This window comes from Nelumbo lutea, chromosome 1, assembly GCF_056320005.1.
Source record: "Nelumbo lutea isolate HS-2025 chromosome 1, American lotus-T2T, whole genome shotgun sequence".
NCBI lineage: Eukaryota > Viridiplantae > Streptophyta > Magnoliopsida > Proteales > Nelumbonaceae > Nelumbo > Nelumbo lutea.
In genome coordinates this window covers 186,769,172-186,830,119 of record NC_142684.1, presented here as the reverse complement: position 1 = coordinate 186,830,119, position 60,948 = coordinate 186,769,172, and the positions used below count along the sequence as shown (strand labels likewise).

General features: G+C 38.4%; 1 protein-coding gene and 2 long non-coding RNA genes across 7 annotated transcripts; all 3 read left to right on the top strand.

Annotated features, from left to right (window-relative positions):
- The first annotated feature begins 6,501 nt into the window (after nt 1-6,501).
- LOC148879861 (uncharacterized) lies at nt 6,502-7,491 on the top strand. The gene is made up of 2 exons (XR_016105804.1): nt 6,502-6,930; nt 7,214-7,491. It is a non-coding gene; the product is annotated as an uncharacterized LOC148879861 (long non-coding RNA).
- Nucleotides 7,492-24,037: 16,546 nt separating this feature from the next.
- On the top strand, nt 24,038-31,384 carry LOC148879860 (uncharacterized). Of its 4 annotated transcripts, none has more exons than XM_088961577.1 (5): nt 24,038-24,377; nt 26,004-26,111; nt 26,208-26,528; nt 26,629-29,399; nt 29,490-31,384. In XM_088961577.1, exons 2-5 carry the CDS (start codon nt 26,109-26,111, stop codon nt 30,928-30,930), a joined length of 4,536 nt encoding a protein of 1,511 aa, XP_088817703.1. In that variant the 5' UTR covers nt 24,038-24,377; nt 26,004-26,108; the 3' UTR covers nt 30,931-31,384. The 4 variants fall into 4 exon arrangements, with proteins under 4 accessions (XP_088817703.1, XP_088817704.1, XP_088817701.1 ...); XM_088961578.1 differs by having other exon boundaries at nt 24,038-25,847; XM_088961575.1 differs by having other exon boundaries at nt 26,004-26,528.
- A 471-nt stretch (nt 31,385-31,855) lies between these two features.
- Nucleotides 31,856-50,634, top strand: LOC148879859 (uncharacterized). 2 transcript variants are annotated; one of them, XR_016104362.1, is made up of 4 exons: nt 31,856-32,069; nt 49,423-49,518; nt 49,677-49,842; nt 49,916-50,469. It is a non-coding gene; the product is annotated as an uncharacterized LOC148879859 (long non-coding RNA). The 2 variants fall into 2 exon arrangements; XR_016104361.1 differs by having other exon boundaries at nt 49,677-50,634.
- Nucleotides 50,635-60,948: the final 10,314 nt, after the last annotated feature.

Below are 60,948 nucleotides of genomic sequence, written 5' to 3'. Positions count from 1 at the left end.
TAAACAAATAAAAAAAGAAAAAAAAAAGAAAGAAAATAGAAAAAGTTCAAAAATTGAGTTTGGAGATGCAATAAAGAACTCCTAAAAGTTCAAAACTAGTGGGATAACTCTCCATCACAAATGAAAATTTGGGTACCTAAGTGTCACTACTCCCAAAGTAGAGGGTAGTCTCTACATCAAACCCAAAATTTAATATTTTATTGTCAACCACATGGCGATGGCAAAGGGGGATGGGATACCCCAATTGTCTAGCCACATCAATTGAGAGAGAGGTTGCAGTCCTTTCAGAAACCAAAAAAAAAGAGGGGAGGTTTTTTTTCCTTCATGGGACTACACAAGGGATAGTGCATCCCCCATACCCATAACACCTCCTAACTGGGGAACTTGGCTATTTGGAAAAAGCACCTCAACTATTTTGGGATCCTCCTGCTCATGACACATTATCACAAGTGTGTAAATGAATTGAATAAAGTAAAATGTCATGTACAAGAAGTTGGAAAACAGCCTAGGCTGCTCTATTTTTTTTCTTTTTTTCAAAAAAACATAGTCCACACCCTAACCTTGGTGGTGGCAGAATTTGATCCTAAGTATTGGCTTGGACCAGCCAATAAACTTACCAATTGAACCACCATTAGTTAGAAAGAATGGTATTTACCGGTAAAAGAAAAGATTGTTGATCTAATACAAATAAAACATGTACTTATAAACACACTTATTGCTGGTGCATCTGATAGTTGTATATATTGCTAATGTGTTTAATCTTAATTAATTGGGTTAAGTAGCTAATTATGCATGCCTTTCTGGTTGCAGATCCAACATCAAAAGAAATTAGGGAAATTAGGTTCTCTCTTCTCCACCCCTTCCCTACAATTTTCTAGTTGATATGGAATTATTAAAAGGACTCATTTGTTTACTGATCTAGGGGTATAAACAATAGAGCTCCGAGGAAGATTTGAACACATCGCTCTGCAATCTACCAAAGTCTTGCGGACATTCCATGGAGGAATGAAACTCTCCTCCGAGAGAGCCTAAACAATAGTTAAACAATATCCCTCAAATACTACTTCAGAGAGCTGAAGCTCCAAGAAAAATTTGATGCTTTCCATCAGGAGAGCTAGGTTTTCAGCTTCTACTACAGAGCATGTAGCAAACCTCTTCGCTCCACAAAATAAAACCATATCACGGTGATTGCGGATGATGATCCCAATTCCAGCAGAAGAATCAGAGGTTGCACCATCAAAATTCACTTTCAACTGATTTTCTTGAGGCCTGGACCAACAATTAATGGTGGTGGAAGGTTGTGTTATCTAATTTGTAGGTGTAGAACTTGGGTAGCAACACCCCACCAGAAATCCCTTTCCAAACCAGTAATAATTTTGCACACGTTAGAGTGAAAAATTCTTGTGGACATAAGGTGATTTGGAATAGATGAGATTGTGCTTTTCAACATGATTATTCTACCTACATGAGAGAGAGATATCGGCCTTTCCACCCAGAAATACGTGTTTTGATTTTGTTTATCAACAATTCACTCAGCCTGGAGCCCTTTAAATTCTTGTAAATAACAACCAAGGTATTTCTCATTCGGTGACATAAAGTTCACATGCAAAGTAGTGTGTATGTTTTGCCTATCTGGTGCTGAATAGAATGGAGCACTTTGCACAATTTACCATTGCCCAGACGGCCAGACCACATGGACCATAAATGAGCAATTTCATCAAGATTAGTTCGTCCAAATAATAGGATATATCATCTGCAAACATTAAATGATTCATTTTGAAACCACCATTACCAAAACGGATACCAAAAATATCATGCGCCTCTAGCTTACTATTAAGCAGCATGCGAGATAATACATCCAAGTAGACCTGGCAATTAGGTTGGGTGGGTTGGGTTCGGGTTCACTTCGGATAGGGTTGAATTTTGGGTTGGGTTATCAAATGCTAGACTTTATTTCTAAATGTTCGGGTTAAGGTTGACCCATGGGTCAATTTGGGTCATCCCTAAAAAATAATCAAATTTTATAAAAATATAGAAAAAATACATGAAAAATGTCAAAATTAAAGGAATTAACCTTAAAATTCTAAATATAAAATAAAAAAAAAAAAAAAAACTTAAACATTTAACAATTTAAAGAGTAAAGACTAAATAGAAAAAATTAGAGTGGAAACTTCTAACAATGCATAAATAGTCCCAATTAGACTTGACAATCAGGTCAGTGGGTTGATCCATGACCCAACCCAACCCAGTTTTTTTCTGGGTTGGGTCGGGTCGGGTCGGGTCATTCTCACATTCAGGTAGCTAAATATTAGACCTTAACCCTGTTTTTTCAGGTTGGGCTGGGTCAGATTTGCGGGTTGGGTCAACTTTTTGCCATGTCTACATCCAAGGCCAAAATGAAGAGATATAGGAACAAAGGGCAGCATTGTCTAAGTCCCCTTTGTGGTGGAAAGGATGCTGTAAAATGATCATTAAATAAGATAAAAAAAAAAGATATTATAGAAACACAACAGGCAATTAAGTTGCAAAATTGATCCTCTAGTTCAAATACCTTTAATAAAAATAAGATTATTCTAATCTATCATAGACCTTAGAAAGGTCTAATTTGAGCATAAAGGATCCATACCTGCCTCTTTTCTTCTTTAGAGAGTGAACAACTTCAAAGGCAATAATTTTGTTGTCTTATATCTACCTTCCGAGTACAAATGCATTTTGGAAGGGGGAGATCAATTTCGGGAGAATGTGGTAATCTTTTTGCGATGATTTTGGCTATAATTTTATATAGGACATTACAGCATCCAATGGGACGAAAATCCATAGTTGATTCCACCCCTTCTTTTTTAGGAATTAAAACTGATGTTCCGATTTTTGGTCATGTATCAGTTTTTTGGCTAAGTACCTCGTCATTTGGTCTACTCTCAAGTGGCCGATGACTCAGAGGCCGAAGTGGAGTTGCCTAATGTAGCACAACCCAGCTGCTCCCTGCTGGAGATGATCTGGCTACCAACAACGACGGGCTCGATGAACTGCAAGAGATGAAACAGAGAACCCAAGGGTATTTACCCAGTGAGGTCACTCCGATGACTATGTTAGCACTTAGTTGTGAGCTGAAAATGATAATAAAGAATGAGAGAGCTAGAGAGCAGAGATTACCCATTCCTCTTCTCGCCCCTGGGGGTGAGGCCTTTATATACTGAAGTCCTCGTGGGTTTGGTGGAGCAGTTCCTAGATTCCCGCTGTGATGGGATTTGTTCCATGTTAGGTGGGGATAACGCCACCAACCGGTAAGGTTGCCCATTTCCGCCTGAATCGGGGAGTGGGTGAGCTAATATAGCCGTTACAAGTCATAATCCCGTAAAATGCGAGGTAGGATGGTGAGCTCCTCGGGGGTTGTCATGCGGTGGCGAGATGCCTGTGAGGTGCCGAGCTATCTATAAGGTGACAGGCTACATGATGGCGAGCTGCCTAGTGGCGAGTTGCCTATGAGGTGCCGAGTTGTCTGTAAGTGCTAGGCTGCTTGGTGGCGAGCTGCCTGTGAATTGCCGAGCTGTCTGTAAGGTGCCAAGCTACCTAGTGGAGAGCTGTCTGTGAAGTGCCAACCTGCTTGGTGGCGAGCTATCTGTAAGTGTCGGGCTGCACCTAGTTGTCATGAGAGTGATGAGGAAGTCTTTTATCAGTTTGTCATTCACGCCTGGGCCAGGACGCTAGGTCGGCGCATGTGCCAGGTTGCCAAGCCGCCAGGCCGTGCGCAAGTCGCCAGGCCGCCGGGTGGGCGCCTTAGAGCTATGATTGCGTTGCATCAGCCTAGTGATGCAGGTCACCCACTCCTACAAGAAGCTACTAGGAGCTCGACCTTCGGAGGCAGCACTACTAACTTTAGGTCGTCAGCTCACACGGGAGCCTTGGAAGGCTCGACCAGCAAGGGAGCCCATGTAGTCTGTTGGCCGCCAACTCTCGTGGAAGCCATGAAGAGCTCATCTTTGTAGAGGGGACCTCGCGAAGAGGACTGATGAGGTTTTATCTGAATTGAAAATAAAGTTGGTAGAGCTGCTTAGTCTGTTAACTCCCTGCATAGTCTTTGAGTTCATAAAAAATGGAAACTATAAAACGAGAGCTTCAGTTTCTAAAAAGTGAGGACTTAGCTTTTTGTAGGATGAGAACTTAGTTTTTTGTAGCGTTTCCCACAGATGGAGCCAAATGATGTTCCAATTTTTTCTCACGTTTCAGTTTTTTGGCTTAGTACCTCGTCATTTGGTCTGCTCCCAAGTGGTCGATGACTTAGAGGCCGAAGTGGAGCTGCCTAGTGTAGCGCAACCCAGCTGCTCCCTGTTGGAGATGATCTGGCTACGAGCAACGACTGGCTCGATGAACTACAAGTGATGAATCAGAGAACCAGGGGGTGTTTACCGAATGAGGTCACTCTGATGGCTAAGTTAGCACTTAGTTGTGAGCTGAAAATGATATTAGAAAAGAGAGTTAGAGAGCAGAGATTACCCATTCCTCGCAGCTGACTTCATAAGAGAAGTCCACTACCCGAGCTGGGTAGCCAACCCCGTCCTGGTAAAGAAGGCCATCGGCAAGTGGCGCATGTGCGTCGACTACATCAACTTGAACTGGGCTTGCCCAAAAGACTGCTTCCTACTCCCCAGAATTGACCGTTTGGTGGACGCGACCTCAGGGCATGAGTTGCTAAGTGAGCTGAAAATGATATTAGAAAAGAGAGTTAGAGAGCAGAGATTAGAAAAGAGAGTTAGTCATAAAAATCCATTATTACAAGGGGCATTTTTGTCTCATTCAAGTGTTGGCAACTTTCCCCTAAGGTGGAAAAGTTATTTACCCACCTAAGATGTAAGTGATACCCAAGAAAATAAACTTGGGATTATAATAGATAAGGTCAACTTTTGGGCCCTAAATATCAATAAAAGTAATATTTTTATTTAAATTTCAAAAATATGTTTAACTTTTTAAAAATAATAGCAATTAAGGGAAAAAATATTGTTCATCTTCTTCCTCTTGCAATTGAGTCATCAGCGCTGCCACTCTCCGTCACCTTCGACAAACTCCGGCAATGCCTCTGCCTATCTCCAGCAACGTTGTCGGAGGTGGGCAAAGGCAAAGGCGGCGGCGACGACGACGTTGATGGTCATTCCTTTGCCCAACGCTGCCACCTCTGGCAACATTGTCGGAGGTGGGCGGAGGTAGAGGCAATGGCGGCGTTGGGCAGAGGAATGACCACCAGCGTTGTTGCCGCCCCCTCTGCCTCTGCCCACCTCCGGCAACGTTGCTAGAGATAGGCGATGGTATTGCCAGAGTTTGCCGGAGGTGGTGGCGGGCGGTGGCACTGATGACTCAATTTCAAGAGGAAGAAGATGAACAGTGTTTTTGCCCTTAATTGCTATTATTTTTAAAAAGTTAACCTATTTTTGAAATTTAATTGATATTAGGGCCCAAAGCCCTTATCTGTTATAATCTCAATAAACTTTTTCCGGTCTCCACATAAATCTGAAAAAAAGAAGATAGAATTCTTGATCAATGGAAATCAAAATCCCATTGACCTACTTTTCCCTCTCAAAATTTAGAAAAAGAACGCCGTCTAAGTATATGTTCAATAATTTGAGGGTTTGAAGTCCAATTTCCAGCAAGATCTTTAAGCCAGTAAAGTAAATGCCATTCTTGCGTCTCCGGTTAGAAGGATATCTATGAAAGAATCTAGTATTTTGGTCCGTGCAACCAATTACACCTCGCTTCGCTTGCTGCTTCCAATATATTTCTTCAAGAAAGAGGCAGTTGTTTAGTTGATATTTGAGAGTACTTTCCTCCTGGAGATTTGCTTCAGTTCTGGGTCCACATTGAAGTAAAGTAATGCCATCCAAAGAATGTCTTTACACTCTCTCGGAAATTTCCCTGGTGTTGTTTCCCCAAGCCATAGAAAAGAAGTTGAACCGATCATTTGTACAAAGAACTTAGAGCTTATTTAGTTGTCGAATGGTGCATATGGTCTCCTCTCCGGTTGGCTGGGTGCATGCGGAGGAGGTTATTTAGTTGTCCATTTGCCAAGGAACCTCACCCACCTTCACTATTCCAAGAAAGAAGCTTCATGGTGCTTTTAATCTTTTAACTTTTTTAATTACCTCTTAATTTATGTTGTATAATGCATATGGTCTCCCCTCCGGTTGGCTGATGAGTCAATGTATGGGCAAAGGGCCCATTTGGGAGAGATTTGATGGAGCTGCTTTAATTGAGTCGCTTTGAATAGATGGAAAAGCACCGACAGGCCCACTACAGAAACCTGAACCCCGACCCCATATGCCAGTCCATTCAGAATTTATAATAACACTCAAATTCAACTTTTGAAATTATAGGATAGATTCCCACGCCAAATAAGCATCATACTGTTACCTATGCTTTTACTTTGAGGTGGCAATAATTATAAAGACTAAAATGACCCTTGTAGGGCCCACGGTCATTGTTCTCTCCCGCCCTCCCTCTTCTCTCTCTTTTGTTGTCTCTCACTCTCAGCTCTCTTGACCTCCGACTGAACTTCGCTGCTCTCCCTCCTCTCTCACTTGTATTTCTCATCTTTATTATCACCAAGCTTTACTTATAACTGCACCCAGTACTGTACAGATCCACGACTCTCTCCCTATGTCCCTCCCTCTCTCTCTCCAAGAATATCTTCACATAAAAGAACAAAGCCATAAAAAAAAAGAAGCTATACTTCTCGCTTTGTCCATGGTCTCTCTTTCAGATTCATCAGTATGAATCGGATCTCGAGGGATTCTTTGGCCGGAGGGAGGATTGTTCCGGCGGGATTGCAACTCCGGAGAGGTCGGAGCAACGTTGCCATCTCGAGAGATACGGATGAAAATTTGGATCTCTTCTCCAAGAACCGCCGGAGCCTCCCCATCACTTCATCTGACGAACCAGACGGTACGGATCTCATCGCCTAAGTCTCGGTTTGAATCTCCCGGATCTTTTCTGTTTTCTAACTTGAATGATTAGAATGCCCCCTGTAAACTTATCTGATTCTTTTGATAGTAGTGGGATTGAGGTCACACATAGGAGCATTGTGGTCATTTTCTATTAATATCCTGAAATTTCTTTTTTTCTCAGTTTCAAAATTTGTCGGATTCCGACAGGCTGTTCTTGCTATTTCCGTGAGACAATAGAAATTGTCAGAGGAATTTATTGATTTGATGTTGATTTTGATTAGGTTGATGTTCCTATGTGCACCTGTGCAAATTTAGAGGGCATCCATATTTCTTCGCTAGAACTTTATATATACGATGGTATAATTTTCTGGCCTAAGAATGATGTTAAATATTTTTCTCATTTTTGTGTTTTTATTTGATTCTACAATTTATCATTATTATTTTCTGCTTGTCATTTCGCCCTTTCCAATTCTAGTTGCTTAGTTAAATACTTCAGGAGGAACGCCAATGTTGATTTCCTCCTCATAATAAATTTTTGAGAAGAAATTAGTCAAAGTCAAATTTGTTATCTTGATATGTTCTTAAGAAAAAAAATATCATATTTGTTAATAGTTGTGGTTACGAATGCCTCCAGTATCGATGAAATTGGAGAGAATATCGGTTGGACCAGTAAAACTATCGGTTGGACCAGAACCCAAAGAACATTTTTTTTCTGTGTATCTTAATTACTTGTACCAATCTCATTAAGGGATTTAGCACCATTAGCCATATAAAGATTTGGATGTTTTTAGTTGTAGTATCTTTATTTAATGACATAGATGTAGTTTGTTTTATTTTTTTAAGAATAAAATAAAATTCATTAGAAAAGCAATATATTAGGAAGGTGATAAGGCATCACCCAAAGAGGAAATAAATCCAAGAGCCCAATAATGATCCCACAGGTCCCATATTAATACCCTAGAACCGAATGGCAAAATCTTATAATATTTAGTCCAAACAACTTCTATTGCAGTCTAATAAAACAAGCCAAAATATTATTTTATTATCAAATGATATTGCTTATTTGCAATGGCTTTTGCGGGTCTTTATAAAAGCTAGTGTCATTTTAATGCTATGTTGGTAAATTTTTACTAAGTTAAATGATGCTTACCAGGCTGGTACATTTGGCTCCATATCTACCAAGGGCCCATTAAGATTTTTTTTTTTTTTAAGAATAAGATAAAATGCATTAAGAAGAAAATACATTAGGAAGGTGATAAGGCATCACCCAAATAGGAAAGAAAACCAAGAGCCAACTTTAGTATCACAGATCCCATACTAATATCCATAAAACTAAATGGCAAAATCTTATAATCTTTTCTCCAAACAACTTGTATCACAATCTAATAAAACAAACCAATATATTCTTTTATTATTAAAAGATATTAATTATTTGCAATGGCTTTTGCATGCCTTTATATTAAAAATGGTCATTTTAATTCCATCTTGGTAAACTTTTACCAAGTTAGATTATGCTTATCAGGTTGGCATATTTGGCCCCATATCTGTCAAAGGGCCATTAAGATTTTTTTTTTGAAGAATAAGATAAAATTCATTAAGAAAAAAATGTATTAGGATGGTGAAAGGCATTACCCAAAGAGGAAACAAACCCTTGATTTTGACCTTGATCTTACAGATCCCATACTAATACCCATAGTTGTAGAAGTAAAAGATGCATTTGTACAAGTTGTAAATTTCTTATACCCTGTTATTTCACATTCATATAAACTATACATTTCAATTAATAAACTATTAATTTCTTATTTTTTATTTTCAATTTCAATATTCATATTTTCACATTATGTTTCAGGTGAAATATCTAAACCATCTTTCCTAATCCCAATTGAGTGTCAGGCTCGAAATTGGTGGTTCCCAAAAAGTTTGGTGGTTCTCTAGTTTTAGGAACTTCCAATTTCGAGCCTGAAACTCAATTCAGTCATGATTGGTGAGATGGAGGTTTCATTGATACTTTGAAAAATTGCGGTTGGGTTGGGTGAGTGGTTTGTGAGGTTTTTTTAGTCAACTTTATCCTATACAGGAACTATGATGAGGGATTCTTCTTAAAAGTAAGTTCCTGAAAGTCAATTGGGAACCACCGTTCATTAGTTTGCCAAGCTACAAGTAAGGTTGCAGATAGAACAACTAAACTTACCCTCGCACGCATGAGAGAATAGTGGGTAGGAAATATACTATCACCGTCACTACAGGAAAGGTTGCAAAATCGCCGACCGCTGTTGTAAGTTAGTCGTCGAACCTGTTACTGTCGCAACCCACAACTGTTACTGCAAGATCTGCTACAAAATCAACGCTGGTTGTCATAGATGAAGCTCACTGCCGTTGCTGGTCATTGTGAATCACCAACGCTGGTTGTCATAGACAAAAATGGGGTCATTCTAACCCTAAACGTAAGAGATGGAATTGGGGATATGGGGGTCATTTTGTTTTTCGCTATTTTATTTAAATCAATGAAAATAAAAATGATAACACGCAAATCGATGCCTAGGTCAAATGGCTTAGCAGTTCGATCGCCCGGGTCAACGATTGCGGAATAAGGGGGCGAATTTCAAAAAATTTTCTCTCCCTTCAATTGGGAATCGCATTCCCTATTTAGAAAATCATATTTTCAAAGATCATTCTTAAACTATAAACTGAACCATATCTGAACCAAAAGGAGTATGAAGGGATTATACCTGATATAGAGAAACAGTATCTCCCAATGGAGGTGTTCACATCCAAGGAATGATCCAAAATTTGCTCCCACTAAAGATGGCGTAGTGCACGATGGAGCAAAATCAATAATGTTCTTCCAAAAGAACTTGACCCTTCGCAAGAATCAACATGATAGCTTGTGAATACAGCTCCAATCAATCTTTTCCCCAAAATATTGGTATCAAGATCAAATCTTGATTACTCATGTAGAGAATAGGAGACCGAACCGCTAGAAGCGGCAGCTGCAGGAAGGAGGTGGCAAGAGAGTATTCGCAGGGTGTAGAATTCTTTCTTCTTGTGATTTCAGCTCTGAAGACAAGAGTATGTTGGTTGCATGTCAAAAGGCTGCTACCCCCTCCTCCTTTTATAGACTTAAAAGGGATCAACTCCTAATCCCATTAAAAGTTACTAATCCAAATCATATTTGGATTAGAAGTCTCTTTAAGTGATAAGGGATAACATTTATCTTATCTACAAATCATATCAGCCATCTCCTAATCTAATTAGGAGGCTTTCAGATCTAAATCTTATTTAAATCTTGGATTCTCTAAGTGGATAAAGTTTGGGCCCAATCCTATCAGCTGATCCATATCAAAATTCGTCTATTTTTAATTGACTAGTCAAACCAGCCCAGTTCGAAATGGGCTTAAGGCTCATTTAAGGTTATGTATTCACTTAGTCTTCCAAACTGATGCCCAGTTGGGCTTCCTTGTATGGCGTGGGACCCAAACATTGATCTACACATCAGCCACATGGGTTCAGCCCAGCTTTTGTTACAAGGCCTAGCCGAATACACTGTTATGGGCCCAACACTTACCCTAAGTGGTCCCTGGGCCAAGCCACTTTGTAACACCTAGGGACTGTGGGTAGATGCAAGATTAGCCCATCATGTATTATCCTCAATGGTCTTACACTTAACCTCTCAGCCCATAATGATCATACACTGCCCGACAAGAGAGGACCTCTCTCTCGACTGCAAGGAACAATGTTGCACTCTCTGCTTATATGGATCCCGGGAATTAAAACCTTTTGCAAATCATTTCGAAACCATAATATATATACTTTCATATCTCATATAAAATATATTTTGCAAAACAAATCTCAACGATTGAAATCGGTTGCTGGCAGTCTTGGTTTCCATCAGTGAGAGTGCATCCCCGATCATTACCTTGGTCCGACAAAAGGATTGATCATGTCACTATGATCACCCACTTATTCTCAAACTGTCCCAACATACCCAGATTTTGACCCCCGCTAAGGATCTCAATGATTGGTATATCAAAGACAACCCAATCCGACACCTAGTGCAGTATCATAATCGAGTCTAGGGATCGGGTGTAACTTTTCAGTTTTGCCCATCAATCTCCAAGGTCCAGGGCAATACTAGAAATCTAGTCCAGTTCATAGATTCAATTAATCCTACACTGTATGTGCCTAGGGTTTCACCCTAGCAACTGAGACAGGCCACCCCAACCAACTTGGTGGCAGCACAGTGTTAGCCTTGTCAAGATAGGTCTCCCCAAACCGACCCACTGGCTGTAATCATTCTAAACTAACATGAATCTCATTAAGTGTCCAGTTTAAGGGTATTACACAGAAACATACCAAGGGAACATGAATCATTTACAATGAACTCATAAAGTACATCATCTTGATTGAAGCTAAGGGCATACAAAACTGTCTAACAGTTTCTTTGTCACCCAAGTAGGCATACTTAAGGTGATTTGGCAAAGTCTTCAGCTCTAACTTCGGAGCCTGCAAAATAGAAGGCAACAATTTCTTATGAGAAAACAATGATGGATTATTAGAATTTGTTACCTTTTGTTCTACTATCAATTTCGAAGCTTCACAGGATGTATCTAATTCTTCCTCCATATCCAATTGTGCACTTAATTCGAGTTCCACATTCATATCCTCTTCCCCAAAAATTTCCTGCACAATTGAGTCAACAATGTCAATTGAACAAATCGAATGACATTCATTGGGGTACTTCATTTATTCAAAAATATTAAATTTAACAAACTCGACGGAAAGGGTACCCTCATCCACATCTATTTTGGTTTTGGCCATTTTCATAAATGGCCTGCCTAATAGAAGTGGGGCTGAACTTGTGATAGTGTCTTCCTCCATTTTCAATATGTAAAAGTCGGCTGGAAATATAAGGTCATTAACCTACACCAAAACATCCTCAACAATCCCTTCAGGGTAAGTGTTAAAATGATCAACTAACTAAATAACAACCTCAGTTTCTTTTAATGTACCTAAATTCAAAGCACAATAAATTGAATATGGCATGACATTGATGGATGCACCTAAATCTAGCATGGCATGTTCAATTCTTTTATTGCCAATCACGCAAGGTAAAGTAAACATACCTGGATCAACACGCTTTTCCGATAGGGTCCTCTTGATGACTGCTGACACGTTCTCCCCAACCTCTACCTTCTCATCTCCTCTCAGCTTCCTTTTGTTAGTGCACAACTCCTTCAGAAATTTTGCATATTTGGGGATTTGTTTGATGGCATCTAACAAGGGAATATTTATTTCCACCTTCCTAAAGGTCTCCAAGATTTCTTGCTCGTAATCTTCTTTCTTAGATTTTTTCAGCCTACTAGGAAATGGTGGCACAATGGCATTAGACATCTTAGGTAGAGGGGGTCGGGTTTTACCTCATGTGATACTTGTTCCTCCTCTTCTTTCTGCTCTTTATCCTCTTTCCTTGGTGAAGTAGGTTGTGACTGTAATTCCTTCCCACTTCTCAACACCACTACACTCGCATTCTCCTTAGGATTGACTACCGTCTGTGATGGTAGCTTTCCAGAGTTCTGTGCCTCCAACTTGCTAATAGAAGCAGCAAGTTGATTGATTTGGTTCCCTAAGTTCTAGATGTTGGCCCTTGTTTCCTGTTGGAATTGCTGAGTGTTAGTCGCAAGAGCCTTAACGATCTCATCTAAAGACATACCTGAACTTGAGGGTTGAATTTGAGCTTGGGTAGGTGCTGGAATTGGGTACTGTTTGTTGAAAGCTTGGGGCTAGAATCTCTATGGCCCTCCTTGATTTTCATAGCTCAGATTGGGATGATCCCTCCACCCAGGATTGTAATAGTTAGAATAGGGATCATACTTGCGTTGAGGTTGGCCCGAAAATCCTCCTACGGCACTAACTTGCTGCATCGAACCTTCTTGTAATGATGGACACATATCTGTAGGATGCCCATGAATCGAGCATATACCACAAACCCTTGCCGTTTGTAATTGCCTTACAGCCATTTGACGAACCAAAGCAGTTAGATCAAATATTTGACTTTTGAAATTAGAATGGCTTACCTCATTAACACGTCTGATAGCACCATCTGTTCTTGCTCTAAATTGTTGATAATTTTTTGTCATGTTGGAAATCAATTCCCTAGCCGCTTCGGGTGTTTTATTGACCAAGGCTCCTCCACTAGCTGCATCTACCATACTTCTATCCATAGGTTGGAGTCCTTCATAGAAGTATTGGATTAATAGTTGTTCAGGTATTTGGTGGTGTGGGCAGCTAGCACATAGTTGTTTAAACCTTTCCCAGTACTTGTATAGTGTCTCACCACTAAACTGTTGAACCCTACAAATCTCTTTACTAATATTTGCAGCTCGTGATGTAGGAAAATATTTATCTAAAAACATCATATTCATCCCATCCCATGTACGTATTGAACCAGGAGAAAGAATGTATAACCAGTCCTTTGCTTTATCTCATAAAGTAAAAAGAAAAGCAATAAGTTTTATCTGATCCTCAATCATACGCCGTGGTTTCATGCTCAAACAGATGACATGGAACTCTTTAAGATGCTTATGAGGGTCATCACCTGGAAATCCATGAAAAAACGGAAGCAATTGAATCAAACCCAATTTAAGTTCAAAGGCTACCTCGAGAGTGGGATAGATTATGCATAAAGGCTGTTGATTCATGATTGGCACAGCTAACTCTCTTAGTATTCTTTCTCTATCAGTCATCCTTTCTTCCTCTTTGAAAATGGGTTGTTCACAAGTTGTCAAATCAATATCAGAATTCACCCTTGGAGGTGAACGGTCCTTCCTTTGTTTCACCTCTTTTCTCAATCGATGGGTGGTCTTCTCAATTTCAAGGTTATATTCTAGTTCACCTTGGTGAGAAGCACGAGTCATAAAACAAAGGAGATTAACACAAACAGAAGGTAAAGCTAAGAAATTAAAGGAACTCCTCGGTAATGGTGCCAAAATTTTGACGGGTTGTCGAAGCCTTCAAAATTAGTTCTAGTCCCACCTTACAACAAAATAGTAGTAACAGTGGTACCAAGTCAAATCCCACAAAGAGCCAGTAATTAATTTCTCAGTCGAATGTGCAATTTAAAGAGTGGGAAATTTGAATAATTGAAATAAAGCAAAATAGCAAATAACAATCAAGGAAAATTTAGTCTTACCGAATTCTAATCCAAGGATTCAGATTGAGTCAATTGGTCATCGATCCTAGGTAAACTTTAGCAATCTTGCAATTCAAATATTTAACCTTAGGATTTATTAGGATGGCCATAATAAACCTCGTGTTTTTATGAATTAGTTGACCAAACCCAACATTCGATCAACACTTAACATTAACCGACTGGGTACGATAGCGTTCTATATCAATTAATGATAACAATAACCTTTGTGAAAACAGTTAAACCAAAACAACAATAATTGAGATAACTACAATTATCGAATCTTGTTCCATTGATTCCTCTTTGATTAAAATATACCCATACATTGGTCAAAGGCTATCACGAACAATTGACCCATGTAGGATAATAACCTAATTGCTACTTGTACCACTATTCGTGACAATTACGGATCACCGAACCATAGATATTAGTAGGAAGATCAACGTTAATTAATTTGTCAGACTAATTAACATTAACATCCATAAGAACATGCACAAGAATCAACAAATACTTGAATTAAAAACAAGAATTTAAATTAAACACAGAACCTCATGATGACATAATTGAATCAGAAATCCCCCTTGAATTATAAAAGAAAAGCTTAGCCGCTCATGGTTGTCGACTCCCTCTTGCTCTGCTTCCCAAATAGATGGACTGATCTGAATTGATGGAGTGCTTCAGTGATTGAGTGATGCCTAAAGCTGATCCCCCCCCGCCCTTATATAACTTTAGGAGGAGGGACTCTCTCTAACTCCTCTTAGGAGATTAATCCTCAAAAATAGAAAGTCCTAATCAGTTTTGATCTAATCATATCCTATCTCTTATCTAATAATCTCTCTTATCTGGTAATCTAATCTCAATCATCTTATCCTTCTATAATTACATTTGAAATTTGAATATAGTGGGACTCTTTATTCTTGAATTTGAGTTTGGCTCTTTAATAATTGGGCCACTACAAGGCTTTCCTACGAATTGGGCTTCAGTTGTGAGCTGGGCTTTACTGTGAATTTATTCCGACTTCAGGCCCGATTTTGACCTCAATTCATATCGAATCTATCAAAACCCAAAACATGAGAGTTGTGGATTTTTCCCTTATCTTTCCAGTGCATCTTGAATCATCCAAATAGGAGTCTGGAGCTGAGAGTTATGCCCCGATTACTTAATGGTGCTGAAACTGTGCAAAATCATCTGATTAGCCTTGTTTTCCTCCAATTGCCTTCTTGCTTGCCCTGAATCGAAATATAAAAGCAATGAGTCCAATTAAGTGCTAATTTAATATAAAAGAATGAATAATTGGGGATAAAAATATGCTACTTTTTATTCCTATCAACAACCATACTTGTCAGTGGTATGATTATATCATCAACCTCAAAGAATTAGAAACAAAGCAAGTTTGTTTCATTTCCATACTATGCCATTGTGAAAAAAGAAGATTCTTTCATAGAAATGTGATTCCACAACTAGATGAGTACAAAAGGAACTTGCAGAACAGACTCATTTTGGTTGAGAATTGACTCAAGTTTGTTGGGCTAGGAGCAATAACTTAACCATAAGATTGAAAAGTTTGTGAATATAAGCTTTTAACATTGCAAATTTAACCACTGTAGCAGTGCAACTTTATGTGGGTTGGCATTTGGCACCTACAAATCAGTACTATATTTTGAATCTTAGGAGGGATAATCTATGATCCATGATTTGGATTCTCATTTAGAAATAACTTCTCTTTGGATTTGCATCAGATAATTATTATGGTAGTCTATATAGTAGACTACTATATATATATGGTAAGAACTGGATAGACTACTATATATATGGTAGTCTATATAGTAGTCTAATGGCATATAAATCACATTTTCATGAACATAAAACCTTAATTCTTCCATCTAAGGATTTTTTTTTAAATTAATACAGCTAAAATCATGTCTATCAACTTCTTGCCAACTGTGAACTGAAAAGTTAATGAAAAACAAAAGCTACCTAAGCCACACTATTTCCTATCTTCATTCCACAATGCGCTTACTTAACAAACCATGTAAACTTTACTACGATCAAACATTTTATAACTTCATTAAGATCATGGCAATAATGTCAAAGTAACCTATAACTCTCTTTCATGATTGCGTGAATTTTTTTGGAGATGCTACCTGTTATTGATTTATGAACTTCAAAAGGCCTTTCTTATGGTTCAGAGTATGTTTCATATTCTGACCACAATAGACCTACTTTAGTAAACTATATCCTAATTGGTTCACTTTTCCTATCTTAATTTCATTAGCTGCAGAAATGGCCAGCAAATCTTCCTATACAAATTAATTTCCTAATTGGTTCACTTTTCCTATACAAATCTTCCTATGTTTAGGAAACTTTATTCAGTTCGCGGGCACCGCTTGCTAGTGAAAAGTGGGACGTGAAGGTTTGCGTGAACTGCGCCCAACTTCTTATCGATCCAGGTGCCAGGTTCCGGTACCATGTATGGGCTGCTCCTCTAAAAGTGGTGGAGAAGGCCACACACATGCACGATGCACTGGCTCCCGCCAGGTGCATCTGTGATTGGAAAGCATCCACGTGATCATTTGGGTCGAAGGACCCGTCGTACTTCGCCCGAGCTTACCTCTTCTTTGCCTCCGAGCTCGGGCAGGTCGTGGGTGGCAGATCGGCAAGCTCGGCAGCGGCGTCTCTGCTTCTTGGCAGGCTCGGCGTTGGTGCTGCTCACCCTCGTGTTGTCAGGAATGGTGTGCACAGGAAGTAGCTCAGGTCGCTGGTGATGGCTGCGGATAGAGGGATCCTATTTGGGGCTTGCTGCCAGGATCTCAAACTGATTCGCTAGGAACGGGGTATCGGGCTTCGAGGGCTGAGGAGACGTGGACCTGATGGGTTGGGGTCCTCCCGACCTGACTGCCTGCGGTGAGGCCGGAGTGGCTGATCTTCCTTGTCCGCTGCGGGAGGAGGCCTGGCTCCTAGGAGGGTTATGGGGGGCCTCTCCTTGGCGAGAAAGGTGCTCCTCCTGACAGCGAGACCTGGCTCACTGCGAAGCTGGGTGCCGAGGAGGGAGTTGCGGCTGCTGAAGCTGATGTTGGGGCAGTTGAAGAAATTGCTGTTGATATTGGTACTGGGAGACCTGGTGTAGCACCTGCTGCTGATAGATCTGGAACTGTTGAAACTGTTGCATTTGAGCCTGCATGGCCCACATGCACTACATCAAGTCCTCCAGTTGGTTCAGGTTGGCCGCTGGGGGTACAACTAAGGGTTTGACGAAGGTTGTTCCGACTATGGTAGGGAGTGGAGCAACGACGGGTGCCCCTGTAAGAGGCATGTTCAAACTAGGGATTCCGTCCACTGAGAGGGGGATGGTGAACTGTCCAATGCAGATAGTAAGAAGTTGGGGCTATTCCTGGAGTTATCCATCTCCATGCTTCGTTTGATGTTGCTTGAGGAAGCCATGAGTGTTGAGTTTTCAAGGAATAAAGAGTTGTGAAAGTTTAGAGAAAGGCTTTTCGAAGCGTATCCCACAGACGACACCAATTGATGTAGCGCAATCCGGTCACTCCTAGTTGGCACTCGCGTGGCTCCTGGAAGGTACCTGAAAAGAAGAAGAATCCCGAAGGGAGTTACCCGGCGGGAACACTCCGATGATTAAGTTAGTAATCGGCTGGAGAAGCAAGGAGAAAAATGAAGGCTAAGAAGAAGATAGCGTGCATATAGAAGATGAAGATCACCAAGATCATACCTGTTCTCCTTGATGCTAAACTCCTTATAGCAGAAATTGGTTGCCCCTTGGCCCCTTAGCCTCTGATAGGGCGGGTATAACTGCCACTGTCGACCTGCCACAACCGTTACTGGAAGGGCTGAGGTGGCACGCGCGGAGCCGTCACCACATGGTACATGCCTGTCAGGTGTAAGACACCCTCTAAGGGTGACAGGCACGACGCTGCCTGACGGGGGACATAGCTGTTGTCACCAGATTTGTCGGGTACGGTGGTTGGGCAGGAGATCCTACTGCCCTCCTTCATACAGCTTGCCGAGCTACCACATACCGAGTTGCTTTGGGGCAGATCGGTCCCTGCCTCGAAGCACCGAAGTGCTCCCTCTCAGGCGGGGGAAAGCTTGGGGTTCCTTTGGGGGAGCCCGGGCTCTCCAAGCTAGGCAGAAGTCGGTCTCACCGAGGTGTTACCCCTCGGTGAGTTTCCAATTGTGGACTTGGCGCTTCCTTCCCATTGGGTCAAGATCATGCTGCCAGGCTGGACTGTTCGCCAAGCCAGGTCATGCACACGTGTTCTTGGTCCATGGGGTTGGGCCAAACCGTCCTCCATCACTATTGAAATAGGTTTCAACTGAAACACTAAAGCTTCATTCGTCGTCTGCAAAGAACCCATATCAGAAAATGGGTTATTAGAGCTAGAAGCAAGGAACCCAGAATTGACCTTCATTCGCCATCTATAGCCTTTAGTTTTTTTGTAATACCTAAAGATTAAAGACCAAAAGCTATTGGAAATAAAAAATTTTGCTTTTTTTTTTTATGATCATTCAGCCAAACCCCTCTCAACTCAATATCATCTGCAACTCAATACCATTGTTTTTCAGTTGGTCATCGTGTCAAACCCCTCTACAACTCAATACCCCTTCGTCTCCCTCACTGGCATCATTCTAGTCACACCCACATTGTCCTTCTTCGGAAGCTCCTCCTTTCCTTCGAGTCCAGGGGCTTCCTAATCGATGGAGAAAACAGAAGAGAAACCTAAAGGATTTCCACCAAAGGAACCAGACTCTATCTATAACGATTCTATCAAATAACAAAAATATACAATAAAACAAAATGGAGCAAATAATTTTAATGAGGAGATGATTGATCCTTACTTGTAAATGGAGTAGATAATTCGATGTTATGCTCCTCTCTGATTTTTTTTTGGCAACTAATGTATTAGATTTAAAAGATCATATTGGAATTGAGCTAACATGGGAACAAAATATTATAAATAAATTAGATTATCCAATTCTTCCAATGTCAAGAAATTAGTAGACTTTTGGTTTGGGTATTAGAAATTAAGGGAAAATTCCTTATCAGTAACCTGTATTTTGGCTTGAGTGATAATTTGGTTCCCGAACTTTAAAATGCGATAATTCAGTACTCGAATTTTTGAAATGTGACAATCTAGTATCCAAACTTTTAAAATGTGACAATTCAGTACATGTCGTTAATCAGTAAGTAAGTGACATTCGAAAAGTAAAAAATGCCCTAAGAATGCCATCTATTTCTCTTTATCAACTATCCAAACATTGACAATAAAATGAACAATCTCAAATTTTAGATTCTCCAAAAACAGTCACCAACTTTTTTGAATAGAAGAGGCTACGTTTTGGGACTGTTCAATTGTTTGTCAACATTTGGATGGTTAAAGAGAATTAAATGACATTTGAAAGGCATTTTTGACTTTTCAAATGACAATAATAAATTAACGGACATGTTAATAATAGGTACTGGATTGTCACATTTTAAAAATTTGGGTATTGATTGTCACATTTTGAAAGTTCAAGTACTAGATTGTCGCATTTTAAAATTTGGAGACCAAATTGTCACTCGAGTCAAAGTACAAGGTACTGACCAGGAGTTTTCCCTAAAATTAATATTCAAATATTGTGACATAAACTTTTGATGGTTAAAATAAGGAAATGGACCTCCTAGTTATCTTCTTTGGTATAGAAGCACAACATTGACACCATCCATTACTAGATGGAACCGAGGTAATTAGCAAATCTATCGTTGTGGATTTACTAGCTTTGCTCATAAGCTTTGAAATGAGCCATGTTACAATCGTGTTGTGAACAGGGAGAAGAGAACTCAAGAGCAACATTCTCGTCGCAACCTCAAAAGGAGAGCAAGCAGAGATTCGAGAATGTTGGATTTAGCTACAGCAACTGACAATTCTCTTGAGTTCGTTGTTCTCCAAAGTGTTCACAAAAGAGACAGATTTTGAGCAACAACAACAACCATTTTCAATCTTTCGCTATGGATTCAATAACATATTGACTGAATTCTAAAACCTCTGCAACTCCATGCTCCTCTTTGATTGAATCAAATATTTAATGACAGAAAGTAACAACTCCATTCACATTTTGGTCAACTTTGAATGAAAATGCAAATAGGAGGGATTTTTCCATATTGGATTTGTGTTTAGCAACGATTTGTTGCAACAGTGGGCATAAGGTAGTGGTTTAGTGGTGACACAAGATAAATAGGGGTTGCGGAGAGACGAAATGACGAATAAGAAACCCCTCTACAACTCAATACCAGGAGCACCGGCCCTTGAGTACCAGAGTTAATTGTTGGCTCTAAGATGGGGAGATCCGGGGATATGTTGGCTCGAAGATGAGGAGCCCATTATTCCACCAATCTTTGTGCAAATAGGTTCAGATCTTAGGGTTCTAGCATTTTAGCTTGTGGTCTCTCTATCTATTCCCTTTATCTCTATTCTAAGCGGGAGTGAAGCAGAGCACAACCACCTCCACTCTCTCTACAAGTAGCATCTATCAGTTGATCACCAACAAAGTTACTAATATCTAGCAAGATCCCTATAGGACATGGATCTTTGCAACATGATGCCATGTGGTCTCCATTCATCTCCATCATTGGTGCTTCTTCTACTACTGCTGTCAATGGCCACCAGGGGACGTAGATATAGTTCAATGGGCCCAGTCTCCGCTACTTTCGGTGACAATAGGTTATATGCTATTGATACCAGTGACAAACGGGAGATCATTTGCTGGGTGAAGAATTGTTCTTTGTCATCGCCCACCTCGTCGCCTTTTAGTGGTCTTCCTTCGATGGCTGTTATCGTAGGGAGAGAGGGAGAAGGTTTCATGTGTAGCCTTGTAGCGAATACTAGAGGCATCAATTGAACTAGATTTGGTCTAACCCGATCCAGTTTTACAAATTGACTGGACTCTAGTATAAATCCAATACAAACCAAATTCAATAAAAACCATTAAAATGTAAATAGACTGTATTGGATCCAATCCAAATCAAATGAAATATCAAAAGTTATATATAAAACAGAGCATATAAAAAATTACAAAAAGATTAAAATAAAGCAAATCTGAAAATTACAAAAATATACCCTTTCGGCATTAAAAAAAGCACTTTTGTAAAAGCGGTTTTTATAAAAGTGCTTTCATAAAATTATTTTTATAAAAGTACTTCGTAAAAGTACTTTTATAAAAGTACATTCATAGAAGTGTCTTTACAAAAGTGGTTTCATAAAAGTACTTTATAAATGTACTTTCACAAAAGTGCTTTTCTAAAAGTGCTTTCATAAAAGTATTTCCATAAAATTACTTTTATAAAAGTGCTTCCATAAAAGTGTTTTCATAAAAGTACTTCTATAAAAGTTCTTTTGTAAAAGTTATTTCATAAAGTGTTTTTGTATAAAAGTACTTTATAAAAGTGCTTTTATTATAGTGCTTTCGTAAAAGTGCTTTTATAAATCTACTTTTGTAAAAGTACTTTTATGAAAGTACTTTTACAAAAGTGATTTTATGCCAGCTTCAATTTTGATCAGTTTCAAATTGGACAAGGGTTTGGCCTCATGATCGATTATTGAAAATTTGGTTTAGGTCCAATTTAAACCAATAAGATTATGGACCAATTTATTTTGGATTGACTTAATCCAATAATTATAATGGACTATCCAAATCGAACTTGATAAGGTTTGGATGGGATTAGATTCAATCCAGAACCAGTTGATTGGCAGCCCTAGCAAATATCTCTTATCCCTATTGTTTGAACAATGTTAGATTAGGTTTGGATCTCATCCCTCTTGGTAAGGGTAATATTGGGTTTTAAAAAAATTATATGTCATGTGGGTGTCACATGTAAATGGATTGTGATGAAATGCTAATGGCAAGGGAAGATTTAGTGAAATTTTATAAAACTTAGGGATACTTTAAATCAATTTCCAAACAATAGGAAGTCAATTTCCTAAACCTTATGGATAGTTTAAGAAAATTGCCCTTAAAACAATAATGATTTGTATGATTTATCATATTTGTTGCTTTTATATCAAAAGGTTGGCTACAATGCATATTATTGTCTTATTCGAATTTCATGTAATTATACCAAGGCGGTGTTCGGTTTATTAGAAAACAAGAGAAAGAAACGTTTTTTCCCTCTCAATTGATAAACAAAAAACTTGACGGAAAATTTTTAAAAATCTTTATTCTTATCTCCTATCAAACCAAAATATAACATTAATATGCCATATCTTGGGCATCACAGACCATCAATGTTTTGCTTTCTTATTTTCTATTTAGATTTCATTTCAAATTGCATGTACCAGCCTTTTCTCACATGTGAGTCTCTAACCGTAGAACTTGGATTTAGTCCTCACAACCTTTTTTTTGAGCCTAGATTTCCTACTAACTTTTCCTACCCACTCTCTACCTGCAATAAATCGGAGTCACACATCTCTCAGTTCCTAATAGAGATGTGTGGCTCCAATTCATGGTGGGTAGAGATTGGGTAGAAAATCCGGAGTACTTTTTTTTAGTCATGCATTGGAAACATCTCTGTTATTGTATGCTTTTATACATGGGTAGATATTGTCAATGCACAACTGCTATAATATTATGAAAACAGTCTTGTAGGGACCAAATCCAATTTCCATATTGTATTGCATTGTGTATCAGACCTAATCCTTATAGCAACATGATTTGATCTCAAGTCTTACTACAAAGAGTTAGAGACCTAACAAACTAGCCAACATTTGTTGGTGGATTACCATATGATAATTTTTTTGGGGGGGGAGTCATTCCCTGACCCTACCCGCGATCCCCATCATAAAAGTTGTCGTCCATCCTCAATCCGTGGTGGACATGAGTTTCCTACAGAAATCCAAATCCCCAAAATTTTTTAATTAATACTATCTTTTGAATATATATATATATGGAGGAGGATCCTATTAATCATTATTCTCATCCCCACCCCATCCCATCCTTGGGTACCCGTCGAGAAAACTGTTTCCCCTACAATGCATGACCAGTTATCATCACTTGCTTCCAATTTTCATTACTTTTCTTATTTTTTCTCTTCCACTCAAAATGTTATCTCTCATTGTGCTTTCTCTAGGGATGGTAATTTTTTCCATCCCGACATACTCGACTTTTCCAACCCGATGGGATCAGAGATGGAGATTATTTTGGCAAGGCAGAGATGGGGATGACGATTAATAGAAATCTCTAATCAGGCTCAAAGTTGGGGATGGGGATTGAGGTCTCTGCCTTGTGACAGGATCTGCCCCTCACAAATGGTTGCCTCATATGCACATCCACCGTGCATTGGGAACATTTCCGTGAATAATAACAAATAAGTGTGGGAGATGTTCCTAATGTATGATAAGATGTATATGAGGCGCCAAGTGTGAAAAGCAAATCCAGTGTCCCCTATTTCACCCAAACACCAATTATATATATATTAAAAGTTATTTATATTAAATATACTATTATATTATTTATATTAAAATATATTTAAAACATTATTTATAATTTAAAATTTTATTTATTTTAAATAGTTTTATTTTTCTTATCCAAAAACGTTCGGGATCCGAGACGAGAATGGATTCTTATCTAAAATTTTATTTATAATTTAAAAACGTTCGGTGCCTTATCTCGATGCAACTGATTTTAATTCTGTTACGCCACGTGCCTTCATCTCACGTACGGAGGTTTGTAACTTGTAAGGGACTCCACTACAAAGTAACTCGTCATTATAGCGGGTGTTGACTTGCAGAGATGACTGGAGCCGATTCGAGAATGAGATCGCTAGTCGCTACTCGCTGGGGGAGGTAAGGGGTGTTTTTGGGTATATCAAGAGATATATGAGGATAGTTTAGTCACGAGGAAAACCATAAATATGTGGTAAAGGATGGAAGCACTCAAAACATACACAGATACAGCCGGGGAAGAAAAGATATTCAAGATTGGAGGAAAGGGGGAAAGGATTTGGCGTATTCAAAAAGGAATGTGTGGAAGGAAACCTCAGCGAACAATCCATCCATGAATGATCGAATCTAAGTCCAGTAACAGCGTTGTTTCTTATATCAGTAGCCGCGCCGCTTTCAGGATTTGAAGATTCTCGACTAGTTTCTTTTGGGATTTTCTTTTCCCTTTTTTCTCTACTTCTCTCGGCAGAAGAAGTAAATTGCAGGTTTCATCGCCATAGGTTTCGTTCGCCTCCGCGTTTTTCATACGATCCAGAAGATCGATTTCAGGTATTCAAACCCTAGCTCTTGCTTTACATGTTTTTTTGGTTGTATTTCGTCGATTGAGAAAAAAAGGAGGGGATCTGTTCCCTGTTGATTGCCGATTGCACCTTGGATTACTAGTTCTGCTTGCTTGAAGAGCGAAGGCTTCGATCGTTCACAGGATCTTACAGGTTTTTCCAAGTTCAGAAGAGTATATTATCAGCTCCAAGCAGTTGAAACATGTTGAAGCCAAAACAGAGCGGACAAGGGACTAATAATAGGGTTTCGAAGAACCGACTTATAGATGCGGTGCTTTTTTTGATAGAAGCTTTCGCGGTTAGGGTTTTGCCCTAGATCGGTTTGGCCTGTAGGAAATTTAGATTTCGGCGAAGGAAGCTGCAACTTGAAATGGAGCAACATAGTTTTTGTTGTTGGCACTCGCCATTCTCTATGTTGGCCTGGATTATGTCTCTTTTGCTTCGCCTGCAATCTCTGGGATCTTCCTCATGGATCTGGGATCTTCCTCATGTGCGAAGAAACGCCTTCGTCCTGGATCTTCCTCATGGATCTGGGTTCCGTGTGGCAGTGGCGTTTATTTTGCTTTTGCTTCGAGCATACCTTTCTAGAGTAGGCGAGCCTTCTCTATTATACAATGAACGCATAAGGATTCCTTATCTGCTTGGCGAAGGAGGTGTTAGTCGTGCTTCTTCTTGGCCTGCTTATGTGAATACCACGTAGTAAATACTCAAGGGCGCTGATTACCATATCCTAAAATAGTATTAGGCCAACAGGATCTATCATCTGCTGTTCGTCCAACTGGATCTGTGCTGACTCCATTCCCTAGTTTGTGCTAAACATAGGTTTCCTAATTATTATACTCTGTTTATCTGCAGAAGGGGGACGCTTACCGTTGCTTCATCTATGTCTTCAGAGATCTTGAGGACTTTTAGGGCTTTGACCGTAGGTGCAGGTTATTGAGGTCTGGGCAAAAAAAAAAAAAAAAAAAAAACTAATGTTTTTATCATGCAATGCTAGTAACCGAAAACAGAGTATAATCGACTTTCTTGAAGTTGCTACTTTGTTGATCTTTAACCATTGAAGAGGTTCATAAAATGATTTGGGTGCAAGCTTTTTGTTTAGATGAAGAGAAAGGTTCTTCTGTACAAGGATTGGCCTATTTATTGTCTTGGATGTTGCTGCTTGGGAGAGATTATTTGACTTGTTTTGAACTACCCATAAAATAAACTTTGCTGCCTCCTTTTGTTAGTAGTCATATGGTGGAAATGATGTTCGATGGGTGATCCTTTGTCAAGTTTCAATTTTGGGTGTTAATCTCAGCTGTTGAAGTGATATATTATGATATTTGTTGTTCTCTTTAGTTGGCTTTGAAGAAGCCCTAAATCTAACTTTTAGCTTTTGGCAATGTAACCAAATCACGGTGTGAACAAGGGAGTTGCATGCAGGCCTTCAAGGCTGATAAACACGATTTGCCTCCAGGTAAATGATCTCTGGAGGCATGTAGTGGCAGCCTTTTTATTAGTTTCGGGGCTAGTTAATGAAGCTGTTTACTGGATTAAATAATTGTACTTCTATGTTGTATTTCTTGTGTTTTGTCTGGTGCTTCTAATGATCTAAACCTCATACTTTATGCAGGAAACATGGTCTTTGGCTGCTTTGAATCCTGCTATAGGTATTAGGAAGTGGTCTGGTTCTTTGTTTTTTCCCAAACAGCGCAAGGACAATGGGAAGTCTGAATTAATGGTTGGTTTCGAGGGGTACTTGGCCTTCTTTTGCTGGCTACATGTGCATATATGCATAATCCTCGTCTAAATGGATTACATGCTTGTTAACTCGCAGATTTGCTTTTGTTCTTGCACTGGGGGTCAAACCTCTTCTCTTGAGCTAAATAGGAGAACTGGAGCAGCATCCTGCAATTTCTGTGGTGGCAAACAATTAGTTGATGGGAGGAAGTCAGAATCTGGTAGCATGCTAAGCACAGCAAGGCTGGAGCTTAAAAGTGTGGTCGATCCTGACTTGACTTGGAAGACTGTTTCAAAAGGTAACAGGAGTGCATCTAGGCGGGCTAGGAAACCTATTCTTAGAAGCTCGAAGGGAAGCACAGAATCAATTGATAAGAACATAAGGGTTGAGGACATGCCAATTTCTGAATCTGAGAAGGTTATTTTACATTTTACAAATTTTATGCTTTAATGCTTTAGCAGCGTAAGCACGGCATGCATTTTCATGGTCTTTTCACATTCTCTTTTCTATTTGGCAGCTTGGAGTAACCATTCTTGGGCGCCGCTTCAGTGACAAAGTGGAGCATGTACCGATTAAGAAAAGGAGATTTTTGTTCCGATCTCCATCACCACCCCCTCAGCCACCTTCTCCATGCCCTGATGAACCTGAGCAACTTGTAAAGAGTGAAAATGCTCCGGGACGGGAGTCTTCTTGTAGTTCAGAAGTGGGAAAGCAGGTTATGGAAGTTGGCACAGCTGATTTGGGTCAAGTTGTTGATGGTGAAGTTATTATTAATGGGAAGACCCCAGAAGAAATTAATGAAATGCTTGGTGACAGTGAAGATTTCTCAGGTATTTCAATACTTGCAGCTGCTGCCTGTAATAACAATATAAGAGGAAGCTCTACTAATGCTGAAGAGGATTCTTCTTCGATGCTTGAAGAAACTTCTGCATGGGAAAGGCCTTCTCAAATCGTGCTGAATTCTGCATTATGCCTGCCAAAGGAATTGCAAAAGGACCATTCCACCAACTATTGTGAAACTTCAAATAAAGGAACTGCCTCACAAGAAATTACGGCCTCATTACAGACAGCCAATTCCTATAATAAGGAGAGCATATGTGGACTGAAAATGGGGGACTCTTCTACATCTGATTCTTCACCTATTTCTCAGGGCCTTCCAAGCAACAATATTGATGGAGCACAGAGAAAGGTTGGGTCTTCTTCACGTGATGATAGGTCACATTGGGACTTGAATACTGTGATGGATGTATGGGAGAAACCTTCTGGTGACCACATTGTGGGTTCTGAGGAAAGTGTTGTTGATAGTGTCTTCAAGGATGTTAGAGACTGTGAAAAGATGGAAAACTTGGAAAGTTGTGATGTGCAGAGGGAGCCTGGAAGTATCACAAATGACATTGAAAAGATGGTTCAACCTATGAATGGCAGGGTGGTTGCTGGTGTTGCAGGTGACAACATCTATAGGTTGACGGACTCTAAAAACTTGCCCACTGGGCCTGTTGAAACAACTACTGAGGATCTTAAGCAGGATGGATGTTTTAAAACGACATGCTCTGAGGAAATGGTCATGCTATCTGAGATGCATAATACTCAACAAGAGAGCTTAGTGGACCTGGGTGAAGAAGCAAAACCCTCGCATTTTCAGGAAAGTATTGGCTTCATTTCTGAATCTGTTGCTTTTCCATCTGCTAAAGTTCTGGAATTTTCTTCCCCAAATGCCTGTAGGATGGATGGTTGCATCAATATTTCTGTCCGTCCTGAAGCTGATCATAATACACCTGCACTAATGCCGAAAGAAAAAGATACAACATCCAAGGCATCTTCTGGTGAGCAGACAGGAGATGAATTGGAAGCTGATCATAATACACCTGCACTAATGCCGAAAGAAAAAGATACAACATCCAAGGCATCTTCTGGTGAGCAGACAGGAGATGAATTGGCTGCTGATGTGCAAAAACGTGAATCCCTTTACTTGAGGACTTCTCAGCTTGAGAAGCATGATGTTTTTCTCTCTGATGCAGTGACCACAGAGAAGGCTAACTGTGAGATTGATGATAGTCCAACTGAAGATTGTGTGGGTGCTGTCAAAAGTCCTGATCTGCATGATAATGGAAATGCCTTAAAGAAGATGAAAACAGATGTTAAGCAACTTGATGACAATACAAGTAAAGCGGACACCTCCTTATCTTCATATAATGGTGAGGAGTTCTCTAGTTGTAGTCCACCTGATGGAAGAAGTATACCGGAAGTTTCTGCTGATACAAAGGTTCAGGATGGGGAAGATTTTGTTTATGATACTAAAAAAGGTAGTTCTCCTGACAATATTGAGTCTGAAAAGCTTATACCCAAATCATCAGGACAGTCTATTGTGTTGGAGGACACATCAAATGTTTTAACTTCTCATGAGGCCTGCAAAAGCTATGATGATGATCCTGTAAATAATTCTGGCAAGATTTCTTTAGAAGAAGATCATTTTGATGACATCGATTATTACTCAGATGTATCTCATGATGATCCTGATCAAATAGTTGGGACGGGAAATGAGATCGAGGTTCAGGCAGGTTATGATTCTCAGTATGAGGATGGGGAAGTCAGGGAGTCTGTTTTACATGCATGGGATGAAGATGCTGGTGAAGAAGGTGAAACAGAGCATGTCGACTATGGATCAGATAACAGAGATGCATATGGCTTTGACTCATGGGCTGATTATCCTGCCTCGATCTCTGTAGAAGCTGAACAGGGAGCAGAATGCCAAAACACTGCTGATGATTCTGTTGATTGTAATGGAGAACAAGTAAAGGAGAAGACTATGCAAGAACCCAGTAGTCTTCCTGGCATGAGAGGTTCATCAAAGACAGATATTCTGGAAGCAGGAACTGGTAAGAAAGGTGCAGTGATTGCGAAAAAACACTTAAGAGGACAATCTGAACAAGATGATAATTGTAAGTTTGAGATGAATGCTGAGGTTGATAAAGACTTAGGTGCCAGTGCTGACAAGGTTATGACGGATAATGATCGTTGTTCCAGAAAAGGTGCTATGAAGGAACCAATGCAATCATTGAGTTCAAGGATGAAATTGTCTGGATGGGATCAGTTACCTGAAGATCATGAAGGTTCTGCAAATATGATAATGGAAAACATAGATGGCTGCTCTAAAAAGATTCCTACCAGTTCTCGTGTTAATGGACTTGATGCTGGAGAATCCAGGAGAGAGTGTCCATCACGTATTGAGGGGCTTACATCTTCTGATCGGTTACCTAGAAAGGATAGAATATGTATACAAGAAAACAGGTATATTATCTGTTTCTTTCCATATGCTTCTTTGTGGTTTTGTCTTTGATCAGTTAGTTAATAGGTTGCTCTCAACTACTTTGTTTTCAGATCCAACAATCTTGATCATTCAAATCCCAGAGTTGAAAGGGATCCAAGTCCTGCTAAATTGACTGGAAGGGGTGGTGGTTTGTTTCATGTGCATGGAAGAGGGCGAGGAGGTGATCGCTGGGTTGATTCTTCCGCTCATTGGGCACACGTTCGGCATCGTTCTCCCAGTTTTGCACACTCTGGGCCAAAGAATGCTGCAGCAGCAGCAGCTGCAAAGGTGGAGAGCAGTGGCTTTGTTGTTGCTCCAGATGGTACGGTTGTGAAAGCAGGTGGTTTGGGACCCAATGTTCGGGTGTGCAGACATTCTGGTATTGCTTCTTCACAAGGTGTGCATCGATCTTTTATAAGACGAGGATCACCATCTGACAGGGAAGATGCTTTTTGTATGCATATGCGACTTGGTCCAGTAGGAGACATGAGCCCCGATAGTAACCTTACTGTTGGAAGGGGCAGGTCTGGAAGATATGGTCCAAGAGTGGTGGGTACAGGTGTGAGGGATAAATATCATGGGTCTGGGCCTGATGATTCTTCTATGCATATGCAACACTCGATAGTCCGAAGGGAACGAAGCTACTCTCCTGTTCAAAGAAGAGAAAGCAATCATCTCTCCCGGTCCCACACAAAATCTCCATCAAGATCTAGGACTCGCTCTCCTCATGTTTGGTCATCATCTCCCAGGGGAAGAAATGGTGGTGGGGTTGTCTGTGGATCAGGTTTAAGAGAACGCAGTAGATCTCCAAATTTCAGGTCTGATGCTAGAATGGATAGAGGGAGGTCCCCTCATCGGCGGCCTGGATTCTCAACACAACATGAAATAGGTTTTATGGCGACATGCAGAAGTCGTGGGTCTCCACAACACTCCTCCAGATGGATTGATGGTAGGAAAGACACAGTGGATCATTTTAGGGACCATGGCTACAAGCAGCGGGCCCCAATATCAGAAAGGAGATCACCTGGAAGGATTTTTCCACGGAGTCATAGGTTTGATTCAGTGGGATCTACAGGAAGATTGAAACCAGATGAGTTCTATAGACCAATGCATTCAGGAAGGTTTCCTGAAATGGTTGGAGCTGGAAGAGGACCTAGGTATGAGGAAAATGAAGATGATAGAAGGAAAAATGTGGATAGATTTGGGATGTTACATCCTGTAAGACGTTACGATACAGATGGCTCTGTGAAGCGGTTCCATTATGATGCAGAAGATGGTTTTTCTGGGCATAATCTGCACAGTAAGGATGCAACTGAGTTCAATGGTAGAGGGAGTCCTAAGCACTATGGCAGGAGTATTGATGCCAGGCTTGGGGATGCACCTAGGAGATCTCGAGAAGAAAAAAGTCATTTCAGATATGATCGAGACTGGAAGTATGCTGCAAATGCCAAGTCATTTCGTATACGGGAGTTTGACGAGGATGTAGCACCTAGAAGACGAATACCTTCTTGATTTTTTGTATACAGTGCCTTTTTCCTTTGGGTGCTTTTGCAGGTCAATATGGAGATGTTGAACCTGGTGAACCTTTTTTTGTCCTGTCAGCAGGAAGGCATCTCAATCCTGCAGTTTTTGATGTTGCAGTGCTTATGGAACCACATTGACTATTATGATTTCTTTTGAAGAATTTTGTCAAAGGCTCTTGATAGCCCATACTTTATTTCTTACTCTTTATATATTTTTTTCCTTGTGGCCTAAGTTGAGTGATGTAACCTCTCTTTATCAGGCCTTGGAAATATTATCAATCAGTCAAAAATTTAATTTATGCTTTGTCAATCTTGTATCCAAATTATGTTCTTAGTTTCTTTTCTTTTCTTTTCTTTTTTGTTTGTGTGGCAAAGGTGATTATGGGCCCATGAAACTGTACCTTTCTTAACTGATTAAAAAAAGAACCTGGCTTAGCTATCAATTTAATTTGTCTACAGTTTCTGTTGATTGAATACAATCATTCTGAATTAGTTTGGAGTCTTTGTATCAATCATATCACATGCATGGTTCATTGGTAATTTCGGCATGCAGTGGTTTTCATTAAATTCATCTCTATGGTTCTCAATTAGTTTGAAGCTTTCAGTCAATTTCATGTCTATGGTTTTTATCCTTTTATTATATTCAAGGATCATGAGAAATCATCAAACTAGTTGCATGGATACAAGTGGTTTTTGGCTAGACCCTGAGGCTGCCAACTTCTTGGTTGATGGGCTGGCGAAACTGGTTGCAACCAGAAGTCTTTATTGGTCTGGTTGCTGAAGAAGAGGAATTGTAATGAGGTATGGCTACGACTAGCAAAGGCTAGCAGTTAAAACGGGTGCTGGCACACTCGTTGCATTTCATACTTTCTAAAATCTTAGTAAAATCTATCTATAGATAACTTGTGAAATCATTTAGTCAATTATGTTCCTTGACTTTTTTTGCAGGTACACCACATTCCTTTGTTGTATTTCAAGTGGAATCTGCTTGTTCCTTGACTTATTTTGTAGTTGCACCACATTTCCTTGTATTTCAAGTAGAATCTGCTTGGAGTTGCCATGAAGATGACAATGTTTGCAAGGGAAAAGCTGATCCATTTGCCCTTTTGTTTCTTTCCCATTGAGATGGTATGCTGCCTAACTGCTTTGATATTGATAAGAAGGTATTTATGCTTGCTATTGTTTTTAGATAATCTCTCCATTGAAATTGGAGCATAATGTGGTACATGGAATTATGAATAACTTAGTGGAAAGTTTGGAATCCAGTTCTTTCAGCCTACCAAGTTTTTCTTTTTGTATTTGATATTTGTTTTGATGAATAACTGAAAACGAATACATTGGTGATGGAAAAGTAGAAACCTCATTTCAAATGAAGTGGAAATGAGAATCAATACAAAGAGAAACAACACAGGCCGAGGCTGCCCCATCAAACTACCAATACAAATATACTTTGTTAAAAATCAACCCAGCGTCACCCAAATAATAACATCTTCTGTGGTCCCAACTCTTGTCAATCCAAAGGTTATTGATATAGGGCTCCACTTCAACTAGCAGTTTGTGTTGGTTCCCCCAAAACTTTGCTTCTCTAATGTCTATCAAATATCATGGAGCCGAAGGTCCTAAGATAGTTGGAGAATGCCATAAAACCACCATTTAGTAGTCACCTTCTCCTATCAAATTTGAAAGGTTGAATTGTTGAAAGAGGAATCCAATCTTAAGACCTTGAAGGAGATTTAAGTTGCTAACATCTCAGCCTTCAAGGAATTGTGTGCTCCAACCATTGTTTTAAAAGCGCAAGGGCCAATTTGCACCTGAGGTGCAAGGCGCAAGGCGAGGTGTGCGCCTTTTTAAGAAAGGTGCAAAATTACAAAAAAAGCTAACAAATAAAAAGTCAGAAAATTCCATAAAAATGTAAAAAAAAAAAGCACAAAAATTCAAAAAATATTAAACATGGTCTATACTACCTATAAAAGAGCGAATGCCCTTTTTTTCTGTAATTTTCATTGGACATTTTCTATCCCTTTTATCTAAGCATATAGTGGACACAAAGAGGGCATATATGTCCTTTACTCTCACTTCAGAAACTACCCACGTATAACCGTTTAGAAATTGCTCACTTATAATTGTTTAGAAACTAACACATGCAAATGCACTATACATGTTTACTAGTGTTAATAAAAAGTATAAACTTAACTTTTAAAATAAATGTTTTAAGAAAACTATTATCTAAAATTAAAATACATAAACATAACATGTAAAGCGTACTCAAATGAAAATTCAAAAATAAAAGCAAACATATAAAGCATTTTCAAGCATGTAAAACCCATAATCTCTTTTTTTCCTTAATTGCATTGCTTAAAGTATATGATATAAAACATATTGCATTCTTGATTCTATGAGTTGCCTTTGTACCCCCTATTTGCTAATGTTGTTCATTCATTCGTTGCAATAAAATATCTTCTTAAAAGGCAATGAAAGTTATAAAATCATTATTTTTATGTGAGAAATAAGAATTTCAGATCCTAACAAACTTGTTTGGGCTTGCCTTGAGGGGCATTGCCAGGGGTTTGGGGGCGGAGCCCCCGACCCAACCGTTAGACTCAAAAAACAGCAAAAAGCGCAAAATTTTGAAAAGGCGCACGCCTGGGCTGTGGCGCAAGGCGCATCATGCGTATGCCTAGGTGCACCAGGCATGCGCCTTTTGAAAGGGGTGCACCTAGGACCTGGCGAGGTGCATACCCCAAAATGCGCCTCGCCTGTGCGCCTAAGAGCGCCTCAGGCACGCCTTTTAAATCACTGGCTCCAACCACAGGTTTGAGAAATTGTGAATTAGTGTTTTAAAAGGCATGGGAGGCGTACGAGGTGTGCCTCCAGGTGAGGTGCCCCCAAGGCGCCCTGAGGCGTATGCCAGAGGCATTGACACCGTACGCCTCATGTTTTATTCATGTGGCATGCTAGAGGCGTATGCCTCGCCTCATGCACACCTCATGTAAAAAGACAGAAAAAAAAGAAAAAGGAATGAAAAAAAGGAAAAAAAAAAGTAGAAGGAAGGGAAAGGAAAAGAAGGGGAAAGGGGAAGAAAAAGAAAGAAAGAGAAGAGCCCCCCTTTCAACTAGTGCTATGCATCTTCACTTTTCTTTTATATGAAAGTTTTTTTATTAAAAAATAAAGAAAAATGAGATTTTTCTTCCTCTTCTTCCTCTTCATCCCCCTCCTCTCAAGGAGGCTTATGCCTCCTTGTGTTTGGGAGGCTTACGCCTCTTACGTTCTGAACTACGAAGCCTCATGCCTCTAGGTAGTGGAATGCCACGCGTCACATCTCCGCATTTTAAAACATTGCTGTGAATAGTCCATTGTCATCTATTTTCGCCCCTCTTGAGTTTCCGAGACTGAGTGTTGATGTTTAATTAATACCTTCTTCTGGGGCTATCAAGAATTGGATTGTTTGTAGCCTTTGTGAAGGGGCAATAGTGGACTATCTTCGAATTTCTGAATAAAGAGCTCATGGTTTATCCTTTAGATTCACTTTGGTTAAATCCAATGACCCACCTTTATCTTAATCAAATGCATCAGATCCCCCAAATCTATTTCTTGCTTCAAAGAATCTAGCATTTATTCATTTCAAATAATAAAAAAAACAAAAAAAACTGCAGCTGTTGTGCAATACTAAGAATCTTCTCTTGTTTAGTCTGAACTTGAATAACATAGGATTAAAATAATTCTACCACCGAGTTTTTAATATTGCCAAATTTGTCATAAAGGTTTAAGAAGTGATTCCATACTTTTAACAAAGGCGCAAGAGAGGAATGGGTGATTAGCAACTTCCTTGCTCCTGAAAGGCTGGAACAGTGCAACATGAGTACTATGTATGAGATCTTGGCTAAGGTGCTCTTAATGAGGATACGAAGGTTCTACCTATCATGACCACCCAATTCCAAGCGGCCCTTTATTCAGGGAACACAGATCATTGACCATATTCTAATTTCAAATGAATGTGTTGAATACAAGAGAAGAAAAATGTGGGATTGGTTTATAAGCTGGGTTTAGAGGGATTGGTTTATAAGCTGGGTTTAGAGAAGGCCATAGTTGTCAAGGTGATGCCTAGGCGACTAAGCACTTTTTATTTCTCGCCTCACCTAAACGCCAATCAATTCTATATCTATCTTTACACTCTTACAATAGTTTTATATTTTTATGTTTGGATCACATAATATTAACATAGGCAATGATACACCGTAACATTCATTTTATTACTTCATAAATCAACATGCATTTCTTAGTTTCTTTTTATATTAGGGTTTGAATTATACAAGACCACTTTACCAAAAAGCGATAATAACTGAAGTTCGTTTAAGTCAAAAGATTTCGAAGTCTTAGAAGAGTGAAGACTTAAACCAACATGCATTTGTGAGTTTCTTCTTCTTTCAGGAGAGATACAGGATCAGATCAGCACCTTCTTTTTTTGGGATAAGAAATAACCCTCTCTCCTTAAATTTTTGATTCTTTTCCTTTCTTTTTTGGAACGAAAACAGGGGCTCCACTCCTCCTTCTGTTCTTCTTTTGATTTTTCCCTTTTGTTTTTTGAAACTGTCATCATTTTCAACTTTTTTTCTTGCATTTTTTAGGCTGCATTTGGCATTCCTTATACTAGGGACTATCTTTTTTCTTTTTTTCTTTTTTTTTTTTGAGAAAATTTAACCAGAATTCATTAAGAAAAAAAAGAGGGGGAACATGGGGAGATATACAAAGCGGGGGAAGAACCCCTACAAGTTTCAAAGGAGGAAGCTTGTCGCTATACAAATGCTCTGCAGTATGATTGTGTTCCCTAGGAATCCAAACTAAGTTAACATTCAAACAGTCCAAAGAATCCCAAGCTTCGGTTAGATAATGATTCAATCTCCAAGGACCCCCCTCTGTGTCTCTTAACCATTTTATCGTATTTGCTGAATCACCTGCAATGATCAAGTTCTGAATTCCCAAATTTTTTATTATCCTGAATCACCTGCAAAGGTAAGTAATACCTGAGATTAATTTCTCCAAGGTTCTGCTTTTATTGTCGAAGAGGTGATTGTTTCTTTCATCCCAAACACCCCACAACACTGCATGTAGCACTGCTTGTCAAAAGATTTTACCCCTTTTACTTGTTCTTGTTCCTTGCCATTGATTCAATGTGTCCATAATGTGTTTTGGAAAATCCCAACTATAACCTGCCATTTTCAAGAAGTGGGACCATATCCTTTGGGTGAAACTGCAATGAAGGATGTGATCTGTAGATTCCCCCTCGCTGAGGCATAGAATACAAACATGAGGAGATATGAAGTGTCTTCCCAAAAGTTTTTTCTGTAGGAGGTTACAAGTATTAATTTTTTGGAGACAAGCTTCCCAAACAAATAAGCAAATTCTTGAAGGGATGTGGCTACACCAGATTTTCTTACAAGGAAAAGAGGAATGCTGTTCATCAGCGATCAAAGCCCTGAACATAGACTTAGAAGAGAATTCGCCATTTGGGTGTAGCGTCCAGATTCGGGTGTCAGAATAAGAGGGGGATATGTAGGCTTTTTTGAGGGTCTGAATTAGGGTTATTAAATAAAAAAATCTGAGTCCCTTGGGGGTCTTCTGAAGTGAAGGTTTAAGGAATTCTCGGCAGTTTGGTTTGGAAGGCAGGAAGAAATAGTGGCTTCTCGGTCGAGGGTAAGGTTAAAAAGCCTGGGGAAAGAGGCTTCCAAGGTGGATTCTCCCCACCAAAGATCTTTTCAGAATTTAATTTTAGAACCATTTCCCACTTTATACCTTATAAACGGAAAGAAAGAAGTAGGAATGGAATAGATACCTTTCCAAGGATATGTGGACTTTATCCTGTTCAAATGGAGATTGCAATCCTACCCGTTTGCATTTCGTCCGTATTTGCTTGAGGTGACAGCTGTCCAAAGAGCATTGGGTTCTTTCGGAAATCTCTAGAGCCATTTGCCTGAGAGAAGAATTTTTCTCTTTAAGCGACCAATACCCAAACCGCCTTCCTCTTTAGGTCTTTATACTTGTTTCCAGTTGACTAAATGGCTTCTCTTATCCACACCACCTTCCCAAAGAAAGTTCCTTTGAAGCTTCTCAATCTGATTTCTGACTTTGGTCAGAATCTGGAAGACTGAAAGAAAGTAGACTGGAAAATTTGATAAGGAGGCCTTAGAGAGAGTAAGTCTACCCCCTTTTGAGAGAGAGCACTTTTTCCAAGTCGGTAGTTTCTTCTCACATTTCTCTACCACTGGTCTCCAGAAGTTGAGGGGTTTTGGATTCCCTCCAAGAGGCATCCCAAGTTAGGTAATGGGGAGGTTCTCCTCTTTGCACCCCAACAAAGATTTGAAATTTTCTAAAAGTTCCACTTCCACTGAATTAAGAGGTACAATACTACTTTTGCAAAAATTAACCTTCAAACCAGTGATAAGCTCAAAACATTCGATTACCATTTTAGTGTTTGTGATGTTGGTTGTCGAGGCATCCAAGAACAAGATTACGCCATCGGATGTGAATCTTTTCCCTACCCACTTCAAATCCTTTCACCAAGTTGAGAAGAATGGACTTGTCAAAAAGATAGTTAAATATATCCATCACCAAAGTGAAGAATAAGGGGGAAACAGGGCAACCTTGTCTTAGACCCCTACTAGCTTTGAAATAACCTTTTGCTTCACCATTTATCAATACTGAAAACCAAGGAGAACCAATACAGCCTTTAATCCACCTGATCCATTTTCTACCAAATCCTCTTAGCCTTGAGCAATCAAGAATACAGTCCCAATCCACTTTGTCGTACGCCTTCTCTAGATCAAGTTTCACAAGGACCCTCGGGATCCTAGATGATTTTCTGTCTTCCACACACTCATTTGCAGTAAGAATGTTGTCCACAAATTGTCTTCCTTTTACAAAAGCGAACTGATTTGAGGAAATTAGATCTTCAAGGAGTTCTTTAAGTCTGTTGGTTAGTACCTTTGCCAAAATTTTATAGATGCTCCCAATGAGACTTATAAGCCTAAAATCTTTAACTTCGAAAACTCCCCCTTTCTTTGGGATGAGGCAAAGAAAGGTAGAGTTTAGACCTTTGTTAACAATGGCTGAGGAGTGGAAATCCCTGAAAAAAATCATGAGAACTGACTTTACAATTTCCTAACACTTTTGGAAGAAAAGAATAGGGAAGCCGTCCGGCCCTGGAGCCCTATCTCTGTCCATGCTGAAAATAGTCTTTTTAACTTCTTCCTCTTCAAAGCTTCTTTTCAACCATTCCCTCTTTTCAGCTGATAGGGTAGTGCCTTCCCAATTGTTTAATGTAAACTGGTTTTCACTATCCTTTGAGTAGAGGATTTTAAAGAAGGAAAGGAAAGCTTCCGAAATTTCCTCAGGATTCTCTACTTCCCTCTGATTCAAATTGAACTTAGAGATAAAGTTCTTCCTACTCCTTCCCAAGGCACAAGTGTGAAAAAATCTGGAGTTGTTGTCTCCTTTCAACCATCTCATTTTTGATCTTTGTCTCCAATAAAATTCTTCCCTTCTAACTAGCTGTTCCCATTCCTTTCTTAATTCTGCTCTTCTATTTCTGTTTAAGGCATTAAGGGTCCCATTTTGCTCTCTACTATCCAAATCCTCTAATTCCGAAATGATTATTTTCTTCTCTTCTTCAACAGCTTTAAATTCTTTTCTCCCCCAAGCTTCAAGTTTTTTCTTCAAAACTTTTAATTTCTGTAGAAGCCTGAAACCAGCCCACCCCTCTACTTTGCAGTCTTCCCACCATATTGCAACCTTTTTACTGAAATCCTTGTGGTGTAGCCAGAATTTTTCCAATCTGAATGGGTCTTTCGTTTGATGATTCTTTCAGTGTTCAGCAATATGGGCCAGTGGTCTGAAGTACATCTTGGGCGAAGTTCTTGACACAGGTTGGGGAATCTCTCCAACCAATCCTGAGACAGCAGAAATCTATCAAGTCTGCAGCTTATGGCATTTTCTTGCATGTTTGACCAGGTGAATAGTCCATTGGTAAGGGGGAGATCACACATTGTGTCTGTCAATAAAGTTAGAGAAATTTCTCATACTTCTTGTTGGGATTCTTCCATTGGAATGTTCTGAACTGAACCTAGTGACATTGAAGTCACCAACTAAACACCACAGTATGTCCTCATACAGGGACTCCAGCTCGACCCAAAACTTCACTCTATCAGAGGGAGAATTGGGATCATACACTCCAGTGAGAATCCAGCTGAATCCATCTTTGATATTTGTGAACAGAACCGAGATTGAGAATTCACCTTTGTCAATCTCCAAACCTGAAATTTCATCTTCCTTCCATGCTAGGATGATACCTCCAGCAGATCCCTTTGCTAGAACAGCAGTCCATTTTCTACCCCGTATTCCCCATATGGCTTTCATAACTTTTCTGTCTATGACTTCGTTTTTTGATTTCTGAAGAACAGTCATGTCTGGGTTTTCTCTCTTCAATGTTTCTTTCACTAAGCTTCTTTTGAGCTACCTCCCAAACCCCTGACATTCCAGCTTAACACCTTCATTGAGTCACTTTAACAGAATTTCCCTTGTTCATCCTACTTCCCTTTGAGATGCAATCCATTAGTCCCCACTAAAGCCTTTTTAGTTCTTTTTTAGGACCTTTTTTTTTTCTGTTCTTCTCCTGAACCTTTCTAGATTTGGTCTCCTCTTTTTCAAAATCTCTCCTTTTCATCTTCTTTGTCTTTTCTTTCTATTCCCAAAGTTTTGGCTATGATGTCAATTCCCAAATTCTCCGTCGCCTTCTTGCCAATGCTTAATGGAGCAGCTGTTTGAGGTGGAGTTATCTGCACTAGGAGGGATGGCAACTCATTTGAACCTGAAAGAATGGAAGGGGAGAAAAGACGGTGAGACGCAGAAACTGAGCAAGAAAAAGGAGTTGAAGAGTAGACATATCCGGATGGGGAGCAGGGAATCTCCCTAAATGTAGTTTATGGTTTTGTCAGGAATTGAGGTTGACGAATCTCTCCCTTGTCTACGAACAGGGGCGTCTGATTCTGAAGACATTTCGTAGCCTGGATCAATCAACTGGGTCTGCTCGAGAATCTCCACACAAACCCAACTCCCTTTATCTGCGAATAGGTCTTTTGCTCTTTCAAGAGCTAACTCACGAGGGTCTGGTTCTGCTTCAATAGCATACGAGCTGAGATCATCCTCTGCGTCTTCTTCTTCACTGGCGGATGGCAGGCCAGGGCTCATGGACGGAGTTGGAGCCTTGAAGACTTTTCCAAGATGCCGGCCCGAGTTGGGGGGAGTTTTGGGAACCGCCTGACTGAAGGAGGGGGTTGCTGGTGGGCTTGAGGTGCTTGGTGGGCCGGGAGTCTTAAGTGGGCCTTGGGTTTGAGAGGAGCAGCCCAAGATTTCAAACCGGTTGAGTGTTGGTTCAAAGTTAGAAAACTAGGAATTGGGGGGGGGGGCTTTTGAAATTTGAGTAACTTTATGAAGGGGTTGCGATTGTCCGTCTACCTTGCGGCTTTTGAACTCTTCGAGGTCTTTAGACTTGAGGAGGGGAGGATGCTCCTGCGTAGTTGCTCGAGAAACCACCGTCGACTTTTCACCTTCCCTGTAAAAGCCTCTATTACGACCAGATCTCAAAGCATCAAAGGTAGATGTGCCACGTAGAGGTGAGTCGTATGCGCGAGTTGGCTTAGAGGGACCGGAAGGTGACTCGTTCGTCTTCTCCACCTCCACTGAGATGTAGAACCACACATTTCTATCCAGAACTGGGATTGATCGAGGGATGGCATGAATACCACGATTTTTCACTTTGATTCTGGCAAAGCTTATCTCATTAAGGTTCAAGAATTTGGGATCTATTTCTTCAAGGCCTCTGTAGAGGTCTCCTATTAGAGAAGAGTTTTCCTTCGTCCAGAGGTGAAATGGTAGCCCTCTTACCTGTAGCCAACCATTGAATCTCAACTTATTAGGGATTGGGTTTATCTTTTGCCACCAACATTCAATTTGAACCTAGTCACCAAAGACGAAAAGTGATTTAAGCTTGGTCGAGGAAATGACCAGGTCTTCCGAAGGGGCAAAGCCCACTGTTTTATTTTGTTCAAAAGGTTGCGGTTTCAACAGAGATTTTGAATGCAAATTTGTAGACAATCCTGCTTCAACTTCTTCCCAATTTAACGGAAGTGTTTTCATACAAACGAAAGCCAATTTCCAGTTTCTGATGGCTTTTCATGATGTGCAATGGATAGAAACGTAGACCCACTAGATTTTATGATTCTACTTTTAACTTCAAGCGAGGGAAAGGTTTCTTGTGTGAGATTGACATGGCGGGGTTTCACTCTAAGCGGACAAGCCCAGTTCAAAAACTGGATGAAAGAGTTCCAACCATCGGAAGCTTGTTCTTCTGGGATGCAAATGTGTCTTACCTTGTTTGATTTTTCCCATCTGCTCAGACGGATGAATCTATCCCAGGTATTTGCTTTAAGTTGTATACATAGGATTCTTCCCTTATGCTCTCTTTTGGCCTGCTGTGTGTCTTTGTTCATTTTCCAAAGCTTCCTTGATGTAGGTTCTAGTCTAGAGAAGATCCTTTCGAGACAGGATTATCTGTGTCCAAGCTCCCTTGCCCCTTTCCGTTAGTGCGAAATCATCTTTTTGGGAGAGGCTTCATTTGATTTCAAAGGATTTTGATCCAACTGCCACAAATCTCCTTTCCATGCTGCTACACCGTTAACTATTAGTTCTTCCTTGCGACACCAAGTGAAACTAATCTGACTACATGATGTTTCTACAAATAACCACTTGTCATAATGCTTAATTTTGATGGTTTGATGCAGCGATTTAAAAAGCGTGCCTAGGTGCACAGGCGAGGCGCATCGCCCAGGTCCTAGGCGCAGCTCATTCAAAAGGCACACACTTGAGTGGCTCGTAGAATTAGAATGTAATATGTCACATTAGCTACTTGATGCAATTGAGAAAAAAGAGATTGTGGGTTTTATATGCTTGAAAATGTTTTATATGTTTGATTTCATTTTTAAATTCTCATTTGAATATGTTTTACATATTATGTTTATGTATTTTAATTTTAGATGATAGGTTTTTTAAGACGTTTATTTAAAACTTAAGTTTATATTTTTATTAATATTATGTTTTATAATTTTTTTTTGAGTTTTTCGCATTTTATTGATTTTTTGCATTTTTTTTAATTGTGCGCCTTGCCTCAAAAAGGCGCTCGCCTCGCCTTGTGCCTCAGCTGCAAAATGGCCCTTTAAAACACTGGTTCGATGGTAGCAATATGTGAAACCTGTAACCTTCAGGAGTGGGAGTCATATCCCAAGAGTTTTGCTTCCAAGTTCTTGAAATGAAATTGCAACAGATGAAGTAGTGATTAATTGTCCCACTACTGGCTTTGCACGGGATACTTGTGTTTGGAATAACATCCAAGTTCTGAACCAGGTTTGACTAGCCACTTGAACTGAGAAAACTGGGAAGTCCTTGCATATTGGTTCAAGTTTCATCCTGAGCTAATCTTTCCTAGACATCTTTTGGCAAGACATATCCAGGAGGGAGCACTCCTATGGATGAGTTTTTCTTCCATCCAAGATATGACTTCAGAAGCATCATGGATTTCCACATGTTTCATGCTAAGGACTATCTCCATTTTAAACAATGAGTTTTTAACCGCAAAAAGGAGATACTATGGACTATTTCCTTTTTGCAGTTAAAAACTCATTGTTTATAGGGGCATTTTAACTGCAAAAAGGAGACAAGTCCTTAAAATAAGGAATGTCAAATGCAGCCTTAAAACAAAAACAGGGGCTTCCATATTTTTTAGCATTTTTTCTTTCTCTTTTCTGAGACTAAAAAGGGGGCTCTTATCCTTATTTGTTATTTTTCTTCTGTTTCTATGGCAAAAACAGAACAGACCCTTCTTTTACTAGGTGATGGTTATTTCTAAGACTTATCCTTGAAACAGTTTGAGACACAAGCCTTGAAACACTAGGAAAAGCAAGTTTACCTTTGAGACACTAGGCGACACCTAGGCGACTAGGTGACTAAGTGCTCCCTTGTCACCTTGGCACCTTGAAAACTATGAAGAAAACATATGATATGGTGGATTTGTCCTTTTTGGTGGAGGTAATGATAGTGGATTTGGATAAAGATGGTGCAAGTGGGTTATGGGTTGTTTATCCTTTTGCCACTATATTTTGGTGAATGGTGTTGTTGGAGACTTCTTTCCAGTAAAAAGAGGTTTAAGGCAAGGGGATCCTTTGTCTCTCTTTTTTTCTCTTATGGTTGATATCTTTAGTAGATTGATAGTGTTGGCAGATAGGGGGAACTTTATCAATGTGGAGAATAGGATGGTAAGAAGTGGTGGTAACACATTTGCAATTTGCAAATGATATAATTCTCTTTTGTGAGGGTGGAAGAGAGGAGATAGAAATCTTTAGGGTGTGATTCAACAGTTTGAGAGGATGCCAAAGTTAAAGGTCAATTGGAGCAAGAGCTCTATGGAGGGAGTTGATATGATGGAATAGGAAGTTAGCAGGTTAGCCACCATGTTAGGATGTGAGGTGAGTATTTGGCCTATGACCTATCTAAGGTTACCACTAGACGGAATCCCGAGTGAAGGTTCTGGCAACCTATTTTAAAGAGATTTACCAAGAAAGTTGCCCTGTGGAAAAGGAATTATATCTCACTAGAAGGAAGAATTACATTGACTAAATCCATAGTGGTCAACTTACCAATGTATTTTTGTTCACCTTTCATATCCCTAGGAAATTTGCATAGGAAATGGAGAAAATTATGTGGGAGTTATTGTCTGACCATGAGACACTTAGAAAAACCACCAAGTGAAATGAGGGATGGGTGACTAGAGTAAGGAAAAGGAAGACCTTGAGATTGGGAATATAGAAAAGTGGAACATTCCACTGTTGGAGAAGTGGTTATGAAGGTCTTTGGAGCAAGACATGTTGTAACAAAGCTACTATTAAAAGCATTCATGGGTCAATGGCTAATTGTTGTGAACGCGTTCATCGGGAAGAAGTACCACCGCTGGCAGCAGCAGTGACGTGGTGTCCTCATCAGATTATCTAGCTAGTCACAGCTTATCTTATCTTATCTGTTTCTTGTCTTATCTATAAGGATTAGTAGAGGATTAGTATCTTATCTAGGAGTCTGATATATCTTATCTAGGAGTCTGATTTATCTTAGGGAGTCTTTTCCTAAGTTAGGAGTCTTATCTATCTTATCTGTAGCAGTCGAGCTTAACAAGGAGTCTTCCTATGAGGAGGACTCTCACCTCTTGTACTCTCCTATTTAAGGAGCTGAGATTATGGAATAAATCATCAAATTTCCAGTCAAGAAAGAGAGCAAAAGGAGAGTTCGGTGATCTCTTGGACAAATCACCCTTTAGGATGCCAAGATAGGTTCGGCTAGGAAGGGGAGGAACAAGGGAAAACAGGAGCTTTTCCCCGTGGACCGACCCGTGACGCGATCCTATTTCCGGGCCCATAACACTAATGGCTTGGATGCTAACTTGGCTTCTATGGCTATTTTCACATAACCTTAAAAAGCAATTCCTGGCATACTTCCTCTCTCTCTCTCTCTCTCTCTCTCTTTAAGAAAAGGTAAAGTATAATTGTATTAATCTATGGTCCTTTGTACAAAGAGGAACTGTACAAAACATAAGCAAAAGGACCTAAAAAAAAGGCTACCTTCAAAAAATTAGTCAGATGTATCTTCTTTAAAACCTGTATGTATAGACAACCAGCTCCTAAGCAGCTCCATATTTCCTCTCTTCCTCAGTCATATTAGGTGTGGTGCTTGTAATGGCAATGAAGTGTTGTTCTGGGAAGACATTTGGATGGGGGATACTTGTCTTAAAGATTGTTAACTTCTATTCCCTTTCCCAATTATAAATGGAGATCTCATTATATGCTGTCTTCCAATGGGGAGAACTGGGATTTGAGTTTTAGAAGAGACCCAAGGGAAGGGGAGCTTACCCCCATGGTTGACCTTTTGTCTTTGTTTAGTAGTGTCTTCCTAGATGTCTCTTATTTGGACCATAGATTGTGGTCTCCTCCCTGGAGGATGTTCTCTTGTACTTCCTTCTGTAACAATCTTATTCAGTCTCAAAGCCTTAGCCTGTCCTTTACAGCAAAAGAAGTTTGGGGCAAACCACCTAAAATTAGGGCTTTAATGCTGGGAAGTAGCTGTAAATAATAAATAGCATCAATACTCATGATATGCTCCAAAGGAGAAGGCCTAATTGGTGCTTTTCCCTACATATTTGTATCTAGTATTTGGAAAGGTTCTCCTCTCTTTGCTTGCAGCAGGTGGTCACCTCCACAAGACCTAGCATGCCTCTTTGAATCTGATTTTCTAAGACAGCCAAAGAAAAGTGGAAGAATTATGGGGAAATCCAGTAGAACAACTGTGATTTGGGTAACTTGGGAAGAAGGGAATAATAGAATATTCCAGGAGAAGATGCAGACTAGGGAGGCAATCATTGAAAAATATATCTGTGAATGGAGTTCATTGGGTGAAGACATTGGAGGTTTTAAGGAAATATTTAGTGATGACATCATAAGGGGATGGATAGAGGTTGCAGCCTCTACCACAAGGAGGCCCATATAATACACAAGGATTGAACCCCACTAGTCTATACTCTAGTTGCAACTTCAGACCTTGAATAGGAGCATTATTCGGGCATCAAGAAGACAGAATTGTGGTTTTATATTCTGGTCCATTTGGCAATGGAGGCAAAAATACTAGCATTATTGCAAGGGTTGAGGCTTGCAAAACAGGTAGGGCTTAGGGAATTTGAGGTGGAAGGTGATTATAAGCTAGTGGTGAATTGGATGATAGCTGATAGTTTGGGCGTTCGGAATCATCAAATAGCAATATGAGGCATCCAGCAAAATAAATGGGAGTCAGATTTAGATGGACTAAAGGAACAGCTAATAGTTTGGCTAATATACTTGCCAAATAAATCTATCAAAAAGAAAGATATACTTGCCAAGGGGTGGAATTCCCCTGGTGTGTTTGGCTAATATACGGACATATTGTTTGATAGAAGTTCTTCTAAGAAACTTCTTTTTTGTGATCAATAACTTAACCTTTTATTAATATAAAGGAGGGTACAATACATTAAATACAGTCAGACTGTGAGAGATGAAACCTTTTATCTCTCCCCCTACAATCAGATACCTTACAGTTGTGCCCAGAAAAGTGAATCTCTTGCCACCCCTTGTTTAGCTAAGGCATCTGCTACAGAATTAGCAGATCTTTTAACCCGCCCAACCACTATTTCCATATCTCTGGATAGCCACCTTTTATTCTTCCTTTCATTGTTGAAAAGCCACAGTTCTGATCCCCCATCTTGCAACCAGCTAATCACCAGTTTGGAGTCTCCTTCCACAATTAGCTTTTGAATGTTCATTTGTTTTGCCTTTTGAATGCCTTCCACTACTGCTAACACTTCTGCTCTCAGGGAGTCTCCTTCTCTAACTGGCCCTGAGAACATAACAATGAAATTGCCCTCCTCATCTCTGAAAATACCTCCAGAACCTGAAGGTCCAGGGTTCCCCAAACTGCAACCATCAAAATTAAACTTCATAAAACCTCTGTTTGGAGGTGACTAAGTGTGATTTATATTTGTCTTGTGCGCTTTCTACTTCTAGAAAAACAGGTCAAATATCAACACATTTATACTTGAAAATAGAAAACCAATACCAGAAGTTTCTTAGAAGTAGAAACCAGTTGCTTTCTACTTCTAGAAAAACAAGTCAAATATCAACACACTTACACTCGAAAATAGAAAACCAATATGAGAAGTTTATATTTTCGAGTATAAATGTGTTGATATTTGACTTGTTTTTTTAGAAGTAGAAATCAAGTGGTTTCTGACTTTCTTCTTGTTTATTTCAAAGAGAGAGAGAGAGAGAGAGAGAGAGAGAGAGAGCATCGGATCTTGAGAGGAGGTGAAGATGGTGTCAGGCCATGATTGGTTCACGGCTTGGAATTTTATCAAGCAGATGTTTTCTAGGAAGGAAAGTCTTGGCGTCACCTTTATCACTTCAGTCCCCAAGAAGCATGATGCATCAGAGGTTAAGCATTATAGGCAAATTAACCTCGTTGGAAGCATGCTAAAATTATTGCCAAGTCCTTGCCATAAGGATGTTGGAAGTTTTAAACATAATCTATCCTTCACAAGGGGTGTCTGTAGAGTCCATACGCTGTGCATGAGACCCTATATCCGCACATCAGGAACATCTCTTTTACCAAATGTTGTAAATCAGCTAATGTGTGGCTGCAGTGACTTGTATATATGATGTTACCAGCGTTTTGTGGGCAGCAGATCTGTACTCGTGCTTGTATCCAAATGTCAAAATTCTTTTTTATAGGTTGTCAAATTTTTAAATGGTCCTTATTACAAATTAGTTGATTGATGACTCTAGAGTCAAGATTTAGTCGTTAAGTACTTGGAGTAAAGACCATAAAGGCCATTACCCAGTGATGGTCTCAACTATCTGGGTCCTTGGTAGGGGTACTCACGAGTAATTTTTTCATACCGAACTGATGCAACCGGTAATCGGTTCACCGGTTAACCATGGTTCAGTTTTTTGGTTATTTTATGCGCTTAAAATAAAAAAAAAATCTAAAACTGTCGGTGGTTGCTGCCGGTGCTGGACTGGTTAGTGCCGGTGGTGGTTGTCGGTTGTCGCCTAAAGTGAGAGCTTGAGAGGTGGCACCTGGCAGAGCCGCAGAGAAGATAGATGAGAGTGAGAAGAGAGATACAAAGATCAGAGATGGAGTTGGTGCTTGTTTTCCGGTGAGGCGGCGATTGGCGTCGCCGCTTGGTGCTGGTGGTTTAAGAGACAAGAGAGACTAAGAGACTGAGAAACAGAGAATTGAGAGGCTAAGAGAGTAAGAAATAGAGAACTGAGAGAAGGTATTATGTTTAAGAGACAAACAGAGAAAGTTGAAAAAGGTTTCGGTTTTCGAAGAGACTGTCAGACTGAGAGACAAGGAGATTGGCAGTGATGCAGTGTTTGGTTTTCATTTGAAATAAAATATAATATGTTTCAATTTCAATTGAAACATTTGAAAGGTTCGAAGAGAAAGGCTGAAAGTCTCAAACTGTCGAACTTTGGTTAAGCGAAACTGTCAGTTTTTTCTTAAAACACCGAACCGACCGGTTCGGTTAACCGATTTTTCAGTTCGATTTCAGTCGGTTCGGTTTTTTGTTTTTTTTTTTTTGCTCACCCCTAGCCCTTGGGAGGGCTAGCCGAGTTCCCATTACACTCACCAAATGACGGCCTCTAATCAAGAGTTTGGATGGAGTACTATGCAAAATTGATATGATATTGAGAAGGCGCATGTTCATGTAAGTTGCAACCATCTTAATTATATTCTTGGAAGGATGAACTTTGGATAAAATGACATTGTTGGTAACTGTATGGACAATATGACATTGCTGATGGATACAATGGATCGATACTTGTCATATCTCCAATTTTTTAAGGTTATACATGTTTAGCGCACTCAATATGACATCGTTGGTAACTGTATGGACACTTCTAGGGTAGGGACCTTATCACCTTATAGCATCAATACTTTTAAAATATGTAATGGTATCAATATTGTAAAAATCTCAAGGGTTTCGATCCTTTTTAAGATGTCTTACGATTTTTGTTTGAATCCTATGGTCTGATTCATGAATCTTACATTTATATGACTTGCAATTCTAATAAATTCAATTAAGAATTAATTATCTATTTTTTTTTGTTCCTATATGGTTTTCTGAAGGAAGATTTGTTCAGAGTCCTTACAGAAAATTATTTATTTAGTCAATGAAAACCAGATATTGAATTTACTTTCCATTGTTTGTAGGCTACAGAGACATTTTATGTGGATTATTGAACTTTTTAAGTCAAACATGATTATATTATTTTGAGCTTCTAATGTAGTGGTAAATTCTATTGTTCGAGGTTCATATATGGTAGATATGAACTAAAAATAAGATGAAACCATTATATATAATTTGTTAACAAGTTTGTGAAAAAGAGAAGAGTCTTATTAATTGAAAGAATGATTTACGATTTGACTTGATTCAACTTTTTCTATGATTTGTGATACAAGAATATTGATTGAAATTAGAAACCAATGATGTGTACGTGCTTTTTGGGATAATTGGTGAATAAGTTTATTAGTAGAGGTGAAATTTATTAATAATGTTTTACTTTTACCAATAAAGAATTAATAATAATATATTAGTGGTATTACTTCTAATGTATTGAAGTAGGGGTTAATTACTTAAGATGTACCCAATGGTTTCCGAAACTATACTTTGGATGGCCTCACTTGACACAAACAGGCCCTCCATTACTGGACCATTTTGTAACATATACATGTGAATTCATATGAATCTTATATTAAAATTCTAACTTTACCATGTATGTCTCGTGGCTTCGATGGACAGACGATGGCAACCTTTGCTAGCATTCAAATCTCAACGCTCCTCGGGACACCGGTATTTGATTGTGAACAAAGGTTCCCTCCAACCTTGAAAAAATAGGTATGGTAGGATGTAGATTCTCCTATTTCAATGCCATGATTTTCAAGGCGGGCCACACTGCATTTCTCGGCCATGATTTTGAAGACGGGCCACAATGCCATGATTTACTCTAATCTCGAAGCTTTTCTTGTCCATCTTACTTTGCTCTTTGTCTTCAGGTTTATTAGAACTAATAACGCTACTATCGGTTCCACATTCCACAACTCATAAGTAGGATTGAGTTGGTCACTGCTACCGAATGCTACAAGATGGTTTGGTTATGCACAGAAAAGATCGAAAGTCATTTGTTACAAGGTGAAGGGGATACAAGAATCTGGGGCATAGGTAGGGCTCATAATTTCATAATGGATATGCCACTGAACAGAATTTGACAATGGCAAGACGATTCATTTTGCAGGCCCTATATGTTGATGATGACTAACAGTTACGTCAGAGGCCAGGGGGCCAATACCCCTAGCCATCAGACTGGATAATTTATTTAGATGGTGCCAAGATTGACAAAACGACGACTACGCTTTCAGACAGCCTGGTTTGACAAAGAGGGGGTGGATCCGTATATCGGTGGAATGGGGTATGTGAAGCTGACCAAAATAGGGGAATGAGGCTTTGTTGTATATGAACCAATTGTGGAAGTTTGGTCTTAGCTTTATTAAATGGAATACTTGTATCTAGGGGTGTCAACTGGATTGGATTTGGTCCAATCTGACCCAGTCGAATGTGAGTCCATTACAAATGGATCAGGTCCAATCCAATCCAATGAATATTTTTGACTATTTTGGACTGGCCCAATTCAATGTTTGGACCGTCCAATCTATTCAAATTTGTTTTAATTTATATTGGTTTTAACCCAATTCTAGTCCATTTATACCTATATTCTTCTTGTGAAGACACTTGATGCATTGTATTACTAGAGTCCCTGCTTGTTGTACATAGCTTTGTTTGTTTCTTATTCTTTGTATTTCTATTTCAGCCCCTTTAAGGGTTCTTTGGTATTTTCTCATTTTTATCTTTTAGTCCTTCAATGGCTCTTCTGTAATTATTCATATTATTAGACATATGCGACTCTTTGGGGTGGGGGTCGAGTATTCAGATTAGACACCCCTGAAACTTTTGCCATTCTCTCTTGTTGAACTGTTAGGTTGACATGGTATTAGAGCAGGTCATGTCTAACAATTGTGGATTTGTTTTGTTTCCTGGAAGTTAGAATTTGAGGTTCGAACTCAGGTTAGTGTTTCTTTCGGCTGTTCTAATCAGCCGAAGGTGATAAGTTTTCTCTAGAAAAGACACCTAATAGGTTAGTGTTTGCTTGATTTCTTCAAATCAGCTGATTCAATCAGCCCAAGACTCCATAGTTGGTGTTGCCCTGGGCTTCTCTTAACTATTGGTTTTATCTGTTTGAAGATTGAGTCATTTTTTCTAGGGTTTTGATTCCACCTTATGTTTAGCAGTCCTGAAACATTCCTTTCTTGGACTGTTATCAATTTAAACCTCCTATAGTAAGATTTCTACAATATAATCACATTTTGTTTTGTGAGATTACTTCAACATTTGATTTGAACTATATCTGATTTTTATTGGGTGTTTATTCACCGACACTTCTAGTCTTTAGCATCGATTTCAGTATTACGAACTTTTTTGAAGTGTGGTTGTAATTTGGAATGACTGATATTACTCCTATAAAGTTTGATGGAACTAAATATAGTATGTGGAAGTTCCAATTTGATTTCTTTGTTAAGGGAAAAGGTGTGGAGGGATATTTGAATGGAAAAGGTCACTAAGCTGGATGAGACATATGCCAAGGCTTATTCACATTGGAATTTGGATAATGGGAAAATAGTCTCTTGGATACTTAGTTAATAATATCTCATATTGCAGTACCCATGAGAAGAATGTGTATTGCCTATGAGATGTATGTATAGGAGAAAGTATATCATCAATCCTATATGTCAAGACAATATCAGATTGGCTCTTAGATTTTTTCTTATTGATGGGGAGATAGGAAGATTCAAGAATATTATACTGGTTTCCTTGACTTGTGGGTGGAATATGAACTTGTCCATATAGAGCCTTCAGATTCCACAAAATGTGTTAAGTATCTCTAGCAACATTTTGAGAAGATGAAGGTGAATCACTTTCTTATGAGATTAAGACTTGAATATGAAATAATCAAGTCCATGGTTTTCAAAATCGGACCAGACCGGATGGTTGGATCGGAAAATCAGGAATTTGTTAGGTGATTGGTTCTATTTTACCCTAGAACCGTTATTTCCCTAAAAACTTTTGATTTGGTCAGTAAACCACTGATTTGGGCATTCAAACCGTCCAACGGTTTGGCCTTTTTTTAATTTTTTTGTCAGAATAGGCCATCCATTCAGTTCGAACGGTAGGACCGTTTGACCCGGGAACCGAACCCCTGATCGATTCATTGTCTAATTCGGTTTTAAAATCCTTGATCATGTCTAATATATTGAGTAAAGGAACTCTTTTAGATTTGGATTCAATGATGGTGAACTTTTGAGGAAAGACTGAAAGAGACTAGATTCCTTATTGTTGCAAGTATTGAGGGGAAATAAATGTATTCTGGGGTTGACACTGGTGTTGTTGTTTAAGAGTAAGAAATCTAGTGCTAAAGACTTCTCAAAAACTTAGTGTTATGAATGTAAGGGATTTGGACACATTGCTTCTCATTGCAAAAGGGGAATGTTTGCACCTATTGTAAATAGCATGGTCACATCATTCTAGATTGTCCAATTAAGCCATCTAAAGTTGTTCTAAAGAAGAACCAACCATGTGCATATCAAGTAATTGAGGGACAAACCATTGATATCTCTTCTACCAAAGGCGATTCTTCTGCTAAGGGTGAACTGTCTACATCCATGGATAAAGAAAAAATTTGACAACTAGTATCTTTTGCCTTTTCTGCTATCAGCTTGTTTGCTGAGTTTCTGGTTATTTTTCTTCTCAGTCTTACATTTGGATCATTGATTCAAAAGCAACTAATCATATGAATGGTGCCTACCTTGAACCCTCAGATAACACTTCTGCGACCAACCATAGACATATCATTATGGCTAATGGTGAAAAATTGAAAATCATTAGTTGCAATGATCTGTCCCTTAAGCTTCCATTTAATGTCTCATTTCCTTTTTTTCAAAACATTTTTTTGTTCCCAACCTTACTATTAATCTAATTTTTGTTGGTCAACTTGTTGATGAAGGTCATACGCTTACATTTTGTCATAATGGTTATTTGATCTAGGACCGATATACTGGGAAAGTGAAAGGGAAGGGGCATAAGCTGAGCCATCTTTTTGCATTGGAGTTCAAGAATCCTCAAGCATCAACAGCATTAGCCTATTTTAGCTCATCTTTTTCTAGTTCCTTTGTTGGACAAAGAAATAATATTTGCAATTTATAGTATAAATGATTGGGACACCAACATTTTGAAAAATTAAAGTTCTTATTTGATTATGGTTCCATTAAAAATAATGTTCCCCCTTTACATACTTTTGATACTTCATGTGTTTCCTTTTATTTAAGTAAGAGTCACACTTCATGCCACCAAACCATTTGAGGTTATACATAGTGATGTTTGGATTTCATTTATTGATGACCGCACCAAGTACACATGGATTTATTTATTTTTGACATAAATCAAAAGTTTATCCTACATTTTGCCTTTTTCATACCATGGTACGAGCCTAATTCCAGTATCATGTGTGTATTCTCCACTTAGCATTAGGGGGAGGATAAACTAGTGGAGACTTTCTATCTTATTTAAAGAACCATGGTATACAAGTTCAACAAAGTTGTCCAGATACACTTCAGTAGAATGGAGTGGTCGAGCATAAGAATAGACATGTGCTTAGTGTTGTAAGAACTCTATTGCAAGAATCTCACGACTCTTCATTTTGGGTGGAGGCTATTAGTACGACTGTTTTTTGAATCAATTATGTTCCTTCATCTATCATTGCCAATATGTCTCATTTCTAGAAACTGTTTGGTTGTCCTCCAGGCATGTATAGGGTTTGTATATTTGGGTGTCTTTGCTTTGTTCATCTTCCATCTCGTGAACGTTCTAAGTTATCTGCACAATCTGTTATGTGTGCTTTTATGAGCTATAGTTTAGAACACAAATGATTTCTTTGCTATGATCCCTTTATTCATTGGATTTGCATTTCTCAGAATGTTGTCTTTCCTTAGCATATCTCATTTTTTTGTTGTTGTTTCTAGATTATTTGCATCATCTGTCTGGTGTAAAGGATTTTCTCGTATTCTCTCGTAAAAGGTTACGTGCCCCAGATCAGATCCTACGCCTACAACCTTGCTTCAACCGGCTCAGATCATCACTCTACTGATCATTTTGTAAGTGGTGTTCCTTTATGTTACCATTCATACTGTACCCCTTTGTCATTTTTCCTGTATTTTTAGACCTCCTAACCACTATGGTTTTTCTTCAAACCATAATTCATTGTTTGTCATGTTATTTACCATAGATATCCCCCGTTTATGTCAGTAGGCGATTACTAGTCCTCATTGGAAAGAAGCTATGGATGCATAAATTCATGCCTTACATGAGAATGACACTTGAGGTCTTGTGGTTCCCCCATCAAATGCTTCTATCATTGGAAGTTATTGGGTTTACACGATTAAGCTGAAGTTTGATGGTTCATTAGATCGGTACAAGGCTCGTCTTGTTGCTCAAGGTTACACCTAGGAATATGGCATTGATTATGAAGAGACAATCGTGCTAGTTGCCAAGATTCCTACAGTTTGTGTTCTCTTATTTCTTTTTATTGTGCATTCATAGTCCATCAGCTAGATGTTGAAGAATGCTTTTGTCCATGGTGAATTAAATGAGATAGTGGACATGAAACTTACTCCTAGATACAGTCATGATCCCTCCCTTATGTGTCAATTAAAGAAGTTCCTATATGGCCTCAAACAGGCTCACCGGGCATGGTTTGAGAAAATTTGTGGTGTTATTATTGCTTCTAAATATAGATAGATAGAGCACCTCAGATCAATCTCTCTTTGTCCGTCAAAGATCTCAAGGAATCACGATTCTTTTGTTGTACGTTGATGATATGTTATTGATTAAAGATGATGAGAATGGAATTCAAGAACTAAATCTTCTTCATAACTCCTTTCATATGAAAGACTTGGGTTACCTTACTTATTTCTTGGGGTTGGAATTCGACATAGTAATCGAAGTTATTTTGTTTGTTAACAAAAATGTGCTTTCGATTTTATTAAACTTATTGGTATTACGAACTCCAAATAGGTTGACACTCCTCTGGAGCTCAATGTTAAGTTGTCTAAGTTAGATGGCAACTTTCTTCTTGATGCCACTCAATATCGGCAACTTGTTGATTCTCTCATTTATCTAACCATGACCCATCTAGACATCTCTCATGCAACTTAGGTTGTTAGTCAATTTGTTTTAGCCCCTCCTCAACCCCACATGATTGTTGTACATCAGTATTCATCATGTTTGTGGCACTTTATCTCAGGAATTATTCTTTCCTTCATCCTCCTATTCAATTGATGGCCTATAGTGACGTAGATTGGATAGGCAACCCCAACACCAAACGGTCTACTTCAGGATGGTGTGTCTTCATGGGAAATTCCCTCATTTCTTGGAAATGCAAGAAATAATAAACATTTTGTAAGTCATCTACATAAGCCATAACAGTTGCATCTAATCCAATATTCCATGAGAGGACTAAGCATATTAAAGTGGATTGTCACTTTATTGGAGACTTATTTCTTGCTGGTTCTAGGGGTGGATTCGAGCTAAGCCGAGTCGAGCTAAATATCTAGCTATTCGAGCTTTGCTTGCCAAGAAAGTATGAGGTCGAGCTCGAGTCGAGTTAAAAACTTGAGCTTGAGTTTGGCTCAAGTCTAAAGCTCGTAAGCTTGAGCTTGACTGTCAGTCAAATGTTTTATAAAAATAAACAATTATATATATAAAATATTTTTTATTTGATATTTAAAAAATCAAGAATTATAATACTTAGTTATTATTATATAAAAAATAAATGAGCCTATTAATTAGGCTCGAGCTCGGTTTAGACCAAGTCGAGCCGAGTTCAAATTGCTTGTGAGAAGCTCGACTCATGGCCACCCCTAGTTGGCTCCATCTCTCCTAATGTAGTTTCAGACTTATAGATTGTTAGTATATTTACGAAGCCCATGACATGATCTAGACATTTATTTCTTATGAACAAATTGATGCTCATGTCTTAACCAGGGCTGGCAATTTTGACCCTAACCCATCTGGCCCACCCATTTGAGTAGTGGGTCAAGATGGGTCAAATGACCCATTATGGTCAAGTGAAAAAGGATTGGGTCAGGGATAAGCATAGGTTACTACATTTTTTGTTTAGGCCTTAGGGTTTGAAAATTAGAAAGCCGAACATAACCCTCTGCCTCACCCTCTCTTTCTCTCCATCTCTCCGTCTCTATCCCTTCTTTTGTAAGCAGAGATGCTGTCTCCGGCCATGCATTTATATTCACAATGGGCGTCACTGTTGACTTCAGCTTACGAGTCAAGTTGTAGATCTTCAAGTTGCAAATCAAGTTTGCAGCGGCCATCGCTAGACAAGTCCCATTAAATAGCTAATCAAGTTGCCGCTGCTCTTGGATCTAAAGAGAGTGGGTGAGTGACAGGATCACTTCCTCTGCAACTTTTGAAAAGTTATGATCATTTGATGGCCTTGATAGTAGACTCAAGATCCAAATTTCTAGTTCTACAACTATTGTGTGGTCATTTCCTTTGTATCGTCTGACACATGGTTCTTCAAGTTGGAGAAGAACCAAAAAAGCGAAAAGATTCCTCTTCATCTTCTTCCCAAGATTCACTTCTCTGAATGAAATTACTGACAAGAACCACGATATGAATGATGAGATTTGGATTCTTATCTAATCTAGTTATCTTACAAGTTAATTATATCTTCTCTTTTGAATAAGATTCCTTTGATTTCCAATCTTTCTTTTCTGTGTAAATGTTGACGTTCCCCAGTTTAATGGTGGAGCCAACACCATGAGACATCCTATGAGTCATAGGATAAACTATGCTGTAATCTGGTATTTTTATATATTGGTAATGAACTACAAATTTATGTGGGAGATCAACGATTCAAGCTCCAAAATTTTCTACATTATGTCTAACAATGGGTTTTCACCTCACGTTCAAAAATCAACCTCCCAATTTTGCATTTCCTACATTCTTTTGCAAAAATTTTTGTATTTTTTTGCATTTCTTTTGTAAATTTTTACAAGTTGCATTTTCTATAATTTCCTACAATGTTCTATTAATTTCTGAATTTAAGTATTTTCTCCAGAATTTTCCATTTTCTTGTTTTTGGTTGAAATATATATTTTTGGAATTTTTTATCATTTGATTTGTTTTATGCATTTTCATCATTAAATGTATTTTCTATGATTTTTACTTTTGTTGGTTATATGTATTAAATTTTTATCATTTTCTGTATTTTTTGGCATTAGCTGAAATATATAATTTTATTTTTAAAATTTCACCATTTTTATGTATTTTATGTAATTTCGTACTTTTGGATGAAATATATGTCTTATTCTTTTAATAATTTTATGTGTTTTCTGCAGTTTTTATCATTTAATGTATTTTCTACAATTTCTATAATTTTTTCTTGTTTTTATTCAAATTCTATTTTTCTTTATTTTTGTATTTTTTTTGCAAAATTTTTGCATTTTTCTGAATTTTCCTGAAACTTCTTGCAATTTTCCTATTTTTGTGAAATTTTCTATGTTTTTCACAATTTCTCTTTTTATACTTTTATTTAATTTTTTAATCATTTCCTAAGTTTTTCTGCAATTTCTAATGTTTTACACAAAATGTATATTTTTTACCATGCTTTTGTATTTTAATGTTTTTTATTTTTTATTTGAAAAATGATTTTTTTGCTTTTTAATTAAAATATATAATTTTATGTTTTTATGCAATTGGAGTAGAGAAAAAAGCATCTAATTTGAGTTAGAGGGTAGAATGGATGGGTTAGGATGGGTTAGGGTCAAAGTGGGTTGTGACCCACTCTAACCCACTAACATGGGTGGCAAATGGGCCAGTGGGTTAGTATGCCACCCATTTGCCACCCCTAGTCACAGCATCAATTTGAGGGGGAGTGTGAATACACTTTTAACGCCATTGTATTACTATAGTTCCTATTGTTTTGTTATTCTATCTCTTATCTCTTAAAGAAGAATCTTACAACTTTTTTGTTTTCTAATGATGCCCCCAAAACACAAGCAAAATATCTCATATATAGGTGTAAGTGGATATTTAACAATTTTTTGAATTCAGAACAACATTCTTTGCATTCAGAGTTTAGAGGAAAGAAAAGTTCACATTCACCAATACCAATGTAACTCTTAATGTAATTATTGCACTTTCAGATGTACTGGTCCAATTCAATGTCTTGTTGGTTCGTCCAACCATCCAAATTGATTTTGGTTTGGACGGGTCCAATCCAAAACAAGTCCATTGACACCTCTACTCAATAGGGGTAACCCTTCTATCAGCTCCATCTAAGACATCCTAGCCCAAAATCCAGTTGTAGCATGTACACCGAAGGCTTTCAAAGTGACCAAAGCCCCAAAGTTTCTTGGGTGGAACCTAAACACCATGACTTAGTTGTTGAACACCTGAACTCACTTATACAAAGTTCCCATTGAATCTTTTTGGATTAATGCTCTAGTTTTTTTCTCAATCTAGTTGTAAGTGTCTGAAGGATCACAAGGATCTAGTTAGGATATTACTAGGTTTCCTTATTCGGAAGTTATGTTACCCTCATTTGCAAGGATATAGTTGGATATGTTCGATGGTAGTGGATACGGGATACGCTACAACTGGCATTGTATCGTGCCAATTATGCGTATCGCTACGATACGGTATTGTATCGGTGTGTATTGCACCGTATTGATTGATACCGATATGGACCAATACACACGATACACAAATACGCGCGCATCTTCTTATCCTAAAAAAATGTTGCATATAGTGTGATTCAAACCCATGTCTTGCTTGCGATTTAGGGTCCTTAGCAACTTAAGCCACTAAGCCATCTTTTAATTTGTGATGATAAATGAAATATGATAATGTCATATCTTTATATTCAATAGTTCCAACTTAAAATTAAATAGAATAATATTAAAATTTAATATTTATAAATATAAATAAAATAAATAATCTACCAAATTTATATTTATATAAAAATTTGATTTTTTTACTTAATAAATTTATACAAATAAAAATATTAATAATAGAATAATTATTTTAGTACTTAAAATTTATATATTATATAATTTTAATATATTTTTATAAATTATTAATTGATATTTTAATTTACACTAATTTGAAATAAAAGTGTTAATAATGGAATAATCATTTTAGTAGTTAATAATTATGAAATTGTAATATTATATGCTTTTAAAATTTTTAATATATAGCTATGAAATATTTTAATTTAACGTTATATATTTTATAAATTATCAACTAATATTTTCATTTACATTTTATAATAACATATTTATTATTTACAAAAATAAATATATTATTTATCAAAAATTTCAAAATTTAATATTTGGTTGATTTTTTTCTGTTAATGTTGAAAAGTAAAAATATTAAAATTGAAAATAATTGACATAGTAATTAAAATATAATAGCATTTGTTTGTGTCTTGGAATTAGATAGAATATAACATAGTAATGGTTTTATGCATGCATTAATTTGTAAAGATTTATACAATATGAGTCTTAGACTCTTGATTGATGGATTAGTAATAAAGTTGTATGATATCTATGCATTCCATAATATTAATTGTAATATATTTCTTTATATATACCATTAAAATATACATTTCTTATGTATTTATATCTTATTTGTGGTTATTTTGACCTTAAAACTAGTGTAATTGATGTATTTATGAAATTTGTATCCATCTTCATAGCATATCCATGTGTTTTTATATTTTTCATTTGTATCCATGCGTTTTCAAAGCATATCCATATCTGTATTTATATCTGTATCTAAGTTGTCTGATAGGACCAATACAATATTTGATACCAATATTTTGATCCTTGGGTAGAAGTTAGTTAACATGATATGACATGTGTATGTTATTGGTCAAGAACAATGCTATCTACTGTGGTGATACATGAGTTGAACTTTGAAAGATATGTTAAACAAGAGTCCCAATTAGTAGGCATAGCATTGTAAGCATTCAATGAGCACTTGATAAAAATTTTGGCAACTGTACCAAAAGTTGTTTTTAATCATTTTTAAGGGTAGGCTGAGGGTATTTTGAGGGAATGGTGCCAAAAAATTTTCGAAGTGCTTACTGCTTACTCAATGTACTCACCATGTGTGCCTACCTATTTCGGACTGGTTAAACAAGCCTTACATTACTCATAAACACGAAACTATTGACTCCTAGAGTAATCTAGAAGTAATTTTTTAAAAATTAAAAAACAATTAAGAATAAAAATAACAATTTTACCAACTCAGAAAAATGCAAACTTTAATTTTAAAAAGAAACTAAATGTTTTAAAAAGCTTATTGGCTCAAAGTGTAACACATAAAAATAGCAGGTAAAAAAACATAATATATTCAAAGTGAAAATGTAGAAATAAAATCAAACATAACATAAAATGTATTTATTCCTCTCCCAATTGCATTACTTCAGGTAGCTAATGTAATGTTAAACACCTTGCATTCCTAATTCTAGACAATTGGTCCTCTACATCCAAAAAAGCGCCTAAATGCAAGCCCAAATAAGTCCATGTAAATGTCTTAAATTTTTTACCCGTATATAAAGAGATTAGTTTTGTGATTTCAATTGCATTTCATTATATTTTAGTATAAAGAATCGGATGTTGTTTGATAAGAATGTGTCATATTAATAAGGCAAAAAAAAAAAAATACAACACTGTCAAAAGGTAAAAAACTTAGTATTGTAGGTTGAAATTTACAAACAGCAAACCAGACCAAAGAAAATGGGTTTAAGTATGGGTAGGTTACCGGTTTGAGTCAATGACTAACTATCAAAAAAAAAAAAAAAACAAAAAAACAAAAAGGAGTGTCACTCCTGGATGATCCCTGCTCAAGTTTCTACTCATAGAACCCTAAATACTTGGTATGTACTTCTTTCACTGCTTTTTGGGAGGCAAATCAAATCACAGATATCCTGCTAAAAGTTAATCTGTAGGTAGACCTTGGAAGAGTCTTGTCAAATAAAAGTTTTTGCTTGTGTGGTATTGGAAGGGGTGGACTGCATATTCTAGAAGACTTACAAAAATGAGAAAAGGACTAACGATTCTTATTTAAGAAGAAACCTGGTTTACAAAATGAAAGGGTGTTCATTAGATATATATTGTAAGATCTTCAAGTATAATA

Bases quoted from the DNA above. Each gene is read 5' to 3' on its own strand.
- LOC148879860 (XM_088961575.1), top strand. From the start codon at position 26,181: ATGGATTACATGCTTGTTAACTCGCAGATTTGCTTTTGTTCTTGCACT. The intron at 26,529-26,628 runs GTTATTTTACAT...TCTATTTGGCAG, and splicing joins CAATTTCTGAATCTGAGAAG to CTTGGAGTAACCATTCTTGG. The intron at 29,400-29,489 runs GTATATTATCTG...CTTTGTTTTCAG, and splicing joins ATATGTATACAAGAAAACAG to ATCCAACAATCTTGATCATT.